At 36.4% G+C, this 72,089-nt stretch overlaps 2 protein-coding genes and 1 non-coding gene across 3 annotated transcripts; 2 read left to right on the top strand and 1 right to left on the bottom strand.

The window, feature by feature from the left end:
- The first annotated feature begins 652 nt into the window (after nt 1-652).
- Nucleotides 653-3,359, top strand: LOC127074790 (uncharacterized). The gene is made up of 6 exons (XM_051016152.1): nt 653-996; nt 1,114-1,174; nt 1,272-1,407; nt 1,997-2,315; nt 2,451-2,579; nt 2,689-3,359. The coding sequence occupies exons 1-6, from the start codon at nt 894-896 to the stop codon at nt 3,144-3,146; spliced, it is 1,206 nt and encodes a 401-aa protein (XP_050872109.1). The 5' UTR covers nt 653-893; the 3' UTR covers nt 3,147-3,359.
- Nucleotides 3,360-30,705: 27,346 nt separating this feature from the next.
- Nucleotides 30,706-30,812, top strand: LOC127077759 (small nucleolar RNA R71). The gene has a single exon (XR_007787534.1). It is a non-coding gene; the product is annotated as a small nucleolar RNA R71 (small nucleolar RNA).
- A 7,202-nt stretch (nt 30,813-38,014) lies between these two features.
- LOC127074789 (RING-H2 finger protein ATL8) lies at nt 38,015-39,202 on the bottom strand. Its single transcript, XM_051016150.1, has one exon. The coding sequence runs from the start codon at nt 38,879-38,881 to the stop codon at nt 38,264-38,266; it is 618 nt and encodes a 205-aa protein (XP_050872107.1). The 5' UTR covers nt 38,882-39,202; the 3' UTR covers nt 38,015-38,263.
- Nucleotides 39,203-72,089: the final 32,887 nt, after the last annotated feature.

Raw genomic sequence — 72,089 nt, 5'->3', positions numbered from 1 at the left:
CATCTGCTTCCTATAAGAATAAGTTGAAGATACTCTCCCCGCTAGAATATGCAAATCTTCGACGCCATCTTCCCTCACACGAGTCCTCTCTGCAACTCTGTTAAGCTTCTTAGAAGTAATCGTCCTGTCTTTTTCTCTAGTCCACAAAAAAAACGAAGAAATATGAACTACCATTTTTTAAAATCCAAAAATAAACATGACTTTCCCGGATTTTTTTTCAAATATCTGGTTAACCATTTCAACATTTTCTTCTACCGTATTTTTTGAAAAAATTGGTATGCATATGTGCAATTTTATTGGATTTTTCAAAATAATTTGTTGAAATGAATGCATTTTAACCATATTTTTTAAAATATTAAATAAAAATATATGAGAAAATGATTTTTTATCAAAATTTTCGAAATAACTAATAAAAATGTATGAGAAGCATAAGTTTTTATATGACATTCTAAAAATATTAATAAAAATACATATTTTTTTTAGAAATCCCGTATAAAATTTAAATTGTTAATAAAATTGTACACTTATTCAGAAAAATTAGATAGTTGACTCTAAAAATTCGATAAAAAACTTATTTTAAAAAAATTTAAAATATTACAACATAGTAAAAATACATCAATCGGGAGTGTCAGATAGTGTGGGATAACTCCCAAAATGCTAGAAGCCCAACCTAAGTTCAAATGGGCCAACAACACTGCCAAGCGACACACCGTTACTACTGTGCACCCTACCAGAGTAGAACACGACCTTCGCCACCACAGCGAAACCTCGAAGAACACGTGACAGTAAGAAATGAACGAAGAACAACTCCAACAATCGGTAGCAGAAGAACAAAATCACAATCTCCGACTTTTTGAGTAATTTACCTCATACTAATTTTCCAACTGCCACACATGGATGTTACCGAATCACAAACGGATCCGGTTTCTCTCGAAAACCGACCCGGAATCTTCATCATCGGATCCTCCACCGTCGGAAAACGCACCCTCCTTTCCCGTAACCGCCTATCTCGCTTTTACTCTTATCTTCAATTTTAGGTTTTCATAATGTAACTCTGCTATAATTATTACTTTTAGGGTTTAATTACCGCATGATTTTTGTTTTTTTCTCTAGGATTGCTATCTGTTGATTCTGAAGATGCATTTGATTCGGCTTCTGAAGTAAATGTTCATGGGTATGTTTTCTATGAACCATTTTATTCAAAGGATTGTTTATGATTTACGTTTTTGAGTTTTTGTCATTGTGTAATTTGATCATGGAGTTATCAATAGGTGGACTATTAACACTAAATACTATACTGCTGATGTTGCTGTTTGGATGGCTCATCTTCGTGACGGGTTTTCTGTCGAGAATGTTCCCGGGTTTGATCAAATGACTGCTTTGGTGATGGTCTTTGACATGAATGATGTTAGTTTCTAAACTTTCATTTTGATTCCTGCTAATTTGTTATGTTTTTCTGCATGTTGCTGATTGTTTGATCCTTGACTGTTGAATACATACTTGACAGATGTCTTATGTTGGTTGCTATTGTTTAGATTTCATATTCTTGCGCTGAAGAATGGTTGAATTATTATTTGAATGACTCCATCTCTTCAAAAATAAGCATGGTTTAAAGTTTTTTCACACCGAATAAGAAAAATACTAAATGACTTGAAAGCATGTGCACAACATTAATTTAGGGGTAAAACTAGGATAAATTAATTAATGTTACATTAGAAAAATATAGTGATGTTTTACGCGTGGCGTGTGTACCCGTGGGAAGTCATAAATTCTTAATTTGTTTCGGGTTCGAGTATCCCTTGTGCTTGTTATTCTATTTAGATTATGAAAAAAAAAGAAAAATATAAATGACATTTATTTTGAGACAATTTTTATTTGCTTAAAGAGCGTATATTTGGAACGGAATGGACACTTTCTTGTTTCGCTTGTGGGTTGAGTATTTATAAGAAAGTTAAATGTTTATGTAATGTATAGTTATTTTTCTCGTTATGTGCAGTTATCTTCGCTAACTGCACTTCAAGGTTGGGTCTCACATACTGATATTCAAAACTTTGAGATATTATTATGTATTGGAAACAAAGTAGATCTGGTTCCAGATCATCCTGTCCATGTTGAATATAGAAGACGGTTGCTGAAACTCGAAGACTCTTCTGCGAATGAATTCTCCGAGTATGGAATATCTGAATCTGAAGGAACTAGTTTGTTAGGGAGTGAAGAACCGTCCTGGGACATCAGAAAGTCATGTTTGGAATGGTGTGCTGAGCATAATATTGAGTTCATCGAAGCTTGTGCTTCCAATGCCGATTTTGACAAATGTATAACTTCGCTTCCTTTTATATTGATCTGGTTTATAGCCGTACTACACATAATCTTTTCCTTTTATATTGATCTGGTGCAATTTCGTTACATATATAAACTTATATCTTGATAAAAAGAAATGTTGTTTACAGGCTTGTCTGTAGATGGTGATTTACAAGGAATTGAACGCCTCTATGGGGCACTTTCCGCGCATATGTGGCCTGGGATGGTACTGAAATCTGGTGAAAGGATAAGCCAACCATCATTTCCAGAGATAGAAGGTCTCTTTCTTTACTTATTTTTATTCTTTGCAGCATGCTCCTAGCTACACATCGAGTAATTTTAAGTAAACGTGTACTAATTTTGGGTTATCCTCTTTCTGTTCTTCAGAGATATCTTCGGAAGAATCTGACTATGAACAAGAGTATGAAGTTCTATCCGATGGTTTAGAGGATGCTTGGGACGAAACTGAACAAGGATGGATTTCTGCAACTTCCTTGGATGCAGGGGAATCATCAGTTCCTCAAAACAATCCCAACACAGCTTGTGAACATGACGATCGGAATAAATCTGATAATGAGCTCCAGCTCACAACTTCAAGCAATGAATTTCAGAACCACGTTGACAGGGCTGTTGTTCACAGTATGGTAAATTCTGAAAGAGATGGAAAATTAGACGAAAGTGAATGTCTTGAATTAGAGGATCTGGAACAGTTGATGTCTGAAATTGGAAATATGCGCACAGGGTTAAGATTGATGCCTGATTTTCAAAGAAGGGAAATGGCCGCAAAGCTTGCTATGAAAATGGCTTCCTTATTTGGAGGCGAAAGTGATGAAGGGGAAACTTAGTTGATATTTTATATTATATGAGATTCAGTTTTAATTGTAAGGATACATCGTGAATGTATTCTCAGTATTTTTATACGAGTCATCGCGTCGAGGGGATGAGCTGAACATGAGCCAAGTTCAGTTACCTCTTGTTTTCTCATAAACTGTTCAATAGCCCTATTTTGTGAGCATAACTTTAAGTTTAAAATTACAAATCTGATATGTTTAGAGACAGGTTCATGCTACTGAACTTGGGGTAGTGGTAGTGGTGTGTAAAAAATTTGCAGGCTATGACGTGGGTACATGTGGCAATTTGTTAGTGCTGAGATTGATGGAAAAGTGTACTTAAATTCAGTGTTTTAACTACGTGGAGAAAATGACAAATAGTCACACTGGATGATTAGTTTTTAGGAATAACATGGCTTTAGGTATCTTCACTTTTTTTTTTACGGAAGGTATATTTACTTAGAGCCCTTCAATTATTAGTATTAAGTTATTATAGAATAAAGACATCAAAGTATATTTGACCATGATTTGCCATTAATAGAAGTCATGGTGTACTTTGCATCAATGACATAATTACACAAATAAAGAGTTAAATTTATCTTGATCCATCACTTTAGAATTTAGTGAATTTCATGTGAGTTTGGCCAAGTCATGTGTTAGTTAGATATTTTTACAAACAAATTCTTGCGTATAAAGAAAGATAGGTGTGAATGTGTAACGTAAGTGTTGAAATTTTTTAGGTAATAGTCAAGTTTGGATGCATATAAAGGATAAGGGTTATGTAAGATAGTCTAAAATTTGACCCACCTTTCCTTACATATTCACACACAAACATAGTAATAATGATTGAGCAAGTTGCCTGCGGTTTTGTCATGTTTTGGTTAGTCAAGGACTTAGGCATATGATAAGTTGAAAAAAGTAGGCAAATAGCATTTTATTTATAAGTCCCCAACTCAAGTTAGTTGAAAAGTGAAAACAAAGGATTCAAGACCGTCCGATCAAAATCAAACAGATAATTTTGGAAATATTAAAACTATTTTGTGAATCATACGATCAATATCAAACAGTTAATATCATCATGACTTCCTCGTATATTTTGAATTCGATATTAGTTTTGAGAGCACATAGGTATTAAATTTGTTTATAATTATGGTGGTTCTTCCCAAAAACAAGCAATGCACCAAAATGAAGGTGGGAGATATAAATGCATGCCACACCCACATGCCATCTTTGGTAATCATGGTGCTTTCTAATAATGTATATAAGATCTTAAGAAAATATCATTAATTGCTTTTTCGAGTCTCAACTTTCAACTTTGTGGGTGAGTTGTGTGTATTAACACTAAAAGCTATATATCATGAGACAAGAACAAAAGATAAACCTAGTAAGATAAATAGTGGGTAGGACCACATACCATTATCCTATTACTTAAAACAAAGGCTAAGAGTAGAAGATGCCATAAATAATCACTTTTATATTAATAATAAGCATCAATGGCATGGGAACTCTTATAGTCCTCCCATTGAGAAAGATTAAAGTAGATGGGAAATGAGAATTAGGATAGATGCAAAAAAAAAAAAGGACCATCTAGTTAAATAGCATCTACACCTTTATTATTATTTTTATCTAAGAAACTATATAATAAACATTTTCACAAACTTTATGTCCTTCATTTGTCATATCTTAACTTTAAACTTTATTTTATTTTGTTTTGGCTCCTTCTTTTGGGTATTTTCCTTTTACTAATTAAGATGTAAAGAAATGATTCACATAGAGTGGAAATTAAGCTTGTTGCATAAGGTTGTTTGATAAAAAAACTAATAATAGTGGTTTAACAATGAGCACTAACAAATGCACCTTATTCCTTCATGTGATTCCATTTGACTAGAATGATTAAAACGTTATTCTTGTTCAATTCAATGAGTGATTTTAGTACATATATTAGTACTTGTTGGGACATAGGAGAAATGTTACACACACTTTTTTTTTCACTTTTGGTTTTTACACTTCATTCAATATTCATTATTGGAATCCATGTGCTACTATTTTCCTCATTAATTGATTAAATCAACAAAAGTATAAATAGTGGATACACATGATAAATTTGAAACCAACTTGCATGTTACATGTATATAAATGCAAATTGTGATAGTTATGAGGCTTGTTTGTCCTATTATGGTTGATAATTAAGTTAATTAGACGTTGATTGCTTTAATGTCTACCACTATGTAACATAATATCTCTTTTCAATTTTTTAGAAGCATAATATCTTTCATTTATTAAAAAAAGGATAATTTCAAAGGTAAAAGCATTATTTTTTAGATATTTATATAAAAATATTGTCTCAAAATATCTTCTCATGCTACAAGATAAAGAAACTAACTACCGAAATTGCAACTAGGACAAATATCTCTCCCAATTTTTGCTTTTATCCCAACCGCAATATGCACCTTTCTACTCGTCTAACACATGTTGGTTTTTAAAACTTTTTCTTTACATTTAAAGTTGATTGAAAATATCAAATTGTATTTTCAACTCATTATTTTTCAAATGAAGATTTGTTTTTTAAAAAAAAACTACACTAATCTGATATATAAGAGGTAATTGAGAAAAAGACTAATCTTTTTAATGATAATCCGTTCACGGCGGTTCACATATGTGTAAGTTCAATCTCAAAATATTTTGGTGTTGTTATTATTGAGTGTAATTTTGTTTGTGATTGGAATCATAAATAGTCAAAGTAGGTGGCGCAGAATCCTGAACCGGTGGTGTTGATCTTCTATACGATGGTGCGGGTGGACATGCAAAATTAACACTCCAACGTCAAAGTCAGTTCAAGATTCAAGATAATTGTAGTGAAAAGTGAAGATTTGAAAGTGTATCTTATTTTCTGTGTAAACTGACTTTTATACCTTGCGTCAAGTGGAGTGAATTGAGTTGACCTGGACCTTAACTGTTTGAGCTTTTGGCCGTTCCAGAACAACTGCCTCCAAGACTTGTTGGCCGCTTAGGGAGCCGGGGAAACCTTTAGCGGTTGAGGCCGACCTCCAAGGATGTTGTATGATTCGAACTAGAAACGAAACACTTGGATTTAGTTGAAAAAATAGTGGGGAACAAACGCATTAAATGCATTTTCATCATTGAAATGTTTCGTCGCTTCTTCCTCACACGTGGTCTAAAATGACCAATTAGACAATGACGATGCTTATAGTCCACTCAAGTTTGCTTGCATTTTCAAGGAGAAATCTAGTTGTTGATTTCGTAACTCTTTTCCATTGATCTAGACCGTTCAATTGTCTTTGCCTATATATATGAGGAGTTGGGTACTGAGGAAACTTTTCAAAATCATTGGCATTTAAGTTCATTCATAATCGTTCTTATTAGCAAACATCTTCGTTTCTTCCTTCCTAAGAGCACTTTATCACATCAATTGCAGTTATCAGCCCAAAGTTTCCACCTTTCTTCCTTACTCCGCTTCCTCAACCTTCCATACCCAAGTACCTTTCTCAACTCAAATTTTTACCTTGAGCATTTCTTGATTTCTATTCAATATGAATAATAGCCCTATTCACCTAGATAGTGATTCTAAAAGGATCACATTGAGTTTCCCATGCGCCCTCCCGTCCAGACTAAAGCAAAAATATAAGTTGCTAAGTTGATGAGAGAACATGCTGACGATTTAATCCAGGTTTACCGGAGAACCAATAATTGCGAACCTAGCAACACTGAAATTAGGGTCCAATTGGAGTGTTAGGGTAGGTAAGTTGTAGTCTCTTGGATCAATCCCGACGAGCATTTTAAAGTTGACGAACTGTCTTGGAGGGGAGTGACGTTGTTGGAGTCATCCTGTACGGTTAAGTACGGCTGGGTGGATTCGAAAGTGGTGGGAATCTCGTTCATTATGAGTACATAATCGACTATAAATGATGTTGATATCACGGTCGGTGACCCTTTGATTGGAGGCCCTCCCCGTGGGTTCGGAAAAAAGGATATGTAGTTCCTTTAACGATTACTCAGTCCTACTTTATGAATTCATGTTAACTAGGATGAGACTACAACTTCCTTTCTCTAACTTCGAGGTGGTCGTCCTGAAGCACGTAAAGACTGCCCATTCCTAGCTTCATCTTGGAGTCTAGGCTTATATGAAGACATTCCTGTTTTGTGTTGAGCATAAGTCTTGAAAGCCTTTCCTCGGAATTTTCTTCAACCTGTTTTATATGGTGCGCACCTCTCAAGATGGCACCCGTGACCACTGGTATATTACTTTCCACCCGGATGATCCTTGGTTCAACCCTTTCACCAAGGACGGGGGAAATTTACTGAGGCGCTTCTTGCTAGTGAAACCCCTAACTCCATAGGCCCATCTCGCCATCTTCTACTCTATGATCGAAACTTCTTGTTTCTATAAAATCAGATTCTTGAAGTATTTGTCTTGGCATCACCTCCATCATACTGTCAATTTATACCACGTCAAGTTAGGTCTTCTTTCCCCCCGACGAGGTAACGATGTAGGAGGATTTACATTCCTAGTTTCAAGGACTTGGCTATTGTCGCGCCGCAAAAAATACCGAAGCGCATCGCACGCTCGAAATACAACATAGTCGCCATTGAATTTTATTTATTCCAAGAGAAAGGAAAATTATCAATAAAACCCAAAGGGAAGAGAAAAAGGGTAAGAAAGTCAGTTATACAAGGGGAAAGTATTAGCATCCCTCACATATGTTGTACTCAATGGGAACCATTTTGATTATTCTTTGCGCACATGTGTGTTACTATTTAAAGGTTACTTGCGATTGATTTTAATTAAAGGGAAAAATAAGTTTATTAATTAATTTGTTCGCCAAGGATTCAAACCCTTGTGCCTGTGTATTCTCATAGTGCAATGAGAAAATCAGAGCTTCGTAGTTCGTGGTGGAAAACTACGTATTTGTTGGTTGTTTTTAGGGAACAATGTTATAATCGTATCTTAGAAGTGCTTTGACGTTAGCTGATTTGATCCTAGTTCAAATGCTCTGAGATTTTAGTATGACTGCTAAGGAACAAATTATAACAGTTCTTTTATGAAAAGAGAGTTGTTTGAATTTGAAAATAGTTTGTGAATGAATTGGAAAAGATTTATGAAATGGTGAAGGTGTTGTTTAGACCAAGAGTGTATTGTTTCAACCCATAGAGTGGTGTATGAACCAAAAGTGTGGCATTTAACCAGTAACTGGTGATTGGCCGATGCAGAGTTGTAGAGTTTTACCTAGATCCGTGGATCAAGACCTACAAGAAAGGGGGTTTGCCTAAGAATTGGGTATGACAAGGAAAACATGCATGAAAAAGGTTTGTCTAAGCACTGGTCTGGAAAGACAAACATGCATGAAAAGGCTTACCTAACCCCGAGTCTCACAAGGCAAGCATGCACGAAATGGCATGTCTAAGCCAGAGTCTCACAAGACAAACATGCATGAAAAAAGGTTTGTCTAAGCACTGGGTATGACAAGACAAACATAAAAGAAAAAGGGTCTGCCTAAGCATGCATCTCACAAGGAAGACATGCATGAGAATGAGAGGGTTTTCCTAAGCCTGAGTCTCACAAGACAAATATACATGAAAAGGGTCTGCCTAAGCCTGGGTCTCACAAGGCAGACATGCATAAAAAGGTTTTTAACTATGAGAAGGTGATTAACCCAAAGAGAGGTGTATGGTTCAGAGATGGATGTTTAACCAAGATAAGATGATTAATACAAGAAGGAGGTGATTAACCTCAAGAGTTGTATGAGTATCCAAAAAGTATTATGTTTGGTCCAAAGACAAAGGTGTTATTCATGAGGATTGTTGAATTGTTCGTTACGGGATGAGTGCATAAAGTTATTTTGATTTGAATTGCACTAAAGTCTATGAACGGGGGTGAATACTTTGAATAACTAGGGCCTACATACCGCATTCAAAGGTATTCAGAACAAGGGTAGGAATTCTCATTCTCATTCTTCTCCGTTTCTTAAGGCTCGTGGCGCATAATTCACATCAAAATTAAAGAGTGTTTTGAAGTTTAAAAATAGTTTTTTGTTTTGTTTTGAAATGGATGAGGCAATATGTGCTTGAATGGATGGAATGATGCTCAACATGATCAGGTCTTGATGTCCTCCTATCTCCAGGATGTTGAATGGGAAAAGGCTTGAATTTGACTTGATGGATCAAGTGTAGTGCAAGTGTAAAGATCTAATTTAATCAAGTAATCAAAGGACTTATAATCACTTAATTGAATACGAATCCTAAGGGAGCATGCAAGTTATCCTTTAAAGTCATATAACAAAAAGTCCAATTACAAATATAATTATTTGATCAACTAATCAAACATGATGAACATACTAAAAACCATACATTCAACACATGAAACTATGAAGAAAATAAAGGCATTAGAAATTGGATTTAACATGTTAAAACCCTAATTTCTAATGTAACCCTAATTTCTAATGCTCGAGGAATTTTGAGGAATCAAAGTTTAAACGATGCTTGATTAGATCGAACACGACAAATCTTCACACTCAATTATGACTACTCTTGATTTGGTGGTCTGAGAAGGTTACGAACTGGTAAGTTGAAGAGTGAACATGAAAATTATGGAAAACGTAGGAATCAGAGGTCAATTCCCACATACGATGCTATTGTTTTGTATTAGAACCATAAATAGTCGAAGTAGGAGGTGAAAAATCTTGAATTTTGTAGTGCTGATCTCCGATACGGCGATGTAGGATGGACCTGTAAGGTTAGCACTCCAATGCTCATGTCAGTTTAACATTCAAGATAATTCTAGTGAAAAGTGGAGATTATAAAGTGTATCTTTCTTTCGGTGTAAGATAGATTTTATACATCGGGTCAAGTAGAATGGAGTTGAGTTGACTTCGGCCTTAACTATCTGGGCTTTTTTATGGCCTAGAAAAAATTTAATTATATAAGATATTATTTAAGCTACTTGTTACCCAAATAACTAACTATTTTATTTGGTTAGGTTTTTGGAATTTATTAATAATTATAAGTCCAACTAGTAATGTATAAATACATATATTGTAATCATTATCAATATTAACTAATGTGAATTGCAGTACACACAAAACTAGTTATGCTTTCTATCTTTCTCTTCTTTGTGTGTGTGTGTGTGTGTTAATATAGTTTTAGCAAGTGGTATCTAGAACCTTGAGATATTAGGTTTATAAGTGTTCAAGATTTATGGCCCTTCCCTTACTTATTATTCCCAATGTTTATGGCCCTGACCTTCACCCTAAAATCACTGATGTTTCTATCAGATATCCCAGCTAGCCAAAACCTAAAGAACCTAATGTTGGTAAGATTCTAAAGAAATTTGAATCAAATTCACAAAGGTGTCTTCATACTGCTATGTGGACTAGTGTTTTATCCATTAATCCAGCAGAAAGTGATGCGGCCTGGGAAGCTTATAGGAGACGAGTTAACTCCAAAATTTCGAAGCTGAAGAACTTTGGATACAAAGTTTATGAAAGGAATTTCCGTTCTAGGTTTGAACCTGTAATGGAAGCCTTACAGTTACAATGTGATCCATTATGTCTTCCTGCTCCTAAAATTGAGGAAGCAACAAAGGAGACTGAGGAAGCTTCTGGACATCCAGATGTTGTCATGGAAGATGCTTCTGCTCAATTGGACAAAGGAAATCAAGTTATTTCTGAAGATCAACAACAAGTTTAAAATAGTGAGCCAGAACAACAAGTTGTTGTTTCTGAGGTTCAACATGTTGTTGGAACTTCTACTGGGATGATTACTGAATTTATTATGAAGAATCTCGTTGAGATGAAGGTAGAAAATTCCCTGGTCAGACAACGTCTAGATAGGCAATATCTTCTGTTTGAAATGATTCTCTCTAGATTGCCTCCTCCTCTTCCACAAAACCCTAACCCTTATTTTTCAAAACTTTTATGCACTTTTGTGTTTTATTTTGTCTAAGTGTTTTTGTACTTTTGTGCCTTTTGGCAATATCAATACAATCTTGTTGTTTCCTTATTTTATTTTGTCTATGTATTTTTGATTGATGACAAAGAGGTTAATCAGGAAAGTGTTCTTTCATTCTGATTTTATCTTTTTAGGATTGTACATCTCAGGAGGAGATTTGTGCTTCTGAAAGATGTATCCTTTTGTGATTACCTTGTATAAAATTGTTCATCAAAATACATGTTTTTGTCATCATAAAAAAAGGGGAGATTGTTAGAACAATATTTGGTTCTTCATCTATATCTTGAGTTTTGATGATAACAATGCAATATTTGTGTGAGAATAATTTTTGTATTCTAATGGTTTATTATTGTGTAGCTTTAACAACTAGTTCTGATTATGAGTTTATGACGTGCAATGTCATCAGTTTCTGAATATTTGTTTCGAATTCCGCTTCCGCACTGAATTATTTATGAGAAGTTCTGAAAGACGATCTGTTGATGTTGCAATGTTCTTTCTACTTCTGCACTGGTTCACTCTGAGAAGTTCTAAAAGATGCTATGTTACTGCTACAATGTTCTTTCTGCTTCTAGGTTGATTCACTTATGAGAAGTTTTAGAAAGACGCTATGTTGTTGTTGCAATGTTCTCTCCGCTTCTGCTGTTGGATGTGACTCTAATTGTCAAGCTTCTGAAAAATGACAAACTTTTGAAGTTTTGTTACTTAGCTGAAGACTCTGAAGATCTCAAGTCAGACGTTGACGTGGTCAAGGTTCTGACTGAAGATTCTGATTTCAACTTTATGTTTCTTCTTTTCATGCTTCATCAACTTCTCATCAGAAGCCAATAAATTTGAAGATATGATCAAAGTGGATACATGATCAAATAGTACATAGTACAAATCAAATATTCCTTCCACTCCTGAAATCGTGGACGAAGGACAGTACTATACATCACTTTTGTCATTGATAATATGGATAAAGGACTGTACTATGCATCACTCCTGTCACTAATCCAACAGAGGACATCTGCTCTTTTGGTATACCGATTTTTCCCTCCAACGGTCTCTTTCTTATGCTATATAACTAGGACTTTGAGACTTGAAAAAATGCAACAATTTACTAGACTGTTTTCTATGTGAAAAAACTATTAACTTTGTGCATACTTTTCTTTAAGTGTTTGTTTTTCTTTTGTGTAAAATATGCTTGTACAGAAGCAACTTGTAACACAAAAGCTATATTTAAAATTGTTTGTTTGTATTTCCTTAAGGAGACTAAGTTTTAGTTGGATCCTTGAGAAGACAAAGAAAGATGTTCTTTGTGATTTTCCTTAAGGAGACTAAGTTATAGTCAAATCCTTGAGAAGACAAAGAAAGTTGTTCTTTGTGATTTTCAATAATCTGTTTAATTATAGTGAATTAAATCCTTGTGTATAAGGCGAAATCACCTTGGCAGGTGAACTGGAGTAGCTTTGGTTTCAAGCGAACTAGGATAAAAATACTTGTGTATTTATCTATTTGATCTTTTAATTGTGTGGAGTTTTTGAGTTGGTAAAAAGCTTTTATTTTTAAAACCTAATTCAAATCCCCCCTATATTATATTTTTCACACCTTTAATGTTTACCGATGTTTGTGGTCCCTTTGACACAATGTTACTATGAAGGAATATATACTCTTTTTCATTTGTGGATGAGTTTAATTAAATGTTACTAAAAACAAAGATTAGGTGCTCAATTTTTTAAGAGGGTTAAAGTGATGGTAGTAAAAAAAGGAAAAATTCAACTCAAAACTCTCATATGGAGGTGGTGAATACACTTCGAGAGAATTTAAAATGTTTTGTGAAAATATGAGAATTCAACATGATAAAATAACACCATGCACCTCTCAACATAATGGTCTTACTGAAACGAAGAACAAGATTATCATGGATATCACTAGGTAATATGTAAAAGAAAAGATACTTACATATGCTCTTGGGGAGAATATGTCACAAACTCCTATTATATGCTCATCATAAGTCCAATCAAGAGACTAAACAGGGTCCCAGAGGAAATTTGGTCATATTACATTCCATCTCTCAAGCACTTGAGGATCTTTGGATTTTTATGTTTCAAATGCATCCTAGACTAAACAAGGAAAAAGCTTGAAGATAAAAGTGAAGTGACGATTCTTGTAGGATATCATATTGTAGGTTCTTAGAAGTTATACAATCATGTTACCCATAGAATTATTGCAAGAAAAGATGTTATAATCAATGAACAAGAATGATGGAATTGATAGAGTCAAAATATTGAATCATCCTTGAGTGTATTTTCTCTATTTCATGATGACCAAATGATTATATTGCCAACTAGAAGTATCCAAGAATATGATATTATTCTAGACTAATTGATCACACAAAAAATAAGCCTATTTCATCCAGTCTTATTTGTTGATTTTGAGACGTTCAACTAGAATGATGCTGCTAAAAATCGTAAAAATGTGATTTCTAATACATTTTCATGAATATAGAAAACATGCATGAATTAAAAAAAAGTTTTTCCTATAATCCTAACAAGTTGAAAAATATTGTGAGGGGCATAGATAGATCGCATTTATTATAAATAAAATTTTAACATCATTTAAAATATTTTTTTTAAACTTAGAATAAACATACATTCATAATTGAGATATGTGACGAAGTTAAAAGAAATGTGTTATTTTATTCACGTGGTAATTAAAAATAAACTTGTGTCATCTTCCATTACAAGTAATGAATAATTTTTTTAGATTTGTAGGTTAAGTGACAAACATCATTATAAAGTCGTTACACAAAATAATACTAAGTTTAAATTTAGCATATACATAATCTCACATTGAGGCCCGTTACTACGTTAAAAGAGACATGTTATCCCATTCAGGTGCTAAATTGAAATAAATTTGAGTTATCTTTGGTAAATATTTATTTTCTTTCTAATATGTAATGAAGTCGTAATCATTACTATAAATACTCGACACAATATTTTCAATTCAAAATCAAAACACTAAATAAAATATCTAACCTAACAACAATGACATTCTCAATAAAACTAGATTTTATTGATAAATTATAGTTGTTATTTTCAATGTTCAATATAAAATTAATAATTTATTGCCAATATACTATTTAAGAAATTTAAAACGAAAGGAAAATGATAAATTTAAAAAAGAGGATCTCAACGAGATAACTCTAAGAAATATAATCAATTTGAATCTTCTTCAATAAATAATCATGTTCATCAATATAAGAAGTGAAAGAAATCAATAAACAAGAAAAATATTCATATTATAATTGTCAATGTTTCAGACACTTTGCAGGTGAGCGTAAAAGCAAACATGTTCTTAAAGACAGACATAATGCAGATAACAAGACACATATAGCTCAAGATGAGAGTGACTCAAACACTTGCATTCTAATGACAACAACAGATGAACTTGAAAGCATATATAAGTGGTATTCAGACTTAAGTTTTTCAAATCACATGACAAGTCATCAAGAATGACTAATCAATTTTGATGATTTAAGAAAGGCGAAGATAAAATTTGACGATAACATAACCATTCCATTAAAGAGAATCGGTGATGTTTTGATCAAACGCATGGAAGAAAATCAAGAAATCATAACAAGTGTGTTGTATGTTCCAAACATGACGATTAACTTGTTGCGCATTCCTCAAATTCTTCATATGGAGTGTACCATACACCTTGCCAAGAAGCAAATGGAGGTCTTTGATGCACATTAGATCACTATTTTGAGAGCTTGTTTCTCTAAAAAACTAATCTTTATGGTCCACATATATGCAATAAATTGTCATTATATTTCTCCTGAGTTGAGTGAAGATGATGCTTGGCTATGGAACCTTTGGTATGTCCTACTTAACTTTATAAAAAAGTGTACCTTAAAGTCAAGGAACATGGTACATGGTTTTTTTAGAAACAAATTGCTTGTAGATATGTGCAAGAACAGCTCGATAGGCATGAAACCAAGGAAATCATTTAAGTTTCAATGAAAATTCAAGGTAAACTTGCCGTAATGTGTACTATGATAGTGGTCACTTTGGCACAATATCACTATAAAGGAATATATACTTTGTTTTCTTTGGATGAGCTTTGTAGAATTATGTAAGTTTATCTGAATAAAATAAAGATGAAGTGTTCCATTTTTGTAAGAGGTTTAAAGTGATGGTAAAAAAAAGCAAAAATTCAACTCAAAATTCTCATGAGTTATAGAGGTGTCGAATATACGTTAAGAGAATTTAAAATATTTTGTAAATACATGAGAATTCATTATGAGATCATATCATTATGCATCCCTCAACGTAATGATCTTACTGAGAGGAATAACGTGACTATCATGAACATCACCAAATGGTATATAAAATAAAAGAGACTTCCACATGCCTTTGAGGGTGAACATGTAATCAAAAGATTAAACATGGTCCTAGAGGAAAAATTACAATGTTGCAATTTCATTATCAACAACTTTAGGATCTTTGAATTTTTATGTTTCAAACGCATCATAGACTAAAGAAGAAAGAAGCTTGAAGATGATTTTTCAAATCCTCAATTTCATTGAATTATTTATAGTTAGTAGTTAGGGTTCCCTCTTTTGTAACCATATCATTCTACCCTTATAACCTATATATTTTCGAATGTAGCATTTTGAAATATTATGTTCCACTTTACAATAATAATGACAAGTGCTTGAAAAAGTATGATACTTCTTTTCATTTTAAAAATATTTTTTATAAAACTTTTTACAAGGATTCTTACAAGATTTTTGAAATTTTTTTATAAGGATTTAAAAAAAAATCTTCACATTTTCATGTTTCATGCTTTCATTTGAAAATCACACAGATTTGATATTTAGAAGATAGTCCCCTTTTTAAAAATTTGTACAATTTTAACAATTAGTATAATCCATAAAATTATCAGCAATTCGAGATTTTACATTTGATGTTTGATGTTATACATGAGGAGAAACTAAAAGATCATTTATTGATTCTTCTTATAATTTTAAAATTTTAACTTCAATGATAAAATAATTTTTTATTTGGGATCCAAACTTTTAATTTCTTTTTACTTCATCATAAAGCTCTTAAAATTAATTTTGAAGCTCACCATGATAAGTTAAAGTATTGGAATCACAATCACTAGCATCACAATCTTCATGAATATGGACTACGAGATTTAAGTTTGTAATTTTTTATTCTAAACTATTTAAAAATGCTTCATCATCTTCCTCTCATTCTATGCACACTATGCGATCTTTTCCTTTATGTTAAGATTTCATAGAAGCCTTCTATTTCTTATTCATTAGAATTGACCGGTCTTTTCTTATATGATCAATTTTATTGCACTCAAAACACATGATGAAGTTTGCTTCTTTATTATGTGACCTTTTTCTTTATTATATCATTTTCTTTACATGTTATTTATTCCTTTTTTATGAGTTTATTGTACTACTTAAATAATTCATTCATTTCTTCATCATTTGACCTCTTCTCATCACCATTTTCACTTTCATTTGATCACTCTTTCATATTGGCCTTTTGGACGAGGTCACAAGAGCTATCTATTTCTTATCATAATCCTTCTCATTTTATTTCTTCTTTTAAATTTGTTTATGTTTAGTTAGTATAATAGGAGACATACAAGTATCATTGAATTCTATTCCTTAGATTTTCATATCATGACTCATGTATTTGCAAACAATCTTTTTAATATTCATATTTTTTCCATCATTAACGACTTGAGCTCTATCATATGCCTTTTTTTTTTCTCGAAAAGGCATATCATACTCTCAATGTGTTTAAAATTTTCAAAAGATAAAATTGATATCACTTGTTACTCACTAGGTTTTTCAATATCATTTTTTTTATCAATATGTTATAGAAATGATTTTGATATAGCTTTTGGCAAACTGAAAACCTAAATTGTGATAAACATAAGAGATTCAAATATATAAATCTTGATTTGAAAAATAACATTCAATTAAAGATTTGAATATTTAATAGGAAAACATTTTTTATTCATAAAAAATCAAAATAATGTGATTTTTGCTTCTAGATCAAATTTGAGAAAAATCCAAATATTTATCAAAAAATATTTTACACAAAAATAGTATAACTTAGGTGTATGTATGAAAAAAAAATTATAAGTTCTTAATAAATTTTCAAATATATTATAGAACTAGTTTTTTTTTTTCTTTTACGTAATTTTGTGATAGATCGAGACTTTTAGAGAAAAATGAATATTAGAGAAGTAATGAACGACGAAATAAGTTTTCATAAAAGAAATAATGTAACAAAACACTTCAAATATATTAAAAATTTGATAAAACACAAATATCATCCGAATCATAGGTGAATTGAATATATTTTTTGTTAACAAGGTGATTTAAATTAGATCTCTCAAAATTATGTTTCATACAACAAAATGATTATAGTAAGTTTATTTCCTAACTATATAGCTTGAAATATTAAAAAAATATAGATAGATTCGAATCACCATTTTTATCAAACTGATAAAAATCATCTAATAAACTAATTCAACAAATACAATATTTGAAAACTTTACTGACAAAGTGCATAAATTTGTAAAAATATGATTTCAGATAGATTGTCATGAATATCAAAAAATGTGCATGGACTAAAAAGATTTTTCTATCTTAACAAGTTGAAATTTTCTATTAGAAACTTAGATACATCACATATAATTTTTCATAAATCAAATTTTAACATGATTTAGAATAAGATACACTCATAATTGAGACATGTGATTAAGTAAAAGAAATGTGTTAAAAAGAAATTTGTATAATCTTACATAAATACTATTGATTTTAATACTATGCAAACAGAGTGACGATCACTATTATAAACTTATACACATAATATTTTTAATTAAAAATCAAAACAGGCAAAACTAAATTTTACTAACCTACCAAGAATGGCAAAACCAAATTTTACAGATAAATTAGTTGTTATTTTCAATGTTCAATAAAATATTAATATTTTATTTTAAATATATTATTTCCTCCGTTTTATAATAAGTGACTCAGTTGATAATTTCATATATATTAAAAAGAAAGAATAAATAAAAGTGAGAGAATGATATATTTACTAAAGTATTTTTATTATTTATTAAAAATGATGAAAATAATATTAATTAGAAGATAAAATTTAAAAAAAATATATTAAAAATTAAAATTGATTATTTATTTTGACACACTCTTTTATTTTAAATGAGTGACTCATTTTAAGATTAAAATATGATATTTACTATAATAAATATTTATGTGCTATGACTTGCAAGTTAGTGAGAGTCAACTACTGATTATTTTGACAAATCAATCAATCCTTAATAAGACGAATTTATTAATATTGTTATTATTGAATTTTTATTTAAATAATCAGTTTTACAAGAGGATGCGTCAGATGAATTGGCGCACCCCCTAAGGATGAAGAGGAGGCGCCAATAGCATTGACACATGCATTTGACTCCTCATGAGGAGGCGCCAATGCTATTGGCGCATGCATTGGCCCTCATGAGGAGGCGCCAATGCCCTTGGCGCCTAAGTGTAATTCATGGTGTGGGTGCCAATCCCTCTGGCGTCTGCATGTGATGTCATGTGGGCGCCAGTTCCCTTGGTGCATACATTTGATGTTCACCCTCCATAAATACCACACCTTGAATGCAATATTTTTCACTCAAATTCATCTCCTAATACCATAATTTCTCTAGTTCAACCACCATCACCTTTAAGTTTCTCTGTTTTAACAATGTCTGCATACATTCAGAAACGAAATGCTGATGTAATATTTTCCGCCGTTGCGGCTCCGGTACAGATTCGACTTAGGAACACAAATACGTTTGAACGTCTTAATCGGACGTTGTACAGTTGGTTAGAGGGAGAAACTTAAGAGGATGAAAGGATTAAAAGAATACAATGGTTTGTTTCCACGTTCAACCAAAACAGAGAAGTGCGCGGATGAGTGGATATTAAGACCGACCAAAACGTTCGTAGGGTGATGCATTACATGTTCAAAATTGTTTTGATGGTTGTAATCGCATAGTTCTTGTACTGTATTTGTTATAATTATTTGTGTTATTGTTTATGTAATGGTACTTTCGTATATTGTAATAGAGGTACATGTCAATTTTCTTATATTGCAATAGAGGTACATGTCAATTTAAACCAATAGAGGTACATGTCAATTTTCTTATATTGCAATAGAGGTACATGTCAATTTAAACCAATAGAAGTACATGTCAATTTTATAATATGAAATAAATTTAGTTTTTTATATATTGCAATAGAGGTACATGTCAATTTATCTGGTTGTGCTCGTTCCAACACTAGGACAGTTATTACGATTGTGACCTGGATGACGGCATGAACTACATAGTCTAACCATTTTGTTCGCTGTATCTATTTCGGTTCGAATCCGGGTGCTGTTTGGGCGACCCTTTTTCTTCCTTCGCATAACTTCGTTGTGCCAGACGATGTCCCCTTGATATTCTGGCCAATAATCCTCTTTTGCCACTACGGAAAAACTAATTTTATAAACATTTGAAAGGTTGACGACTTTGTAAACTTCAGATAACAAGTATGAGGGATCTCTTCGAATCTTTGAGCATGCCGCAATTACATGGGAGCAGGGGGTACGAAAGGCTTGGAATTTTCCGGAGTCGCACCAACCTCTATCTAGTTCGACTCTGTACTGTCCCTCGGCATGCCCTCATTGTGATCCATGGACTCAACAACACTATACCAACCTTTAGTGCGGTCAAAGACCGTAACCACGTGTGTGTTTGCTTTGGCAGCTTCATGTCTAATGAATTTCATTGAAGCATCACTGAATAACTGTCCAGATTGCAACACTGAACTCCATTTTGAGCGTCTGGTTTCAAACAGCGCCCCTAGCCTGAAATATGTTGTCTGCACCAAAGCGGTTATACGTAGGTTACAAATGCCTTTGAAGACAGAGTTCATAGATTCCATAAGATTTGTTGTCATGTAGCCCCAACACTGACCGTTGTCGTATGCCCTAGTCCACTTCTCCAATGGAATACTATCGATCCATCATACTGCATCTTTGTTTGACAATCTTATTTCCTCGCGGTAGTGTTTGAAAGAAGGTTCTGATAATGCGTAACCTGCATTGACAACCTTCTTCCGCAACGTCTTATCTTTGATTTCCCGTATGAAATTATGAGCAATATGTCTAATACATAACACATGCGTCGAGGGAGGATTTTTCCAGCCGTTATCAATGTTATTATATGAACTGATGATAGAAGGGTGTCTATCGGAGATCAAACATAAGTTAGGCTGAGGTGCAACGTGCAGTCGAAGATTTCTTAGGAAAAAATTCCATCCCTCGGCAGTCTCCCCTTCAACTAGGGCAAAGGCGATTGGAAAAATGTTGATGTTTGATGCGTAGCTTTTCGCAAGTATACGAACGCGTCAGAGTAATATAAAAGATTGTCAAATCCACAGAGACCAAGTGTCAATCTATCGTTATCTATTGTTATGGTGTTTATCAAAGACAATCAAAATAGGTGTTTTTAGAATGTGCAATGAAAAGTAAAGTGTTGAATAAAGTTCAATTAATAAAGACAGGGTCGAATGTAATTCACATAATCAATTAATAATCCAAGTACTTGCTAATAAAACTACTTATGGGCAGTGTTTCCTACTTTGAAAAGAACCAATTTAACAGGAACTGTCGCTTTCGCATATTCAGAACCGAGTTGTACTCCCTAACCAAACCCTCTTATTGTCACTTATAAAAAGGCGCGCATTGCGTTAGAGTAGTAAACCTATTTTTAAGAAATATAGTATCTTGACTAAGTTGAAAAGTATTTTAACCTGGATTTCTTAACCAAAAGAGGTTCTCACGAACCAGACTCTAAACTTATAAACGCGTCCGAAAATAGTTTTAAAATCTCTTTTCTTCTTAAGTTAAAAACTCCTAATGAACTAAACAAAGCGCTTTCGTTGTTTTTGAAATAGTTAAAAATAATTAAGTTTAAAAAGACGTTGGACGGCTTTCGATCTTACCCAACGGAAATTAAGTGCGGGAAGACTTAAGTTGAAAGTTAAAATAGCCCTTAAGTGTTTCTACGAACAATTGTACGGATTATCGGTTCAATTACGATCCTTACATTCTAACCTTATAGATTTAGTTAGACATGGTAAAGTAAAAGTGCATTAATTTAAATAAAAGTAGTGCGAGTGCGGAAAGTAAATAAAAGTAGTGCGAGTGCGGGAAATAAATAAAACTAGTGCGAGTGCGGAAAATAAATAAAAGTAGTGCGAGTGCGGAAAATAAATGAAGTAAAAGCGAGTGCGAGAAATAAATAAAGTAAAAGCGAGTGCGAGAAATAAATAAAGTAAAGCGAGTGCGAGAAAATAAAATAGATAAAGGCAAAGTAATAAAAACCTGCTCCAATCGGAGGGTTGAATAGCGGAAATGAAAATGGCGGCAGGATTAACTTCCTTCCAAAGTGCTCCAAACTCGATTACAGACTCAATCACAAAACTCGATTACACAATTGTGGTAACACCCCAATGCGAAGCGATTACCACTTTAAAATACTGAATATATGCCTAAGTGAAACTAATTTTGCTCTGGATCTTCCTCTGCTCTAAGTTTGGATGCTTGAACAAGTGATTTCGAGTCTCTATTTATAGGAGAGTAAAATGATGGAAATGACAAGGATGCCCTTCAACTTGAAAATGGGAGGGAAAACTTTTCCTCTTGTGGCGCCCGCCACAAGGCCATGGCGCTCGCCACAAGGCCAATCTGAGGCGCCTTAGTGGAAGTAGTGGGAAACATGGCAGTTGAGGGAAGTTGAGCTAGGACACGTCATGGCAGGGTCTATGGCGCCAGCCACAGTGGGAGCCACAAGTACAAAATGCTGAATTTTAGGGTTTTTAGCTCTTTTTCAATCCTTTTCTCGATCAGGGCTCCGATTAAAGTAAAAACCTGAAAACAAAGAGAAACATAGTAATAACACAACAAAATGACAATAATACTACTAAAATGCATGCGAAATCGGAGTTGAAAATACGGTGAATTTCAGTGTCATCAAACTCTCCCACACTTAAACCTTTGCTTGTCCTCAAGCAAGACATTTAAAAAGCTCAGAGAAGAAAAACTGGTGTAAACGAGTGCTTCAGGTTAAAAGATTTCTAAGTTCAAGTCGCGATGTAGTGTTAGGTACTAACTGAGTGAACTAAGGGTATCATGATGACACTTATCCGAAAACACGGACATAAACTTCATTCCTATATTAACCAACCCATATTATCCCACAATACCTAGGCCTGCCTCTTCATCTCTTTTTGTGCCCTTTTCATTCAGGCGCAATCACATTAAGCCCGTTATCCGTACATGCTTCATAGCAGAGTGACCTGTTAGTGATTATGATCTAAGCATGGGGGTTTCTGGCACATAAATATGTGTAAACCCTTTTATTTGACCCAACTGCAGTTGTGGGGGATCGGATCGTAATCCGCCCTACCAAGTTCAGTGCCAGATACCTCTGAACCAACTAACAGCGGGTAAGTTTTTCTTTTTCTTTTTCTTTTTCTTTTTGTAGCAAATTTTTACAATTCTTTGGTTTAAATGACTTTGTGACGGTCACCTATACCGGAGTTGCCTTTTTGCTTTCTTTTATTTATTTTGCTAGATCATTCACTTATTTGCATTGGTCCCCTGCATAGAGGATGCGTAGGCCGGAGCTGACTGCTAAGATAAACTATTGAGGACTTATACTGAAATGATGATTAAGGCCATGGTATATGGGGTTTCGGGACTGATTCCTATATTTACGAAGTCTATGGTGCTGAAATAATACTGATGTTTCACAAATTTCTCCCAAGTCATCGCATCCTTACTCAAACCCGTCTTTAAAAGCTGAAAACTTTCAGAATAACATTGTTTTCTTTTGCAAAAAAAAATTCGGTGGGGCTAAAGGTATGGGGAGATTAGATTGTACTAAAGATACACTATATTTGGTGACTCGTCAGACTCATGCACTATCTAAGACACTTAAACTAAAAGCAAAATAAACAACTAAAAGGCAATAAAAATAAACAAACTATCTGAAAACAGCAAAGAAAAGCGATAAAGAAAAGACGATAGAGTCTCCTCCCACACTAAAATCGAACATTATCCCCAATGTTTCGAAATAAGATAAGGGAAGAGTTACCTGACAACCTACTGCTGACCACTGGTGCCCTTGCCATCCTGAGGTGGACGACGGGATCGGGTACGACGACGGTCTCTCTGATCCATCCTCGCCCGTAAGGCATCCTGAGCAGTTCTCACTTCTTGAAGGTTACCCATAATGGAAGCTTGAGTGGCTTCGATGAGTGCAGTATGCTGACGGTGGTAGTGTTGCTGACGGGCTTGCGTATCTGTGATCGTTTGCAGGGACTGTAAAACAGTGTCATAGGACCTGTCTGTCCTCCGCTGCGATTCTTGCATGAAGCTCATGTTATTCGCCAGTTGTTGTTGTATGGTAGAGAGTAGGTCGATCTGGAGACACCGCTGAGGCCACATAATAGAAAGTTCCCACATGCTACTAGGCGAGACTGGGATGCAGAAAATAGTAGGAAGATCTCCTCTTGACTCAGTAATGTCTCAGCATCCGGGCTTCCTAGGAAGGAATGTGCCAATATCATCTGGAAGTATCTAAAGGCAGGGTTATGTATAACCTAAGACAGTTGCGTAGATGGATCCTGGCTTCCACCACCTGATATGTCACTCCAAAACTTCTCCACCTCCTTACCCAGAAAATATCCCATAGGTGTCTCCAGGATAGCATCAGGAGTGGTCTGGAAACCCAATAGATCACCGAACTCTTTCTGGCTGAAAGAGTACTCAACTCCAAAGAGCCTGAAATCAGCATACCCATCTGGTCCAGAGTATGGGTCATAATAGAATGAACTGAGGAACTCCAATGTCAAGTTCCTGTAGGTGTTACTCAAGTCGTCAGCAAACTCGTCCCAGTGAAGCTGGTGGCTCAGGAATCGGATACTCGGCTCGATATTCAGTGCCTCCATACAGTGCTGATCAGGATAACGTGCGGGCGCCATAGGGCACTGATACAGAGCGATGTAGCGCTCTCTCTGAGCATTATCTTTATAGGCTACGTGCATATCGTTGAAATCCTGCATCCTGCAGAAGTTAGGTAAGTGATCCTGAAAATACAAACCATTCAAATATTTAGTCTCGGTGAAAAACAAAAATAAAATAAAATTAAATAAATGCGAAAAAGTAAAATGAAAAACCATGGGTTGCCTCCCACACAACGTTTGTTTAACGTCATTAGCTTGACGATTAGAATTTATACACCTATAGTAGTAGGAATCGGTGGACCAATCAGAGTGTGGCTTGAGTAGTATGCTGGAATGTCTCCTCCTTCGTAGAGCTTCAGTCTTTGTCCATTTACAATGAATGGACTACATGTTTCGTTCTTGATTTCTACGGCTCCGGATCTCAGAATCTTGGATACTTCGAAAGGGCCAGTCCATCTTGAGCGTAGCTTTCCAGGGAAGAGTCGTAACCTAGAGTTGAAAAGGAGAAAAGGATCTCCTATATTGAAGTTTTTCTTTACTATTCTTTTGTCGTGATAGGCTTTTGTTCTCTCTTTGTATATTTTTGCATTCTCGTAGGCAGATTGCCTAAGTTCTTCTAGTTTATGAATGTCAAGGGTACGCTTTTCTTCGGAGGTCAGGTAGTCTAAATTCAAAGTTTTAATGGCCCAATAGGCCTTATGCTCTAACTCGAACGGTAAGTGACAGGATTTTCCATAGATTAGTTGGTAAGGAGTTGTTCCTATAGGGGTTTTAAAAGCGGTTCTATAGGCCCATAATGCTTCTTGAAGCTTTTGAGACCAGTCTCTCCTAGAAATAGAAACAGTTTTCTCTAGGATTTGTTTTATCTCCCTATTGGATACTTCTACTTGGCCACTAGTTTGTGGATGGTATGGTGTTGCTACTCTATGCCTAACTCCATATTTTCTTAAAAGTTTGTCAAATATCCTTGATATGAAGTGTGATCCTCCATCGCTTATGACTAAACGTGGTGTTCCAAATCTAGGGAATATATAGTTTTTAAATAGTTTGATTACTACCCTAGTGTCGTTTGTGGGTGCAGCTATAGCTTCAATCCACTTAGACACATAGTCCACAGCTACTAATATATACCTGTTTCCTAAGGATGGTGGGAAAGGTCCCATGAAATCTATACCCCATACGTCGAAGAGTTCTACTTCCTGGATGTTTCTTAGAGGCATTTCATCACGCCTTGAAATGTTTCCAGTGCGTTGGCATCTATCACATTTGAGAATGCAAGCATAGACATCACGCCACATGGTAGGCCAAAATAGGCCAGCTTGAAGAATCTTGGCGTATGTCTTAGAGGTGCTCGCATGTCCACCATAGGGTGCAGAATGACAATGCTCGATAATACTATTTACCTCTTCTTCTGGAACACAACGATGAAAAATGCCATCTTTACCCCTTTTGAAAAGGAGTGGTTCGTCCCAATAGAAGTTTCTCACATCGTGGAAGAATTTCTTCTTGCGGTGGTAGTCAAGATCAGGGGGTATTATATCAGCAGCTAGGTAATTAACGAAGTCTGCATACCAGGATACGTTACTTACTGCTAAGGAATTTTGGAAGTGCTCATCAGGGCCTAGGTTATTATCTTCAATGATTTCTAGTTTAGCTATCAGTCTATCATAGGCGAAATCATCATTTATGGGTACTAGTTCTGGTTTTAGATGTTCTAGCCTAGAGAGGTGATCAGCTACTACATTTTTAGTGCCTTTTTTATCTCTTATATCTAAATCAAACTCTTGTAGTAATAGAATCCATCGGAGTAACCTGGGCTTGGCATCTTTTTTACTTCATAGGTAATGAATGGCAGCATGATCAGTGTAAACTATAATTTTTGCTCCTACTAGATAAGATCTAAATTTATCTATAGCGAAAACTACAGCGAGCAATTCTTTTTCAGTTGTTGTGTAGTTAAGTTGGGCAGCGTCTAGGGTTCTATTGGCATCTGAAGGAGAATTGCGACCCAAAGCGCAGCGGAAATTAAAATTTTCTCCTTTAGAGATCCTTACGAATGGTCATGATCAGTGATAGAATATTTACCTCTTGTGACGATTGAAACCTTTGGTGCAGATCTCTTGTGACGATCAAAAACCCTTTGATGCAGATCCACAAAGCGATCACGAACGTTGAACGATGACAACGTCTCTACTCAGTCCACACGAACGGATTCCTTCAATCTCAGTGCTAGCTGGTACGAATGAAGGCTTTGAGTGAGAGAGAGAGAGAGAGAGAGAGAGAGAGAGAGAGAGAGAGAGAGAGAGAGAGAGAGAGAGAGAGAGAGAAAACGAAATTAATGCAACCGCAATGAATGCTTCTGCACAAGGGTTCTATTTATAGAACCACTTATGTGGGCTTCAAGCTAAAAGCCCACTTAAGTGTATTTTGGCCCATATCTTATAATATGCCCAAAATCACTTAAGCCCATGGTACCTTACCATATTTCGTATTCTACTCAAGTACACCGTACCTTACGATGTTCTATAATTCAATTAAGGGCACCGTACCTTACGGTATTCCTTAGTTACTCTATCTCTCATCAATCCGTCCTTTGTGTGTGACCCTGTAGGTTTTCGTGACGTTGGTAATTATATTAAATCACGCATTTAACATAATAAACAGTGAGCGGTATCTAGCAACACATCACTGCTACCCAAGACACGAAAATGTCATGTGATCTGACAATTCCTTCTGTGATAATACTTATGTGTATAATTACCCCTTTGCCCTTATGTCTATATTGAACACAAGGCATAGACCGTGTCATCCTTGTCCAGTTCAATATTGGGCCCATAGACATTTATCCTGTTATGCAGGATGGGCAAATTCCATCTAGGTCACTCATGTCCCTCAGCATGCTTTGTGGAGTACCCATCAACTGTCTTTATGGTTATCCAGTTACGGACAACATTGGATCAACAATAAAGCACTCGACTCTACATCTAGGGTCCATAGTGGTTTCAGGTCGAAGAGTGGAATACACTATTATCACCATGAGAATAACTTATGACACCTTGCATAACTTTCTATATAGTATTCTCATAGCGGGTCAATCCGGTATAAATATTACTCCTAATATTCATACCTATGTTTAAGACTTGATAACTCTTTATCCATGATCCATGAGATGTGATCATCAGTCTACACACATAATAGTCTTAATGCTTTAATGTTATCCCACTTCACACTAAAGCTCGACTACGGATACTTTAGGAATAGTGTCCTTATGTTTAATGTGTTCTCATGATTAAGTCACACTTAATACATTAAACGGACTATCTATTCCAGGGACTTTACTAATCAACCATAATAAAGAGAATGCCTTTTATTATTCGATACAAGTACCAAAATGTATTGGCCTCTAGGGCTTACACCAACACTACTGGCATAATAAATTGCATGTAATTTTTTTATCTTTCCTTTGTCCTAGAACGGCTCCAACTGCATAATCACTAACATCGCACATTATCTCAAAAGGTTCTGACCAATCAGGTGGTTTCATAATGGGTGCTGATACTAATGCTTGCTTTAAAAGATTAAATGCGTCATTACATTTTTCATCGAAAATGAATTTAGCATCTTTCATTAAAAGTCCAGTTAAAGGTTTAGTTATTTTGGAGAAGTCCTTAATAAAACGTCGGTAGAATCCAGCGTGTCCAAGAAAGCTTCGGACTTCTCTGATGGTTTTTGGTGGTTTTAGGTTTTCTATAACTTCTATTTTAGCTCTATCTACCTCTATACCTTTTTCGGAAACTATATGTCCTAAAACTATTCCTTCGGTCACCATGAAATGACACTTTTCCCAGTTTAGCACGAGGTTCACCTCCACGCATCTCTCCAGGATTTTCTCAAGGTTAGCAAGACAATTGTGGAAATCAAATCCGTAAACCGAGAAATCATCCATAAACACTTCCATAATACCATCTAGGTAATCTGCAAAGATGGACATCATGCAGCGTTGGAAAGTAGCTGGGGCATTACAGAGGCCGAATGGCATTCGTCTGTAGGCAAAAGTTCCATAAGGGCATGTAAAGGTAGTTTTTTCTTGATCTTCGGGGTGAATAGGTATTTGGAAGAATCCCGAGTATCCATCTAGATAGCAGAAGTAAGAGTGTCTGGCTAGACGCTCCAACATCTGGTCTATAAATGGTAAAGGGAAATGATCCTTCCTGGTTGCTTTATTTAATTTTCTATAATCTATACACATTCGCCATCCTCCTTCTAACCGTTTTGCTACATGTCCGCCTTTATCGTTTTGCACGACTGTGATGCCTCCCTTTTTAGGTACTACATGCACAGGGCTCACCCACTTACTATCCGAGATCTGATAGATTATACCTGCCTCAAGTAACTTAAGAACTTCCTTTTTAACAACATCACTCATTATAGGGTTTATTCTTCTCTGATGTTCTCTGGAGGGTTTTGAATCTTCTTCGAGCGAAATCCGATGCATGCATACGAACGGGCTTATACCTTTCAGGTCAGAGATATTATATCCTAAGGATGAGGGATATCTTCGTAAAACGTCTAAAAGTTGGTTCGTTTCCTCTTGGCTCAAGGTAGCACTGACTATAACTGGACGGTTCATCTCTTTATCGAGGAACTCATATCTCAGATTCTTAGGCAGTTCCTTAAGTTCTAAGGTTGGTTTCTTAGGGCATGGCATAGGATCTGGGGTAAGGGATAAACATTCGTAAAGGTTATCATCGATGTAGGGTTTCTTAAAGTCATCATCTTCCATTATGAGAGTTGATGGTAACTTAATTGTTCTTATAATTTCTTCTTGTTCTAATTCTCTAACACATTCATCAATGATATCTAAGGCATAACACGCATCTCCCAACACAGGTGCCATAAGAAATTTCGAAAGTATAAATTCTATTTTCTCGTCACCTACCTCAAAGGTCAACTTTCCTCTCTTGACATCTATTATGGCTCCTGCAGTTGATAAGAATGGTCTACCTAGAAGGATTGGTATATCATTGTCCTCTTTGATGTCCATGACAACGAAATAAGTAGGGATAAATAACTGACTTATCCTAACAGGGACATCTTCTAAAATGCCTATCGGATATTTAACAGATCTATCGACTAACTGAAGTGACATCTTAGTGGGTTGTAATTATCCTAAGTTTAACCTCTCACAAACTGCTAAAGGCATTAAGCTCACACTAGCTCCTAAGTCTAGAAAAGCTTTTTCGATGACATGACTTCCCAAAAGACAAGGAATGGAGAAATTTCCAGGATCTTTATCTTTTTTGGCTAACTTATTCTCGGAAATGGCATTACATTCCAAGGGCTTCGGATCGTCAAGTCTATGTTTGTTGGTAAGGATGTCTTTGAGAAACTTTGCATAAGAAGGTATTTGGGTGATGGCTTATGTGAAAGGGATTTCTACGTGAAGTTTTTCTATAACTTTAATAAATTTATGATACTGGTTATTGATCTGGGTTTGTTTGAGTCTTTGCGGATATGGTATAGGTGGTTTATATGGCGGGGGTGGTACATAAGTTTTATCTTTAGGTTCTTCTCCTTTTTCTTGACCTTCCTGGTTTTCAGATTCCTCTGGTTCCTTTACTTCGTCTGTGGGTTTGGTATATTCCTTAGAAGTTTTGGGTTCACTCAATCTTGGGTTTGGTGGCTCATCATAAGCGTTCCCACTTCGTAGGGTAATAGCATTAGCTTGTCCTCTTGGATTTTGTTGAGGTTGTCCAGGGAACTGTCCTCCAGGTATAGTCTGAGGGGCTTGGTTTAAAGCTACCTGAGAGATCTGGGTTTCAAGCATCTTAGTATGAGTAACTATTTGGTCAACCTTGGTTCCTAACTAAGTAATCAATTCGTTAACATGAATGTTTTGGTTCATGAACTCCTTGTTTTGTTGGGTTTGAGCGGTGATAAAATTTTCCATAATTTTCTCAAGGCTCGGCTTTGGTGGTACAGGTTGCATAGGTTGATTTGATCTTGGGGCTTGATAACTAGTTTGTCTCGGAGGCGCATTATTTTGGATAGGGTTATTGTTTTTTATAGGAGAAGTTCGAGTGATTCCTCCATCCAGGGTTATAGGTATTCAAGTATGGGTTCCCTTGGGTGTAGTTCACTTGCTCAGAGTGGGTTTCGTTTAATAGACTGCATTATGCAGATTGATGTCCTTTGGTTCCACATATCTCACAATCCGACGAAACTGCGGCTAAAGTATTCAGGTTTATGCACATATGCTCGACCTTAAGGGCTAATGCGTCCATTTTAGCTTGCATCATGTCTATAGAGCTTAGTTCATGCACTCCTCCTTGAGCTTCCTTCTTCTCAACTGTCGCTCGTTCGACTCCCCATGATTGATGGTTTTGAGCCATATCTTCAATGAGGGCACTAGCTTCAGGATAAGGTTTGTTCATCAGAGCACCGCCTGCGGCAGCGTCGATGGTCATCTTAGTGTTATAATGAAGTCCATTATAGAAGGTTTGAATGATTAACCAATTTTCTAAACCATGATGTGGGCATGCTCGTAACAACTCTTTATATCTCTCCCAAGCTTCGAACAACGATTCTCCTTGGTTCTGGGTAAATCTAGTTATATGGTTTCGAAGAACGGCGGTTTTACTTGGGGGAAAGTATCTAGCAAGGAATACTCGTCTAAGGTTATCCCAAGTCATAATGGAATTGGGTGGAAGGGAATCTAACCATGATAGGGCTTTATCTCTGAGGGAAAAAGGGAATAATCTTAAACGTATTGCCTCAGGAGAATATCCATTGGTTTTAAACGTGTCTTCTAATTGGAGAAAGATTTTTAAATGTTGGTTCGGGTTCTCAGTAGTGAGACCTGTGAATTGTCTCTGTTGCACTAGTTGCAACAGGGATGGTTTTAGTTCGAAATTATTAGCTGGTATGGTTGGGTTTACTATACTAGAACTAGGTTCTTCGTTGGATGGTTGAGCGAAATCCTTAAGAGGTCTTTGGTTTTGATCTTCGGCCATAGCTCTCCTAATTCTACGAAAGAATAAACGTGCGCGAGCGTAACGTTCAGGTTCCGCCCGAGGGTATATTAAGCTTAAACTTCCGGTGCTGCGAGTTCTTCGCATTGACCGGCGGGAAACATCCTAAGTCTAAACGATATAACAACAGGGAAATGAAATTTGACGAAATTGATCCCCGGCAACAGCGCCAAAAACTTGATGCGTAGCTTTTCGCAAGTATACGAACGCGTCAGAGTAATATAAAAGATTGTCGAATCCACAAAAACCAAGTGTCAATCTATCGTTATCTATTGTTATGGTGTTTATCAAAGGCAATCAAAATAGGTGTTTTTAGAATGTGCAATGAAAAGTAAAGTGTTGAATAAAGTTCAATTAATAAAGACAGGGTCAAATGTAATTCACATAATCAATTAATAATCCAAGTACTTGCTAATAAAACTACTTATGGGCAGTGTTTCCTACTTTGAAAAGAACCAATTTAACAGGAACTGTCGCTTTCCCGTATTCAGAACCGAGTTGTACTCCCTAATCAAACCCTCTTATTGTCACTTATCAAAAGGCGCGCATTGCGTTAGAGTAGTAAACCTATTTTTAAGAAATATAGTATCTTGACTAAGTTGAAAAGTATTTTAACCTGGATTTCTTAACCAAAAGAGGTTCTCACGAACCAGACTCTAAACTTATAAACGCGTCCGAAAATAGTTTTAAAATCTCTTTTCTTCTTAAGTTAAAAACTCCTAATGAACTAAACAAAGCGCTTTTGCTGTTTTTGAAATAGTTAAAAACAATTAAGTTTAAAAAGACGTTGGACGGCTTTCGATCTTACCCAACGGAAATTAAGTGCGGGAAAACTTAAGTTGAAAGTTAAAATAGCCCTTAAGTGTTTCTACGAACAATTGTACGAATTATCGGTTCAATTACGATCCTTACATTCTAACCTTATAGATTTAGTTAGACATGGTAAAGTAAAAGTGTATTAATTTAAATAAAAGTAGTGCGAGTGCGGAAAAATAAATAAAAGTAGTGCGAGTGCGGAAAGTAAATAAAAGTAGTGCGAGTGCGGGAAATAAATAAAAGTAGTGCGAGTACGGAAAATAAATAAAAGTAGTGCGAGTGCGGAAAATAAATGAAGTAAAAGCGAGTGCGAGAAATAAATAAAGTAAAAGCGAGTGCGAGAAATAAATAAAGTAAAAGCGAGTGCGAGAAATAAATAAAGTAAAGCGAGTGCGAGAAAATAAAATAGATAAAGGCAAAGTAATAAAAATCTGCTCCAATCGGAGGGTTGAATAAAATGCAAAGCGGAAATGAAAATGGCGGCAGGATTAACTTCCTTCCAAAGTGCTCCAAACTCGATTACAAACTCAATCACAAAACTCGATTACACAATTGTGGTAACACCCCAATGCGAAGCGATTACCACTTTAAAATACTGAATATATGCCTAAGTGAAACTAATTTTGCTCTGGATCTTCCTTTGCTCTATGTTTGGATGCTTAAACAAGTGATTTCGAGTCTCTATTTATAGGAGAGTAAAATGATGGAAATGACAAGGATGCCCTTCAACTTGAAAATGGGAGGGAAAACTTTTCCTCTTGTGGTGCCCGCCACAAGGCCATGGCGCCTGCCACAAGGCCAATATGAGGCGCCTTAGTGGAAGTAGTGGGAAACGTGGCAGTTGAGGGAAGTTGAGCTAGGAAACGTCATGGCAGGGTCTATGGCGCCAGCCACAGTGGGAGACACAAGTACAAAATGCTGAATTTTAGGGTTTTTAGCTCTTGTTCAATCCTTTTCTCGATCGGGGATCCGATTAAAGTAAAAACCTGAAAACAAAGAGAAACATAGTAATAACACAACAAAATGACAATAAAACTACTAAAATGCACGCGATCAGAGTCGAAAATACGGTGAATTTCAGTGTCATCAATGTTCCCATCTTGTGCCACTACCATCAATAACGTTCCTTTGTATTTCCCGTACAACCATGTACCATCAATTTTTATAATTGGTTTACAGAAAGAAAAACCTATGATGCATGGTTGATACGCCCAAAAGAGACGGTGAAATATTCCATTTCCAACAACACACGTACCGTATGGTGTATACGCGAGCAATGTTTCCAACTTGACAATAGTCCCGGGAGCATATTGTTTTAGAGCCAACATGTATTTTGGAAGTTGTTTGTAAGACACCTCCCAATTGCCAAACACTTTTTCAACAGCCTTTGTCCTAGATATCCATGCCTTCCTATATGATGAAGTGTATTCGTACTATGCCCTAATATGCAAGATTATTGTACTCACCTTTAACGACGGATTGTCGCCAATGACAGACAATATTTCATCGCATATTAGCTGAGAGCTTAATTTACGATGATCCTGCATTGGGTTTGTCAGCATGCATGTGTGATCTGGACTCATTGATCCAATCTCCCAAGACTCACTCCTCTTCCGGTACGAAGCTGACAACCTAAAAAGGCAGTGCTCATTTGGACAATAAATTTTATACCTCAATGCGTCAGTTCTGTCAACTCTGAAATCAGCTGATAGTTGCATGTGGAATTTCTTAATGGCTTTTATACATTCCTCTTTTGTGCGAAATGTGTCTCCTTGTTTCAAAGATCCTTGCATTTGCACATAATGATTGTACCATACATCTGATGAAGGTTCATCGGAACCCAAATTCAACCTTGTCATGTGTTGGGGTGGACATTATACATGACTTTCTGGTATTGGCTCCTCTTCCTCATCAACATTCACCATTGAATCAACCATGATCTCGGCTTCTTCTTCTTCGTCATCTAGAACATTCACCTCAGCTTGTTCGTCATCAGTCTCACAAAACACTTGTGACTGATCAATGAACTGAGACACCTGTTGTTGATGTGGTAATATATACAACTCTATATCATTGTAACCGGATTGTTCTGATTGACAAACATATGCTGAACATCGTCATCATATCGAATATTCTTATGATAAAATTTTACCTGGTTTTCTGCAAACCAAACCGAATTTTTATAGATGATTTAGCCCACATTATTGCACTGCAATTTCTTTTCTATTCTTTGTTTCAAATGTGAAAAATTTGATCGTCGATTTATTGTAAACCGAGTTAACTTTGTGTTTCGAAAATAAAAGTCGAACAACTGATGATCAAATATTTCACCTTCGACATGGGCACTGATCATGTAATGTTGTGTGGAAGACATTTTGTTCAAATATTAAAAATCTAAGTTTCTTTACTGGAATTGAATGCATTGCTAAGTTGTTCATTTGCACAACCTAAATAGCGTAAACATTAAACGCATGGATCACTTGGTTTGTCTATACAGACTTGACCATGCATGCAGTGAAAAGAATCCACATGTAGTGACAAGAATGATAAGAACACACATGCGCTCAGGGAATCTTTGAAACAAGGAACCTCTAAGCCCTAATATTCCTAATAGGCGCCCATTCCCTAGGCGCCATAAAGCAACTTGGGCGCCAAGAGGAAGGGCGCCCCTTCACTTCAAATACACTAAGGCGCCAATAGGAAGGGTGCCCCTTCCCATTCCCTACACTTAGGCGCCAAGAGGAAGGACGCCTCTTCCTTGCATGTGAAGAATCACATGCAGGCGCCAAGAGGAAGGGCGCCTCTTCCTTGCATGTGACTTTTCACACGCATGCGCCTAGGACAAAGACAAAGACTAAGGCTAGTCTGCATTTTGTCATTCCATTGTCTACTTTTTCCATTGCATGCAACCAATCTTATTCTTCTTAGGTTGCAAACTTACTAACTCATTCATCTATAAATAGTCTTTCATATCAACAATATCAAATCATCTCCAACACTACTCATCTATAATCTTTCTTTCCCACACTATTTCTCTACCACACTCAAGATCTGCAATATCAAATCATGTCTTTGTTGACTATGGGTGATGAACACAGAAAAACACTCGAGAATATCTCGACATTTGTATATTATCTCTCTCTTTTTACTTATTTCGTTTTAAGTCGTATACCTTTGTTATCTATGTTTTTCTTACTTCTTATAGAGTTGTCTTTGTTGATTATGTATTTCTTCTTCTTATTGCATTTCTTACTTTTTTATTATTAGGATCCGAAGCATTTTAGATGTCGTGTACATGAATATGTACGCCACAATCCTTTAATAGAACCATATATTAGAGGATGTGGATTTGGAAATCTACTCAACATTTTTTCGTACTCGGTGGACTACAAGTTCATTCTTGCATTGTTCGAGCAGTGGAGACCTAAGACCCACACATTTCACCTTCTGATTGGTGAGTGTACCATCACACTTGAGGACGTGTACATGTTGTTGGGTCTCCGTATAGATGGAAAGGTCGTGAATGGTAGAGTTAACCAAGAAAACTCTATCTGCAATGAATTATTGGGTGCCCCTTTGTTAGACGACGAAATTGAGGGAGAGACATCCAGTTAAGCAAGGGGGCAAGGTATAAATTTAAAACACCTTAAACAATATTATGCCAGTATAGTATTGTCCGAAGATTCAACCGAGTACGAGAAAATAATTAAAGCTCGGTGTTATATTATGATTTTATTTGATAATTTTTTTTCCAAAAAGTACAACTAATTCGTAAATATTATGTATTTACCTTTGTTACGCAACATTAATAAGGTAAACACATATAGTTGGGGTTCAACTGTGTTGGCCCATCTATATAGTGCAATGTGTAAAACTGCAAAAAAGAATACCTGTACTTTTTTTCATGCGCGTATTTGCTACAAGCTTAGGGTTGGTCAAGAATGTCGTCGCTCGTCCCGATAAACGAGCGCCCATTCGTGTTCCCGTTTGCAACCAAGTAAGTCTAACACTTTACCATTTAGTTAATTATATTTTATATTATAATTAACAGTAAATAATATTTTTCACTTTTTTTTATCTAACCCGATAAACGAGTGCCCATTCGTGTTCCCGTTTGCAACCAAGTAAGTCTAACACTTTACCATTTAGTTAATTATATTTTATATTATAATTAACAGTAAATAATATTTTTCACTTTTTTTTTATCTAAGGTGGTCAGTAAGGGGGATGAACTACAATAGGTGTCCGAAACACGCTATTGTAGTCTATCGTAATCTATTGGACCACATTCGACATGACGATGTAATACTCCTACACAACTATATTTTAATTTAAAAATACTTATCAAATTATATTTCATTTAATCATTTCGTATTGTTTTAAGTTTATCTAGAGGCCATATCTGGGTCTTGATCATGATGTGAACCATGACGATGCTGCAATTTGGACAACGAAGACACCGATTATCTGATTCACTACGGTGGAAATGCACCAGAGTGACCGGGTCAAACTATAGTTCGGCATGCTACAATGGATTTTAGAATCTCCCACGTGTTTGGGGAATTGGCATCAAAAAAGGGTTGATGCACAATGAGATTATTCTGACTGGAGAGACTTTGCAAAAAAGATGTGTCATCAATGGAGGAATCAACGACAACACATCTTAAACGAACCAGTCATCCATGGTGTAATACCGACTCAACAATATATGGCATGGTTTAGGTCGGTAACAACTCAACAATTTGTATCTGAGCCGTGATATTTGATGGATCCACGCAAACTTGCTTCGTCATCGTACGCCCCACAACAATTCCCCACCCAACACCAATGTGAACCCACCCAAACCCAACAACCAACCACACAACATCAACCTACCACATACACACAACAACCAAACATCCAACCTCACAACCCGTTCATGCCATCCACCCAACAACCAACCATCCAACGTCGCAATCCATTCATACCACCCACCCAAACACAATACCAAGAATCAAACCCCGCAACCACAACCGCCTATAACCTAGATGATTCATATGGGTCACTTCATCGTAGCCCCCCACCAATGACCACCCAAACATCCCATCAACATAACACCCAACCATTGTTTAACTATAGTACGCCCCAGGAACCATTGCTTCGTTTCCAAAACGACTCAATGGTCCAATTTGGGAAACTATACCGTCCCCAATCCACCCAACCCCAACGACCTAACTACGATAACATGGACACCGAACTCCATTACGGAAGCGTCGTTGGCCAGAGCCCCTCCGGATATTGAGAACAAATGATGACACATCTGTCAAATACCGCTGGAACTTCCGTCGGACCTTCCCACCAACCATCGCTCGATCAAGTCAGCACACAAAGACCTCAAACACCTCAAGAAAATCGTGGAAGACCTCGGAGACAAACTAACGCACCTGGATGTAGAATTGAGGGACGTTATAATCGAGCCGGTCATTAGTTTATTGTCAGTCCAATGTAACCAATTATTACAACATCAATAAATTTATTTATTTTCATTATTATTTTTTATTTATTAAATAAATAAAATTAAAATTAAAAAAAAAAATACAAGGGGTGTATGCGCCAGATGAATTGACGCATACACCATGAATTACACTTAAGCGCCAGGAGCATTGGCGCCTCCTCATGAGGGCCAATGCACGCGTCAATAATATTGGTGTCTCCTCATGAGGAGTCCAGTGCATGCGCCAATGTTATTGACGTCTCCTCCTCATGCTTAGGGGGTGCGCCAATTCATCTGACACATCCTCTTATAAAATTGATTATTTTGATTATTTTTTTAAATTATTGATTATTTTTGATTTTTTTTTTTAAAACTGATTATTTAAAAAAAATTCTTATTATTTAGTTTATAGATTCTTTCAACTTTTATGAAGAAACAAATAAGAAAAGTTTTGTGAAATAGAGAGTACTATACGGCCAATAATTAGTAAAAGAACAACATTCCCCAACGTAAAATAGACTTTGATCGATATCAATATCATTATAATAATAATAGTCTTTATCAAAAAGAAAAAGAGTATTTAATGGATAAAAGATAATGTAAGATAAAAGTTGAAAAATTGCCCAAAATTTTAGTATATTGAGATAAACTCAACTGAGAAAAAAGAAAAGAAAAAGCAGAGATCTAAACAAAATTATATATAAAATTTACATTTAAATATACAAATTAATATTAATAAGAAAATATAATATAACAAGTTTTAAGGCAAGAAGCCATTATAACCACTGTGGCTATGTCTATCTACACCGTCGCTAATACAGTTAACATTAACAACAACTTCTGCATTCTCGCCGCCGCCGATGGACTTCGGCTCTGTTTCTCCGGGGACTTCTCCGGCGGGATTTGGTTGGTATAGGCCGCATTTCTGACACCTAGCGACGGCGAAAGGAGCTCGGCAAGAAGGACACGAAGAGTGAGAGCCAAGCCACGTGTCTACACATGCCACGTGGAAGCCGTGACCGCACTGGGGAAGTACTTTAACCTCTTCGCCGGCGGTGAACTCCGAGAGACAAATGGCGCACTCCGACGAGACTATCCATTTTCCGGGAGTGTCGTCGAGGTAGGTGAATTTCGGAAGTGAATTGAGAACTTTCTTTTTGAGACCTTTGTTAGCGACGGCTGTGGCCGGGGAGGCTCCGGCGGCAGGGCCGCGGCGGAGCCAAGCGCATCGGGCGATGGCGGTGAGGCCGACGACGGATATGAGAGCGCAGAGGAGGGCGGCGAGGATGACAACGAAGTCGGATTCTAATGAGGCGGTGGAGTCCGGCGGAGGTGCGGCGGAGGAAATGGATTGTAATGTTCTAAGTGAGCGAGTCATGTTGAAATGGAAGAAAAAAAGTTAGGTTAATTAAGTGTGTAATTGGTAATGTTTTGGTTTACTTTAGATAGAGAGAAAGAGAGAGAGAGAAAAGAAGAGAGTTTTTTTATGTGTTGAGTTTTGGGAATTTGAATAATTGAGGTAGGTACTTATAGTTGAGAAAGGAGTATAGGAAAGGTAGAGGGTTGAGTATTGTGGGTTTTTCTAGGAAAAGAGACAGTTGGAGAAGACTTGACTTAAAATGAAGGTGTGGGAGAGAGAAAGATAAAGAGTCGAAATTTGGGGACTGTTTTGTTTTCCTCACTATTTGGGGCAGCTTGTGTTGGGTCTTAGTGCTGTGGTGGGTGCTTATAGCTCTACTTAAAGAGGAAGGCTAGGGTAGGACAATTTTTTTATTTTATGTTTAATTAAAGTAAAATATTTATACTACTGATAAATATCCATATAAATGTATAAGATATAAAATATTTCTACTATGATATTTATAATGATAATAATATTTATGTTAAAAAATTAATTAATTTTTTTTTTGCTAATATTGACAAATATTTTGGTCTCCTTAAAAAACATATTTGCAAAAATGAAGGGATGGAAACGCTGTTTCAAAATCCGGATTTATACTATAAGTCAATTTTTTAAAGTCTTGTTTCTTATTCTCTATCATTTAAATTGAAATTTTAATTATCACTCCCGCATCTTTGAAGAATGACAATTTTCACGGCCAGTATTTGTACCCGCCACATATATGAATTAATAATATTAAAATACTATATTTATTATAATTATTATAATATAATCATAATTATTAAATAATTAAAAAATATTTTTTTATTTAAATAAAAATAAAAATTTAATAGAAAGAAACAATAGCGATTTAATGCACTTTTCAAACTCAACTTACCTTCTTTTAAACAACCTCTTTCCATGGTCGTCGCCACCACAAACACTGCACCCAAAGACACATTGATCATCATTTGCTTATTCCTCCGTTCTCAATCAAATAAACCACCACCATTGATTGCCACACATGCTATAACTTAATAATCTTTTTGGCGATGTAGTTAACAATGGTTCCAACATTCCCATATCTCATGTTAACTGACCAGTAATCAAAAGGGATAGGGTTACAATCACCACCTCTGAAAAAGAGTATCAAGTTGACATTGAAACTTGTAATTTAGTGGCCTAAAGATACAATCCCCTTGAAAATGAATGCCTTGCGGATCAAGCTATCTCCCTTTTGGAATTCTCAGAGTAAATGGTGCATAACCTCATTAGGTATGTGCTGTTATGAATTCTCATTCTCTTCCCTTGAATATTCCTAAAGTGTTACATCCACCGGGCCATGGAATCTAAACCATGACTTCCTAAACTATTTTCTTGTATCAAGGACTTCAATCCAAATGCACAATATTATTCTCCGACTCGAGTTTGGTTGAGAATATTTGGATTGGCTCAGGAGTATTGACACCCCTAATTTTTTTTTTGGAATTGGAAGTTGTTCCGTTGTGGAACAAAAAACGGTGTTAATTGCGAAAACTACGGTAGAGCGGAGCTTCCGATGCACTACGTTGATGTGACATTATGGATCAAAGGTTCTGATCACGATGTTTCTTGAACCAGAGGTATCTAACGTGTTACACTATCGTTAATCGCTATTTGCGATCTCCGATACGGTGGATCTAAGGAGGGGGGTACCTGCATAGTTAACACTCTAACGTCTAAGTCAGTTTAGGATTCAAGATAGTTGGTAGTAAAAGTAGAGATTAGAGTTTGTGTACCTTAGAACCCTTTATGAATGTACTTATACATTAAGTCTGATAGAGTAGGCTAGATAATAGGTCTCATGGCGTTGAGCCTTTAACCGGTGTTGAGAAGTGGGTCTCGGATCTTTGGTCGGTCTAGAGCAGTGGGTCCCGAGTCTTTGACCGACATAGAACAAAAGTAGTGTAGAACCCCATATGTACTTATTAGATCACCAACAAGCCCAAATTTGATATGGAATTTGGACGATTTGTGTGTGTGTGTGTGTTTTAGGTGGACATGGCCTTGAAGAAACAACTCATGTATTGGATTTTAGTGGTAAGAACATGATATGCTTTATTTGTTGACATTGAATATGAGAATATGCTTGACTATTGCAACTTGCAACTACATTGGACACAACCAGCTTAAGTGAAAAATATCTAATGTAGGGAAATTGAATGAACAAGAAGTTGAGATAATCATTGATCAACCAAAACAACAAATTTACCAAGTTATTAAAGATAATAGAAAAGATAAAAAGACATCGAGAACCAATATAAGGTAGTCTTTCTTAATAACTCTACCTCAAAAAGTTAACCAGTCTTAAAGCTACATTTGATGAATGTACCTAAGAGGGGCACTAATGAAATTAGACAAGTAAATGAGGCCAACTCAAAGAAAATTTGTCAAATGATAGTCCTATAACCAACATGGATCAGAACATCCCTAATGATGACGATGATGATGATGCTCAATATTCTTCTGCATTTGTATTTGTTGATGTTACCTAATTGGATGATTCATAAGATAATTAGGTATCATCTCACAAGAGCCAACATAACACATTCTAGCTGTGTAGGTTGCACTCCAACTTGAAAGACACAATATTATTGATAGACTCAATAAATATATGGCATATCTAAAAAACTCATGGGTGGCCTTTCATTCCTTCATGTGTTTTGAGAAGATTTTAGACACTTGAATCAATTGAAAAACTTTCATTCCTTCATGTCTATTGTTTTGATACATAAGTTAGATATTTTTGTTTTACAATGCCAAGTTTTTCATTTATCATAACTTTCTTGTCTTTTCTCTACACTTAAATGTTTTTTCAACTGACATTTCCACCTTGTTTGTTCTCATTATCGTTGTTTCAAGAGGGATTCCTAATTCATGTGCAAGGGAACTCTGTATTTAATGCATTCTTTTCTTCATTTTCTTCGAGTGATTATTTGGTACGTTTTTTCCCGCTTCTTTATGTTTTTAACTCTAATACTTTTTGTCTATATGATCATAAATAGAAATTTCCACTCTCGCAAGTGGTAGGTCTATGGTTGTCACTTAAAGGTACTTGGATTAAGTCATTTTTTGATATTGATGGAATAGTTGTTTGGGTAGACCATAACTTTTCCAATGGTTGCTCCAATATGGTGGATGTGCCTTTTCTATGGATTTTTGTGCCTTTTCTCTTTAATTGTGTGGAAGGATGGATTTGATAACAAGTAAAATTCACCTTTTTCCCTCCATTTTTCAAGTCAAAATGGACAAGAAAAGCTCCCAAAATCAAGTACCCCATCGGTCGAGGGGAAAATATTCCTAGGATTGCGATGAATTATTGGAAAGAATATTAGTACTACTTTGGCCTTAATTATAAGCAAAAAAGTATTTTTTTTTATGATAATTAAGAATGCTAGTAAGTGTATTTTTTTAATTTTAAGTAAAAGAACTAACATAATTACTAATCTGCCTTAATTAAATTTTCATCCATAACTTATTAAGAAATTAATGCAATTATGATAATTTTAGAATATATGATAATTTTAGAATAAAAGCATTAAATATGTCTAGATTTGTTGACATTTATTTATATCTAAAGCAAAAAAATTTAGAATACTTTTGCTTATAAATAAGATCGAATAGAGTATTCTCTAAGGATGATTACCCCGAGGAAGCATTTCTCAAGATAAAGGGTGAAAGTTCACGTAGTTCTAGAATGAGGTATTCCAATATTTGGAATTAGTGTCTTTCAAATTGCATCACAATTCCTTCTATTGAGGCTAGTGGATCCTAACGAATGAAAATTTTGAGTTTCCTTTAATACACTCAAAAAACTCTTTGAAGGTTTTGTGGAGTCTTTTAGATGCTTGAAGGATAAATAGTACTTGGTAATTTTGGGGACTTTTATTGCGAGGAAAATATTTATGGAAGAAAAAAGAGATTTTACGGAGGACAAGTAATCATTTGTTGATAATGATGAGAATATGGGGTCAATGATGTCTTACAACCCATTATTTTGGTCAAATGATCACTTCAGTAAATAGACTAGGGTATTTATTTTTCCCAAGCAATAGTTATTAGATTATGAGAGGCATAACCTTTCCCCTCTTAAACATTTCATGGAAATTTTAAACCCACACATGTACTTGTTAGACAAGTTACTACAAGCACGAGATGGAGGGGGGGGGGGATTATGGTATTCAAAATTCACGATTAATTTAAATGTTTTATTATTTAAAAGTAAAATTGTGTTAGTATCTTCAAGATCGGAGAGACAAGTAGCATAAAAGTAAGACAATAAAGTAAATAACATAAATTAAAGAGATAAGGGTTAGAGAGATGACACTAGAAAATTATTCAGGTTTGGCCAAACATTGACCTAATCCTTTCCCCAAGAGATATTCTGAATATTTCATTATAATATTGAGCTTTTACAAGTCATGCCCATAAAACCTTTGATACAAGAAAATAGATATATTTTATAATGGCTTATCTCCTTGGCTAAAAGAGAGCTATTCCATGGGATGAACTCAAGAACTGAGTAAAGATTTTATAGGTTGATCTCAATAACCAAATAAGACCTTTCCAGATTGAGTTTTATAACCAAACAAAGATTTTGCAAATGGTTGATCTCAAGAACCAAACTCAATTCTTCAAGATTATCACACTCTTGAAAATAACAACAGTGACACGATATTAATACAACTCTTTCCTCACAAGAAATTTTCACTCACAAAATATTAAGGCAACTTTAGTGAAATAAAATATTTAAAGAGAGAGATAAATTTTAAATAATTAGGAAAACTTAGAATTCTAGTGTGAAATGAAGTGAGAAGGAGCCTCCTTTATATATGAGAAACATTGGCTCAAATGGAAATAATCAATGGGCCAAATTAATGGTTTAATCGATTATGCTAATCAATTAGGTACATCAAATAATCAGTTATTATGGTCCAAAAATAAAGGTTTTAATATATAGTTGTTATAAATAATTAAGATACTATTATAATCGATTATGGACTCGATTATGTATCATTTAATCGATTCGGAAGATAATCTAATCGATTAGACAATTTTAAAATTGTCCTAATCAAACAAACAATCCCCTAATCAACTGACTAGACCTTAAAAATATTTTAAAGTGACTTTTTTAATTAAAGATAGGTCTTAAAAGTATTTTAGGCGTGTGTATGAGTTTCCTTAGTATATTAGGAGTTACTCTCATGCTTTCATAAGACTCTAGTTACTCAAACAGATACAACTAGGCACAACTCTGTAGATTTCAAGTTCCTTTGACATATATAGAGATCATATAAACACTTCACTCAAATCTTGAATCTTTTAATTTATGAGTCTTGATATATCTTTAAGTTAATCACCATCATCCAAGAGTTAGAAGGATATTTCCATCGACTATCGCATTCGTTAGCATTTTCGTCCTAAAAATAGTAGAAGGGTTGTCAGCAAAATCATCAATTTCATACATGCAAGCACATAGATCCATAATACCTATATCAACTAATTGGAACACACTCCTATTGATTTCGAGGGTTATCTAATGTTTGAAACTCAATATTTAGACACTAATGATTTTTTTGGGTGTTGTAATGATGTCGAGGACAACGAGCTCCTTGGTTAGGTCTTTTATGCTATAGACAATTTTTTGTTTGTTGTTGTCTGACTTGATTATTTTGCTTCTATATAGGTGGGTGTAGCGGTAAATTCATGACCATCAAGCTATGGATAAACTTGACGTCAATAAAACTAGAGTCGCCATCGCGCTTTTATTGTTTCCAAAGGAAAATGGCAAAAGTACGAACAAAACCCAAAGATAAGAAGTTTTCAAATCAAAACTAATAAAACGTCAGAGATTAAAGGTAAGGGGGTTGGTTACACAGAGGAAAGATGTTAGCACCCAAAGTATCCTAGGTACTCCTAGGGAGCAATTTTTTATGTGCAAGTGTTTTGGTCAAAATGATGTTTGTTAAAAATATAGAGTGGGGGATGAGAAAAGAATTCATTAATTATATTTTTGTGTTTGACAAGACCTTCGGTCTTATGCCTACGTACCAACATAAAAATGAGGGATCAAAACCCCGTAGTTCGTGGTAAAAATTTGAAAGAAGTTGGTGAATTGATTTTAATCAAAAAGTTTATCAGAGAAGGCACAACAGGCCAAAGACTTGAATGAGGTTGTTAGTTCTTTTTGTCTTTTTGAAATTAAAGTCAATATGGTTAAGTACATTTACAAGTTTGATTTAAGAAAAAGTTTAAAAATTCAATGGCATAAGGCCAAAGTTTCTAATCATTAAAACATGTCTAAGTTGAAAAAATAAACAAAGAAGGTTTTGAAAAGGGGAAGAGATTTGAAATTTAAGAAGTGGGAGGAGATGAAAGGACTATCCTAGACAAAAATTAAAAGTTAAGAATTGGAAAGATCTTACCAATGGGATGCAATCCACAAGACAAGAATGTCAAATAGAAACCCATTTTCCTTTGGACTTTAGCAAGCAACAAGCATAAGCAATATCCAAGCAAACCATATGAAGACCAAAGCATCAAATAAAGATAGTCATAATATCCAAGCAAGCACTCCAATAGCTAGCGGTCTTCAATGTCTTCCAATGTATCAGATGAAATAATATCCTTGAGGTAAAATCAGAAACAATCATCAGACATAAATAATAATAACAACATAACAAATTGAGCACAGAGACAAAGTGACAGATGACCGAAGGGAACTCAAGGCCTACATCATATGAAAGGAATAGTCAAGGATAACTCAATCTCAGATGATGGCATTGGCCAAGTCCTCAAAGCATAGGGAAGTTGCCTACTTCTAAGTCCAAAAGTTCAGATCAAGTCCAACAGTCCACCATGATATTTTTGTTTATTTTTATTATTAGGTATTTTAAGGTCCTAAGACCATAAACCGAACAAAATCACAAGTACACAATATATACAATCACAAGATATGACTCAAGTGAGCAAAGTGAAAAGGACTTTAAACATAAACAAGTTGCATGAAATGTAAATGGAAATGAATGATAAAGGTACTGAAATTTAAAGTGCATTAAGTAAATGAATTAAAAGTAAAACAACATTAATAAAGAGTTAGTCAAAGGTTAGTGAAAGGTTTAATTGTTTAAGTCATTCCTTGGAGAATACTCAATCATTCATTCACAAGGATGGATACATGAACCAAGATATTATCCATGATAAGGGCTCCAACTTGGATAAATCAACAAGTATGCCACTAGCTATCGTGAAAGGAAAAAAAGTCAAGTTTTCACACAATGCCATGAAGAATGGGAGACTTACAATCTCATTTACAAGAATGCTATGCCTTTTTGGACAAATTTAGCCCTATGTTAAACAATCGTAATTGGACTTATGTAGAAGTCACAACTATCTGAGGCCGGGCTATAAAAATATAGGTGTTAATTCATGTTAGAGATTTGGTACCAAAAATCAAAATCCTAAAACATACCACACACTAAAAAAATGGGAGATACCTATCTCAGTCAGACTCATGTTGATTTATCTGAAACAAGGTCATTGATGAATTAACTAGCATTAGACATGAAGAGAATTCATTGGTCATCGATGGATTAGGGAAGAATAGGGATGAAGATGAAGAGGGAAGGGGAAATAGAAACCCAAATTGATCATAAGAGGAATTTCATCTGATCAATACTATCCATTCATTTTTGGGGATGAAATATACATTTCATCAAACCCCTAAATCGAATAGGATTTATCAAACAAAGGTCAAATCAACCATGATCAATGCCAAACAGAAAGTCAAACATCATAAGATCAATTAAATGACTCAACACAATTTTTAAATAATTATTCAATTAAAAATCAAATTTAAAATGAATTAAAATGCATTTTTAAATGGATAAAACCTCAAATCCCTTCAAATCACCAAATAAATAGCCAAGGGATTTATCCTAGGTCAAACAAGGTAAAAGAACCTTAGACAAAAAAATTCACAATTTTTGGAAAGTCAGAAGTATTTTAAAATATTTTAAAATAAGTCGAAAATAATTTAATTCACAAAAAATATCAAAATTAATCCAAAAAAATGATTTTAATTCAGAATATGGAAGAGAAAAATATTTAAAGATTTTTGGTGAAAGTCCCATATTTTTTGGATTAAAGATGAAATTTATATGAATTAAATAAAATAGAAGAAATTAAAATAAAATCAGAAATTAAAAAAAAACAAGGGCCATCAGATCTCCCTCATTAATTGAGGTGGCAGATCTAATGGCCACGCGCTTAAGGACCACCATGTGCCAAGTCAAACGCGTGGGAACTATGGTAATTCAAACCGAGGGTCAAGATTAAAACGCAAGGCAATGATCAGATGGTTGGGATTGATGCCAGTACACCACCGGAGCTAGGGCTCCGGTCATCTTCTCTAGTGGACGTCACCGGACTAGTCCACCACCAACTTCCATAAAAGTGGCAAATGAATACACTATTCAAAAGGAAAAATACTCAGGAGCTCGAATCTGACCTCAATTTCTCCTAATTCAAAAGTATATTAAAAGATACGTGGATTTCAAATTTGAGGTGCATGATTTGAGTTGCTTCGATTTGGCCTCAAAGCAACTCAATCTTGTTGCCTACATTAGTAGGTCTTCAGATAACCAAAGATCAAGAAAAATAGTTGAGAAATGAGGGAGAATCGAAGAAGAGAAAATCCAGAAAATCCACCTTCGGTTTACTTCAATTGAGCTTGATCTTGCTTCTAATTTGCTTTGGCTTGCCTCTAACAACTTGTAGAAAGTGGAATGAATGATTAAGAAGCTTGGATTCTTGGAGTTTCGATTCCAAAACAGAATGAGAATTAAAATCAATTTCAAATGAAATCTTCAAGTTTATCCTTTAATGTAGGTTAGGGAAGGAATAGTCCAAAGCTTGGACAAGATGGATCTCTATTCTGATCAGCAAGGGCATGTATTTATATCCTACACATTGCTTTCCACACCTTTCCTCAAAATGTAAAAAATAGAAACTCTTGGTTGCATGCTTGCATAGGCGTGTGATATGCCCATTAAATGATGCCAAAAGATCCAACATTATGTGCTAATCAACCTGAAATGATAACATGTGATCATGCATTAGGGAAATGGAAATTGGACATTGAACTTACCAAATGATGCCAAACATTACACCCATACGCAAGCCACTCAAAAATGCTCCAAATGCCATGATCTTGGATGTTTTGGAAAGTTAACATGAAGGGGAACAACTTTTCTATTGAAGACTTTTCCATTTGGAACTTTGATCATGATGAATTTTGAGGTGGGAGTTGGAGAAATCAAACATGGTTGAAAATTTTCTAAGTATAAAGTTAAATAACCACTTCTTCCACCTTGAATAACTTTTGCTATGAGCTTCAAATGAAAATGTTTTATTCACCAAAGTTGTAGCTCTTTCATTCCTATTCCATTTAGTCACACACTTGACACCATTTGAATCTTGCATGAGTGAGTTATGGATTTTAGAAGTTGAGGAAAATTGCTTGTTCAATGGTGATGGGCCAAAATGACCTATAATGTTTCCTCTTGGAAAATTCCCTTGCAAGTAGAATTTGACATTTCTCAAAGAATCAAAGTTGGATAAGGCATACTGATATTAATCATGAAACTTTGATGGCATTCATATCATAAACATTGAGCAAGTTATGGTTCTTGGAAGTTGACTTTCCATCTAGGGCACAAAAAAAATGACCTATAATCTTTCACCATAAAAAATGGATTTCCAAGCAAAATTAGTTGATGCCAACATGAAAGTTGTTTGAAATGTCATAAAGAGCAACTTTGCTCTTATAATCATTTTCATATGACAAAACGTGTTGGAGATAGCGTCTAGGGAACCCTAGATTTGACCAGTTGACTTTCTCTGGTCAACTTCTTCGAACCAACTTGCAAACTTGAAGTTCTTTTGATCTTTGGGGCTCATGGAGAATCATATATGCTTGAGATGATGTATAATAAGTATCCCTGAATATATTTGATCAATTGGTGAAGAAACTTGCTGAGGAAGTCACACAAGATACCCTAATGAGTTAGGGCTTTCAAGGCAAACAAGCTTCAAACTCTTGATGAATTCTTGATCAAAATGACAAATAAAGAACATGGGGATCCATATATGATACTTAGAACTATGGTGAATCTTTCCTTGATTGATCTCTTATACTAAGGGTCTCAATCCCTAGATATGAGCTTGATAGGGCATAGATGGATGCACACACTACCTACAAAAGAAATGAAACTACACTAGTGTTGTACCCCTAAATTTTCCCTCCCTTTTCTCACTTATGTATCTGATCACTTGATCAAGAGATGGATGATGCGTGCTTTTCGCAAGTATACGAACGCGTCAGAGTAATATAAAAGATTGTCGAATCCACAGAGACCAAGTGTCAATCTATCGTTATCTATTGTTATGGTGTTTATCAAAGGCAATCAAAATAGGTGTTTTTAGAGTGTGCAGTGAAAAGTAAAGTATTGAATGAAGTTTAATCAATAAAGACAGGGTCGAATGTAATTCACATAATCAATTAATAATCCAAGTACTTGCTAATAGAACTACTTATGGGAAATGTTTTCTACTTTGAAAAGAACTAATTTAACAGGAACTGTCGCTTTCGCGTATTCAGAACCGAGTTGTACTCCCTAATCAAACCCTCTTATTATCACTTATAAAAAGGTGCGCATTGCGTTAGAGTAGTAAACCTATTTTTAAGAAATATAGTATCTTGACTAAGTTGAAAAGTATTATAATCTGGATTTCTTAACCAAAAGAGGTTCTTACGAACCAGACTCTAAACTTATAAACGCGTCCGAAAATAGTTTTAGAATATCTTTTCTTCTTAAGCTAAAATCTCTTAATGAACTAAACAAAGCGCTTTCGCTGTTTTTGAAATAGTTAAAAACAATTAAGTTTAGATAGACGTTGGACGACTTTCGATCTTACCCAACGGAATTAAAGTGCGAGAAAACTTAAGTTGAAAGTTAAAATAGCCCTTAAGTGTTTCTACGAACAATTGTACGGATTATCGGTTCAATTACGATCCTTATATTCTAACCTTATAAATTTAGTTAGACATGGTAAAGTAAAAGTGCATTAATTTAAATAAAAGTAGTGCGAGTGCGGAAAGTAAATAAAAGTAGTGCGAGTGCGAGGAAATAAATAATTTAAAGCGAGTGCGAGGAAATAAATAATTTAAAGCGAGTGCGAGGAAATAAATAAAAGTAGTGCGAGTGTGAGGAAATAAATAAAATAAAGCGAGTGCGAGGAAATAAATAAAAGTAAAGCGAGTGCGAGGAAATAAATAAAAGTAAAGCGAGTGCGAGGAAATTAACAAAAGTAAAGCGAGTGCGGGAAAATAAATAAGATAAAGACAAGTAATAAAAACCTGCTCCAATCGGAGGGTTGAGTAAATTGCAAAGCGGAAATGAAAATGGCGGCAGGATTAACTTCCTTCCAAAGTGCTCCAAACTCGATTACAGACTCTATCACAGACTTGATTACACAATTGTGGTAACACTCCAATGTGAAGCGATTACCACTTTAAAATACTGAATATATGCCTAAGTGAAACAAAGTCGCTCTGAGTTTGCCTCTGTTCTAAGTTTGGATGATTGTAAAAGTGATTTCGAGTTTCTATTTATAAGCAAGTAAAAAGATGGAAATGACAAGGATGCCCTTCAACTTGAAAATGGGAGGGAAAACTTTTCCTCTTGTGGCGCCCGCCACAAGACCATTCTGAGGCGCCTTAGTGGAAGTAGTGGGGAACGTGGCAGTTGAGGGAAATTGAGCTTGGACACGTCATGGCAGGGTCTATGGCGCCAACCATGGGGGAAGCCACAAGTACAAAATGCTGAATTTTAGGGTTTTTGGCTCTTTTTCGCTCCTTTTCTCGATCGGGGCTCCGATTAAAGTAAAAACCTGAAAACAAAGAAAAACATAGTAATAACATAACAAAATAGCAATAAAACAACTAGAATGCATGTGAAATCGGAGTCGAAAATACGGTAAATTTCAGTGTTATCAATGGCTTGCATACATCCATAACTCATCCACATGCATCATTCCTCATGAATTCAAAAGAAATGTGGGCCCAGGTGTAGTGGTGTATTCGTCACCATTGGAAATATTAACTAGATCCAAGGTAAATCATACAAAGTAGAGTCTCCACCGCACTTCTATTTATCCAAAGGAATGGCTAGAAAGCGAACAAAAGCCTAAGAAGTTTTGCAAAGAAAACTAATAAAAGGTCAGAGATCTGGGTAAGGGGGTAATTATGTTGTGGGAAGGTGTTAGGCACCCACAACATCCTAGGTACTCCTAGGGAACCTCTTTTCACAACTGTTGTATTATTGTTATTTGTTTATGAAATATTTTGTGCAAACATTGATTGAAGGGATGAGAGAAGAATGTACAAATTTATTTACATTTTGTGTTTGGGTGGATGAACCCATTGCCTACGTACCTTTTCATGAAAGATAAGGATCAAAACGCCGTAGTTCGGCTAAAAGATTTCCAAAAAGTGAGTGGATTGATTTTAAACAAAAGCCTTAAGGTCTTTCATTATCAAAGGGAGAACACTTGACCTGAACAACCACAAGTCCACCATGTGAGAACAGCTTCGACATGCTAGTGAGGGATTATGCCCTATAATAAGCATGGAAGTCTTACAATTCAATCACTAAGGACAAAGGTGAGATTCACATCAACCACTAAGATAATTCAGATCTATGGCTAATGCATGAACACTTGATTAAGAAGTGGGCGAAGGCCTCAAAAGACAATTGAGTGGGTTGAATTAACCAATTAGAAGTATTCACAAAATGATGTCAAAGTATGAATTAAAGTTCATTTACAATGAGTATTAGTGAAAGAGAGTTTGAAAATCAAAGGCATAAGGCATAGGTTTCTAATTTTGAAAACAAGTGAAAATGTTTGCACAAAAGTTTTCTGGTTTAAGGTTAAGGGTGAAAACAAGGTTCAAGGTTAAGTACAAAAGGGTTAAGGGACAAAGCCACAAATAGGAGTTGCTTTCTCAAGATCATAGAAATGATCCAAGGAAGTTCCTTTGGAATTAAGCAATACAAAGCAATAAGTAAATAAGCAAGCTCAAAGGAGCAACAAAACTGGAAATGGATTGCCAATAAATGGTCTTACATCCAACTCCGAAACGAGATGGGAAACGGAGTGCCAATAAATGGTCTTACGTCCAACTCCACAAAGCAACATGGGAAACAGATAGCCAATCAATGGTCTTACGTCTGACTCCACAAAAGAAAACAGAATAGGAAACAGATAGCCAATCAATGGTCTTACATCTGACTCCATAAGAGAAAACAAAACAAGGAAATGGAGTGCCAATAAATGGTCTTATATCCAGCTCCCCAAAAGGAACAGGAAACAGATAGCCAATCAATGGTCTTACATCTGACTCCTCAAACAAAGCAAATAACAAATGCAAAAGCAATATGCAAAACAATATGCAAAAGCAAACACAAGCAATCATAACAATCAATCAACACACTCTATACACAAGCAAGAGGCTCAATCAAAGTTGGGCTTTAGTCAAGGGGTCATATTAACCTTGACAAACAAGCCAGTGCTGTTATGGGTGTTGAGACTCTTAACCACTGACATTGACCGTCAGGGTGAGCAGATGAAAGGTAATGAGGGTTAGACCTCATAGCTCTTAACCCTGGCCTGGGTGAGCTTGAATCAAAGAAGGCGTGGGAGTCCAGAATGAGGAACTCTATTCCACATGACTGACTCTATATACAAGATTTTGGGTTTTTATTCAAATGCATCAGCACGTAGTGCGAGCATAATGAATGACTCAACTGAATAGCAGGGGATTGATTGCAAATCCCTTCTATCTGCCAAGCTCAAAAGGTGAGTATAAACCACTAGTGCAAAGACTAGGGTCAAAGGCAAAGCAAAATGTCAAAACAGAAGTGGATATTCAACATGAAGCATATTTAAACAAGCAAGAACATGTCCTAAAAAGGATCCAATCCAAAGCATCAAGCAAAGTCATTACATGAGCAAGATATGGCAAAGGCAATTATAAAGCACACAATTGGTCATCAAGAATGAAAATTCCATATTAAAACAGAAATGAATCAAACAATCATGAAAAATTTTATGTGCACACAACATGTCAAACACAAGCATCATGCCAAAAATTGGAATCAGAAGAGATCAATTGACATGTCAATGAAAATGAACAAGTATGACATCAAATTGTGTGACACACATTGTCACACCATGCATTCATGTGTCTAAAACAGAGATGAAATATGATAAAAATGCACAACCAAGCCTCAAAAATCATGCAACATGTTGGGAATCAGCATACCAAGTTTCAAACCAATTGGCCAATGTATGAGCATTTCACAATAGAATTGGTACAACATGTCACATTTGCATGCATGTTCAAATAATCAATCACATTTAAAGTTCCAGAAATGATAAAATCATGAAATCAACATCACAAAATAATAGACATCCATATGAACATGTAGCAGAAAATTTGGATTGATTTGGATTAATTTTCTAATTGTTATGATTTTTCAAAGTTGGATAGAAATATTATAAAATGAAGAAAGCACATGATAATTGGAGGGAAATGGAAATGATGCTGAAGTTTGAAAAAGTGCTGGAGGTGAGGATCGAACCATGTTCATGTGAAAATGCGCTGGAAAAGAAAATAAAATCATAAATGCCACAGCCAGGAATCGGATGGTGGTATGCGTTAGCCTTAAACGCAGTCGTTTCACTAATGAAGGAAAACAAGAGTGGAAAAATAAAATGTCCTTCGTTGGGAATCGAACGCAGGACGCGAAGGTGAGAGGCTTATCTACAGTACAACTCCATCGCATGAACCAGGATGCCCTAGCACTGTACACGCGCGGTGGAGGAACGGTGGTTTCCACCGTCTTCTTCATGAAGACGGTGGTGCTACAGGAACGCTCAATAAAATTTTCCCAGAATCTTGCAAATTATACATCAATGGAAAGCTTATTCAACAACGAGCACGGATCTACCATTAATTTCAGCTAAAAGTCCATGAATAATGAGAATCGAATGAAAACATTTTTAACACACAAACTTTAATTCAAGATATCTCATGCAATTCTTCACCATTTTTCATGAAATTTATATCAGCGTAATCAACATGAAAAACTCTACACAATCATGGCAATAGAATGGAGAAACATGAGATTCGAAATTTCACCTTCTTGAAGAGCAGTCAATGGAAACAGTGGATTCAAGGCCTAGCAATCTCTAGATTCACTCCTATATTGATGTTATGAAGCTTGATGTAGAAATTGAGGCTTGACACGACCTGGATCTTGATTAATTTGCCAATTCCATCTTCATGTTCTTGAGCTTGATGTGCTTGTTTCTTAACCAAAACCTTCAATCCAGTACTTGATTTGCACTCAGTGATGATCCATGAACACGATTATGCAGTCCAATTCATGAGCTATGTGAAGAAAATTGAAATTTCCATGGAGAGAAAAATTTGGAGGGAAGGAAAAATTTGGATTTAGAATGTTCAAAACTGTGAAATTCTGTTATGATTTGATTTATATATGGTCTCCTAATCACTTCCAAATCAAAATTAGGCATGAGTTAATTAGGATTAGTGAAAATAAGGTGCATGACCAAAATTGGTAAATGTGAGGTGCATGGCAAATTTTGGACGTGAAGAGTGTAACACCTCAAAATTTGCCCTCCTCTTCTTGGGACTAGCTTAGCATATTGCATTTCATGTTTTAGGACATTAGGCATTGCATATTGCATATCATGTGAAAATAAACAAGTCATCCTCCTAAGTCTTTCTCAGAAGATAGAGAGGTTAAGAGGTTCAAGCCTGAGGGTCTCCATAAATTGATCACTAGCCATCTAAGGGTTTGTGCTTCAATTAGGGTTTTCTTGGTTCTTCAAGAGGTTGAGAATTATCTTGTTTACAAGGATATGTCATCATCATCATGGTTATGTCCTTATCAAGGGGTTCATTGTTCATGCTCAGATTCCTCTAGATTAGGGTTTTTGACCTCTGGTCAACCCTAATCAGTGCCATTCTACCAGTCAGGGTTTCTCAAGGAGATGGGGTTTATTTATTGGATGAGGATCACATGATCATCTTAATGAGCTTATTTGGGCTAGGGTGTCATTTTGGAGCCAATTCCTCAAGTGGTTGAGGCTCAAGCTGATCAGAGCACTTCTAAGTCATCTGTCAACCAAAAAGTCAATAGAAAGTCAACTGAGGGCTAGGAGGTGGAGAAATGAGTTTCAACACTTCATTCATACTCAAAAGAAGCTTATTTATCATGTCAAATGCATATCTTGAAGAATTTGAGGTCAGATCAAAAGTTTCCAAAAATGGAAAGTGACATGTAATTGAAAGTTTCCAAAAATGGAAAGTTTTTGGTTCACATTCAACTTGATCTTACATCATCAAAGAAGCTTCAAGTGGAACTTTTTCCAACATGAAAGTTGAATATATCTCTCTCCCATTTCCAAAAAGTCCAAGATCATGAGTTTATGATGAATGGTTGAGGAGATATAATCAAATCATTGCCAAGTGTGCATGGGACTTCAAAAGGCCATATCTTTTGACTCATAACTCCAAATTGAGTGCTCCTTTTTGCCAATTTCTTCTCATGACATGAACTTTCCAAAGCATTCATCATATTGCATGAAAATTCATCTTATGATCATATGCATATTCATGCTTATTTTGGAGGGAAAATGCTAAATTTGAAATTGGTGCATCATGGGAACAGATCACCATTGCCATTGTGTTAATTGGAAGATTTTAAGTGAATTTGGCCATGCACATGGTACTGTTCACGTTTGGAATTGCCACGCACCACACAAATTGTCATTTTTGGTCACACACCCTATCTTTGTTAATCTCAACTAAACCTTGCCTAATTACAATTTGGATGTGATTAGTGGAGCATATATATACATAATCATAACAGAATTTTCACTTCTTCACCATTTTCTAGATCCAAATTCTCTTTCCTTCCAATTTTCTCTCTCCATTGAAATTCAAATTCCTTCCACATAACCTTTATATATTCTTCCATATTCTGGTTCTCTGGTGTGAATTTAGTATAGATCAAGCCTTGGATCATCAAAGTTGGACCAGATTTGTGTGGTGCAAGCTCAAGAACATAGCAATGGCAGTTCAGATTTAAGCAAGATCTACACAGTTCCAAGCCTCAATTTCTTCATCAAACTTCATAACAAGTGATCAGGAGTGTATTGGAAGCTTGCCAGGCCTTGATTCGTGCGTTTCCAGAAGTTGATCTTCAAGAGGTCATATTTTCGATCATCTTAATTCTCTGTTTTATGTGTATAATAGTGTAGATCTTATCATGCTGGTTAATCTGAGCTAAATTTCGTGTGATTTGGTGTACTAATGACTGAGATATGCTTGATGGAAGTTTTGTACATCAAACTTATTTTGCTCGATCTGTATTTGTTATGATGATTTAGCATGAATTGACACTGGATTATTGATGTACGTTGCATGAGCTTTGATTTGGTATAATTACTTGTGAATTCTGGGATTTTTTTTGCATGAATGTACTGTTCCTTCACCGTCTCCACGAAGGAGACGGTTGTTTCTGCCGCATGCTACAGCGCTGCCACCGCCTGCAAACCCTAGGCGAAACGACGTCGTTTCGCTAGCGCGCGCCTCTTCATTCAAATTCCTGGCCAAAACGACGTCGTTTTGGTATAGCGCATACTCACTTCGAATCCGGTTGGGCGCATTTCCATATTTTCCAACTCATTTTCATTATTTCATGTTTTTCTTCAATTTTTATTTCATTTTATGCATGATCTTCAAAAAATCATAACTAACTGAATAATGATCCAAATAATTCCAGGTTTTTTGCTAAATGATCCTTGGGATGTCTAGAATTTTATGGTGTTGTTTTTAGGATTTTATCATTTCTGGAAAATAAATTGTGTTGGATTGATTGAACATGTATACATTTGGACCATGCCTCATTCAAACTATTGTGAAATGCTCAATAATGATCCAAATGCCATGAAATTTTGCATGATTGTTCCCAACATGTTGATGGATGTTTGAGGCTTGATTGTGCATTTTTCTCATTTTTCATTTCTGTTTTATGTACATGATTGCATGGTGTGACAATGTGTGTCACACAATTTGATGATCAACTTGTGCATTTTCATATCCATATCAAATTAGCTTCTCTGTTTATGATTTTTGGCATGATGATTGTGTTGAACATGTTGTATGCTCACAAATATTTCCATGATTGTTTGAGTCATTTTTGATTTAATATGGAATTTTGATTTTGGTTGATCAATTGCATGCTTTGAAATTGTCTTTTCCATAGCTTGCTCATGAATTGGTTTTGGTTAATGATTTTGATTTGGTCCTTTTTAGGACATGTTCATGATTGATTAAAGATGATTCATGTTGAGTTTTAGCTTTTTACTTCACTTTTGACCCTAGGCTTTGCCTTAGGGGTTTGGACTCACATTTTGAGCTGTGCATTTCAGGTTTCAAGCAATTAGCCATATTGGTTGATATGATCTCATCACTTGAGATACAAGTTATTTTGGTTGACTAACCTTGCTGTTTTGTAGGTCTTTTGGATGGTGAATCAATTTAGTTTGCTTGCATCTTATGCCTTGCACCATTGTTGTCTGATGATTGGTTGTCTGACTGTTGTTGATTGTTTGATTTGTCTGAATTTAAATATTGACTTGTTTAGCTTTTCTTACAGGTACTTTAGCCGCTTTCACTCATTATTTGAGTTGCTTTGCTTTGATCGTGGTTGGCATACTGATCAGTCACCAATTATGCTAGACATTCCACTATTTAACCGTAAATAAGTCAGGTAAACTGTGTAAATTGAAGCATTTTTAGTAGATATAAGCTCAATTCTATAATATTAAGTGTGTTGTTATTGATGAGTTTCTTGAGGATATTTTACACTTTTGGGTATGTTAGCAGGTAAAAAACTAGTTTGGAAGCTCAGGGAATCAAACGTCAGATGAGAAATTGAGCCCGAGCAAGAAAACGGAAGAAAAAATCATTTTTCTGGAGAACCTGCTGTCCATACGCGTATGGCCTTACATGATACGCGTATGGGCCTTCCCAGTACGCGTAGCATACGTAAATGACCAGAGGGATGGAAAATTCAGCCAAAAGACAAGCTTCTGGTGATACGCGTACCAGTCTGGGCAATACGCGTACCAGTCTGGGCAATACGCGTACCAGACTGGGCAATACGCGTATCAGAGGCTGTGTTACGTGCAGTACGCGTTTGAGACCAGCCAATACGCGTATGGGACAGCTCAATACGCGTATGGAGCACAAAATCAGGAAAAATCCAACTGAAGAGCTATTAAGAGGCCAAACCACGATTTTCCGGGGGTTGGACGTTTTTGAGAGAAAAAAGACGCGTTTTGAGGGCTGGAGACTCTACGAATATCAAAGGATTCATATGTTCAAGAGTTTTCCGACTATTGAAGATTGATTCCTCACGAAATTCTGTAATGACAACAATATTAATCTTTGTTTTTATTTCTAGTATGAGTAGCTAAACCCCCCATTGCTAGGGGGGTGACCCTGATTCTGAATGTGACAGATTTGATGTTTATGAATGCATTGATTATTTCTTCTTTTCCATTGATTTGTTCTTATTACCGTTCTTTATGCTTTATTCGTCGGACCAACGAATGATGATTATTATGAATAGTTTAAGCTGGACCGCGATTATTCATTGACCTGGATAAGAATTTGGATAGTAAAAATAACCTAGGACTAGGGATTTTCTATCTGACCGGTAATTCTTGATAATTGAATGCTTGAGTATGAACTTAATTATTTATGGACATAGTAATTAGGTTACATAATCAAAGGTCTGTTTACTAAGGACTTAGGAATAGATACCCTTGAGGACCGGAATTAATTTGACAGGAATATTGTCTTAGCCTTCATAAATTATATCTGTTACAGGAAGTTTCATTCACCGACCCTAGCAATCGTCTCTCATTTGTATCTCGTTCAACCTTTTCACTTGCTTTACTTATTTGCAATTGGTAGGATAATTACTCACAACACAAAAACCAAAGGCTTTTGCCTAATTGAAACAATCTATAAACTCTGTATCGTCAAGCAATCCTTGAGATCGACAAACGGGGAATTTCCCTTTTATTACTACAGTGAGAAAAATAGTACACTTGCTATTTTCCCATCAAGTTTTTGGCGCCGTTGCCGGGGACTGCCAAAGATAATAGAGTTTATTAATTTATTTTAAATTAGAATTTTGTTGCTCTGCTTCCAAAATTTTATTTACTGCTAATTTTAATTTTAATTTTTATTGTTATTATAACTAATTTCTTTCTAATCTGTGTATGCGAGGTAAGGCCTCAGCTGATTTTCATTTTGACGCAGAACCAGAGAGAACATTGCGTGCAAAGCTCAGAGAGGCTAGAAGAAAGAAACTGGCAAACTCTGACACCGAAGAACCGGCCACACCGAGAACACCAGTCTCTGTTCACTCCGAAAAATCTGAGTCAGACACAGATTCACATCCAGACACTGTAAACATGGCGGCAGACCCACCCCCAGCGGAAAGACTTTTAGGTGACTATGGCAGACAGAATAACCCAGCAGTGCGGTTGACCATTGTTAACCAACCTGTTAATGTTGCTCACTTCCAGTTACACCCGTCAACTATCCGTCAGTTAGAAAGCAAACCTTTTGTAGGAAAGATCAATGAGGATGCAAACAAGCATCTGCAGAGGTTTCTGACTATGACTACATCCTTGAAAATTGATGGGCATTCTGAAGAGGCAAAGAGATTGGTCATGTTCCCATTCACGTTATCTGAGGACGCTGAGGAATGGTTCTATTCCCTACCCGCAGGAAGCATTACTACTTGGCAACAAATGGAAACAACATTCTTGAACGAGTATTTTCCTGCTTCTGTGTATATCCGTAAGAGGTATGACATTGTGAATTTTAAACAGAAAGACGGAGAGACACTTGGAGATGCATACAAAAGATTCAAGAGATGTTTAGTTGCATGTCCTACACATAATCTGGATGAAACTGAAAAAATGCAGAATTTTGTAAACGGGTTGAAGATGAAGACTAAGCAACTCATTGATACAGCTGCTGGTGGCTCATCTAATTTTTCAACAGCAACCGGTATCAAAAAGATCATCGAAGCTATTGCAGCGAATGAGCATTTGGAATTATATGACCGTACTGTGAATCAGCCGGAGGGAAAAATTGACTTGAAATTAGCAAATCAGGTAGTGAAAATGGAAGACCAGGTTGCTGCTGAGGTTGAAAGAAGATTGAAAGCTATGAATTTAGGTACCCAGACTGTTGCTCAAGTGCAACCGGTTCCAACAATGATTTGTGAGATTTGTAGTGGACCACACTTTACCATGCATTGTGTTGCCACCGCAGAACAGGTGCAAGCAATAAATTACCTGAGGCAGAATAATCCGTACTCAAATACTTATAATCCGGGGTGGAAAAATCATCCTAATTTCTCTTGGAAAGATCAGCAAGGTAATATTCAGAACCAAGGACCTCCACAACAACAACCACCGTACCAACAGCAACCTTACCAGCAACAAGTACCTAAGAAAGTGGATTGGGAGATTGCTGTAGAGAAGATGGCAACTCAGAGTATGCAATTTCAGGAAGAAACCAGGAATAATCAGAAGAACACCAATGCATCCATTAAAAATCTGGAGATTCAATTGGGTCAGATAGCACAACAGATAATAAATTCCCAAACACCAGGCGCATTACCTAGTGTAACAGTGACAAATCCGAGGGAGCACAATAATGTGAGTGCGGTAACAACAAGAAGCGGGAAATCTGTTGAAGATCTTAAGAAGAAGGAGGAAGAAGAAGATCAATTGCTTGAAGTGGACCTGGAAATCTTAGAAAATAAGACACCACCTGAGGAAGAAAGTGTGACACTGCCGGTGGTACAAGAAAAGCTACCTGAACCAAAACCCATCATTAAGCTTCCATTCCCACAAAGAAACAAAAAGAAGAAGCAAGATGAGAAATTTTTTCAGAAATTCATGGAGTTGTTCAGGAAATTAGAAATCAATATTCCATTCTCTGAGGCACTCGAGCAGATGCCTATTTATGCGAAGTTCATGAAAGACATCATCTCCAAGAAGCGCACCACTGACACTGACCCTGTTATATTAACTGAAACTTGTAGTGCTATTTTGCAGGGTATGAAGATTCCAGTAAAGAAGCCAGATAGAGGTTCTGTGACCATCCCGTGTACCATTGGAGATAGGTCTTTTAAAAGGGCGCTGATTGATTTGGGGGCTAGTGTTAGCCTTATGCCTTTGTCTATTTACAGGAAGCTAGGAATTGGAAATGTTCAAGATACCAGAATGACACTTCAATTTGCTGACCACTCAGTGAAGAGACCTTTTGGGGTAGTTGAGGATGTTCTGGTCAAAGTTGATAAATTTGTTTTTCCTGTTGATTTTGTAATTTTGGAAATGCCAGAAGATGAAGAGATACCTCTGATTCTGGGCAGACCTTTCTTAGAAACAGGCAGATGCATGATAGACATTGAGGGAGGTACCTTGACCCTAAAGGTATATGATGAAGAGCTCAGAATTGATGTCCGAGATACTATGAAACATAAAGAGGATAGGTGTACAAATCACTCTGTGGAAGTAATTGATCAAATAGTAACTAGCACAATGCAAAGACAGTTTCCTGAATTACCGTTGGAAAGAGTTCTTAGTCTGTCGGTCAGAGAGGATGAAGAGAATGATGATGAAACAGAAAAAGAAGTGCTTGCCATGCTGGATACACAACCTCTTTGGATGAAATCCAAACCACGCCGGTGGGAGGATCTGAGATCTGCACCAGAATCAGAAAATGAAAAGGTATGTAAACCAGGTATAAATTTTGAATTAAAACAATTACCTGTAAATCTTAAATATGTCTTTCTAGGATCTGGAACAAATTATCCTGCTATTATCGGTTCTGAGCTAAATGCAATAGATGAGGAAAAGTTGATACAGGTACTAAAGAAACATAAAAGTGCTATTGGGTGGACTATTGAGGATTTAAAAGGTATTAGCCCCACAGTATGCATGCATAAGATACTGATGGAGGATAATCAGAAACCAGTAGTACAACCGCAAAGGAGGTTAAATCCAGCAATGAAAGAAGTGGTAAGGAAAGAGGTTGTAAAGTTGTTAGATTCGGGAATGATTTACCCCATTTCTGACAGCTCGTGGGTAAGTCCAGTTCACGTGGTACCAAAGAAAGGAGGAACCACAGTAATTTTAAATGAAAAGAATGAACTGATCCCAACTCGCACAGTGACAGGGTGGCGAGTATGCATCGATTACAGAAGACTGAACACAGCAACAAGAAAGGATCATTTTCCTCTCCCTTTTATTGATCAAATGTTAGAAAGACTTGCAGGTCATGAGTATTATTGCTTTCTGGATGGATATTCGGGATACAATCAAATTGCTGTAGCCCCGGAAGATCAAGAAAAAACTGCATTTACATGTCCTTATGGTATTTTCGCTTACAGACGGATGCCATTTGGGCTATGCAATGCCCCAGCTACTTTTCAGAGGTGTATGACATCTATATTCTCCGACATGCTTGAAAAGTATATGGAGGTGTTTATGGATGATTTCTCTGTATTTGGTTCTTCTTTTGATAATTGTTTAGCTAACTTGTCTCTTGTTTTGCAAAGATGTCAGGAAACTAACCTTATTCTCAATTGGGAGAAATGTCATTTCATGGTGCAGGAAGGAATTGTGCTAGGACACAAAATTTCCCACAAAGGAATTGAAGTGGACAAAGCCAAAGTGGAGGTTATAGCCAACCTCCCACCTCCGGTGAATGAAAAAGGGATAAGGAGTTTTTTGGGTCATGCGGGTTTTTATCGCAGGTTTATCAGGGACTTCTCAAAAGTGGCCAAACCATTGACTGATTTGCTAGTCAAGGACAAGCAATTTAATTTTGATAAAAACTGCATGGTAGCTTTCGAAACTTTAAAGAGTAAGTTGATCAGTGCACCTGTTGTAATCGCCCCCGATTGGTCCTTGCCTTTCGAAATAATGTGTGATGCAAGTGACCTTGCTGTGGGGGCTGTCCTAGGACAGAGAAAGGACAAATTATTGCATGTGATTTATTATGCTAGTCATGTCCTTAACCCGACCCAAATGAATTATGCAACTACCGAAAAGGAGTTGTTGGTCGTGGTTTATGCTTTTGACAAATTTAGATCGTATTTGCTTGGTTCAAAAGTTATTGTGTATACTGATCATGCTGCGTTAAAGTATTTGTTTGCTAAGCAGGAATCAAAGCCGAGACTTTTGAGATGGATCCTCCTCCTTCAGGAGTTTGATTTGGAAATCAAAGACAAAAAGGGGTGCGAGAACACGGTCGCGGACCACTTATCTCGCATGTCCCCAATCGAAGAAACGGAGGAGGAACATCCTATTCAGGACACATTCGCTGATGAGAAAATACTTGCTGTTCAGGAGATACCATGGTTTGCTGACTATGCCAACTATGTGGTAGGTGGGGTTATACCTGATGACTTTAATTCTCACCAAAAGAAAAAGTTTCTTTATGACTGCAGGTTATACCTATGGGATGATCCATTTCTCTATAAAAAGGGAGTGGATGGTTTGATCAGAAGATGTGTTCCAGAAAGAGAGCAAGCCGATATTCTGAAAGCTTGTCATAATTCGGAGTACGGTGGACATTTCAGTGGAGATAGAACTGCAGCAAAAGTCCTCCAATCGGGTTTGTATTGGCCGTCGCTCTTCAAGGATGCAAATTCTATAGTCCGAGAATGTGATAGGTGCCAACGAATAGGTAACATTACAAAGCGGAATCAGATGCCGCAAAACTCCATGCTAGAAGTGGAGCTGTTTGATGTGTGGGGCATTGATTTTATGGGACCGTTTCCGCCATCATCGGGTAAGAATTACATATTGGTTGCGGTCGATTATGTGTCAAAGTGGGTAGAGGCTGTGACATTACCAACAAATGATGCTAAAGTGGTGGTGAAGTTCTTGAGGCATAACATCTTCTCTAGGTTTGGGGTACCACGGGCTTTAATTAGTGACCAAGGTACGCATTTTATAAATAAACTCTTGGAGAATCTGTTGAAGAAGTATAATGTCAAACATAAGATAGCCACACCATATCACCCCCAGACGAGTGGGCAAGTGGAAGTATCCAACCGTCAAATAAAGCAGATCTTAGAAAAAATGGTAAGTGCTTCTCGGAAAGATTGGTTAGTAAAGCTGGATGATGCATTGTGGGCATACAGGACTGCATTTAAAACTCCAATAGGTATGTCCCCCTATCAATTAGTTTACGGTAAGGCTTGTCATTTACCACTCGAACTCGAGCACAGAGCCTTCTGGGCCTCCAAATTCCTAAACTGTGATCTTTTTAAAGCTGGTGAATCCCGAATTCTACAACTTCATGAGTTGGAAGAATTCAGGAATCAAGCTTATGAAAATGCCAAAATTTACAAAGAACAAACAAAAAAATGGCATGATCAAAAGATACAGAAGAGGGAATTTCGGGAGGGACAACTTGTACTGCTGTTTAATTCCAGGTTGAAGCTGTTCCAAGGGAAATTGAGGTCAAGATGGTCAGGACCGTTCGTCATTAACAAAGTACTTCCTTATGGAGCAATAGAGCTTAAAAATGAGAAGAATGGCGACACCTTCAAAGTCAATGGTCAGAGGTTGAAACCATACAATCCCGGTGAAGGGGGACCAATTGAAACTGTTAAACTCATCTGAGTATGAGGTGTCCCGTCGAGCCATGCGACGTTAAACGAAGCGCTGCTTGGGAGGCAACCCAAGGGAGGTTTGAGTGATTTTGTCATTTTATTTTTCCCGAGTCAGTTTCTTTTAAGAAAAAATTTTTAAAATAGATTTTTTTGTTTTTTGTGAAGATGAATCTGCCAATACGCGTATGGATCTTGTAACACCCCGATAATAATATGGTAATTATTTAAATTAAGTTAATAATATATTTATTAATTTAATTAGATAATTGGATTATTATTATTATTATTATTTTGGAATTATTGAATTATTATTTTATTGGGATAATAAAATAAATTGGAAAATATATAAGTGTGAAATAAAGAAAAACAGCCCATTTGGTAAAGAAAAGGTTTTCACGTGAAACAGAGAAGCGATTGAGAAAGAGGAGAAAGGGCAAAGAGGCAGAGCAAGAGGAAGAAGATTGGAGAAGAGAAGAGCTTGGAGCTTAGAGATTGCCGGATTAACTCAGGTAAGGGGGGTTTATCGTCGTTTAATGGGTATTATGGGTTAGCATGTAATGGGTAGTGATAAACCGTTGAATTGACCCTAATTGGGATTGTCGAATGCTGAAAATTGTGATGGATATGTTGTGTAAAAAACTGAAATTGAACCTGTAATTGAGTGTGTTGTAATTTCCCTAACGCATAGCTTTTTACGGAATTGGAATCGGAGGTCCGGAAGTCCTCTAACGGCGGAAAATGCGGAGAATTCTGCATTCTGCTTTGTGTTAGCGCAGGAACTGCTGTTTTGTCTGCGTTAACCGGTTAACCCAGGGTGTTAACCGGTTAACACTGTTACGAATTGAGAATTAGTGCTGTTTTGCCTGCGTTAACCGGTTAACCCAGGGCGTTAACCGGTTAACACTGTTAAGTTTTAGGCAGTAAGCGTGTTTTGCCTGCGTTAACCGGTTAACCTAGGGCGTTAACCGGTTAACGCTGTTGCAGAGTGGAAAATTTGTTAGTTTAAATGTTGTGTGCCTAATTGGTGGTTGCCTATATCAGTGTGTGATATAGTAGGGATTATTTCCCGCTGTTTTGAGCTGTATAGGTATTAGTAGAGTGTGCTAATACCGTGTTTAATTATTTGACATGATATGATGTGTTGATACATGTGTTGATGATGTATGAGGATATGCATAATGCTGTGAATATATATATTATGCATGTATTTGTGAATGGACTGTTGTGTGGCTTAGAGTGTGAGCATATGTCCTTGTGAATTGTTGTTGATGTTGCATTGCTAGATGATTAGCATGCATATTGTGGCCTTTAGGGTGGTAGCTAATTCCCATGGTGAGGAATTAGTGAGTTAGTCATTTTGGACTGTTGTTGATGTTTGCATGCTAGGTGATTAGCGTGCATAGCATGGCCCATTTGGGGTGGTAGCTAATTCCCATGGTGAGGAATTAGTGAGTGAGTCACTAGGTCTCAAATGAGTGGGACTAGTGGGCTTGGTAGCCGTGCCTGGATTTGGACGGTGAGGTGAACTATATGTTCACAAAGAGTCGGTACCGCATGCATGGAGTCTCATTGCATAATTGATATATGGCGTATAATATGAATGGATGTATTCCAGTATTATATGTGTGTTGTGTGTTGTGTTGATATTGAGTATGATTGAGTTGACATTGCTGTTACTGAATGTGTAATCTGATTTGGGTGATGAAATGTGTTATTTACTTAGCATTACATGATGTTTTATAATGCTTATTATATCGATTGAGGAACTCACCCTTACAACTATTTTTCAGGTAACGGGCAATGAGTTGAGTAGAAGCTAATACTTGGAGTCTAGTGTAGTCTCCTTAGTGGGTCATGCTCTGATAGATGTAACATCGGGACGGGATGTTTTGAATATTTTATTAATTGGTTGTGAACCATTTTACATGTAATATGTTACATGTTTTGAATGATAATTTGATTTCTATCCGCTGTGTATTATGCAACTGTTTTATTTAATAAATAAATGAGCATGACAGGCTACTTTGATGAATAGTGTGAAATGTTGTGTGACACCCTTGGATGCATAATTACTCTGATTTATATATGTTGTTATTTTAATTAAATATTTGGGGTATTTTAGAAGGGTGTTACATTAGTGGTATCAGAGCATAGTCGGTCGAGTCGAGTCGTAATTATTCTGTTTCCCCTGTACGGGATAGGTGTTGTGTAACCCTATCAGTACTTATTGTTTTAGCTTGTTGGGTTTTCAGAATAGAGATGGCTGGAAGAGGTAGAGATGATGCTGCGATTGCTGAGGCTCTGGGTATGCTAGCTGGAGTACTTGGAGGGAATCCGAATGTTGTGGGAATGGGAGCTGCTCGTCAATTGAGTGAGTTCCAGAAGAACACTCCTCCAATGTTCAAGGGAGCATACGATCCAGATGGCGCTCAGAAGTGGTTGAAGGAGATCGAGAGGATCTTCCGAGTAACTGAGTGTGCCGATAACCAGAAGGTCAGGTTTGGTACGCATATGCTATCAGAAGAAGCTGATGATTGGTGGGTTGCTACCCGCACTGAGTTGGAATCTGCTGGAAATGCTGAGATCACTTGGGCTGTGTTCAGAGAGAGATTCCTGAGGAAGTATTTTCCAGAGGATGTTAGAGGAAAGAAAGAGATAGAGTTCTTGGAATTGAAGCAGGGCAATCGGTCGGTTATTGAGTATGCTGCTAAGTTCACAGAGCTGTCGAAGTATTACACTCCCTATAATGAGGCTGCTGGAGAATTTTCGAAATGTGTGAAGTTTGAGAACGGGTTGCGTCCCGAGATCAAACAGGCTATTGGATATCAGCGGATCAGAGTGTTTTCTGACTTGGTTGACTGTTGCAGGATTTTTGAACAGGATTCCAAAGCCAGAGCGGAGAGCTATCAGCAGAGGGTTGATAGAAGAGGCAAGAATCAGAGTGATCGTGGGAAACCGTATGCAACTGGCAGAGGTTTCCAGAGTCAGAGTGGGATGAAGAGGCCTAGTGGGGGAGACTCTAGTGCTCCTGCTAAGTGTTACAGATGTGGTCAGGCTGGACATCGTGTCCATGAGTGTACCAGTAATGAGAAGAAGTGTTTTAAGTGTGGAAAAGGTGGTCACTTGGCTGCAGAGTGCCGGTTGAAGACTGTAACTTGTTTCAACTGTGGAGAAGTGGGTCATATCAGTCCACAGTGTCCTAAGCCAAAGAGAGAGAATCAGTCGGGAGACAAGGTCTTTGCTTTATCGGGTTCTGAGACTTCTGCAGATGATCGTTTGATCCGAGGTACGTGTTATATTAATGGCTTTCCTCTTGTAGCTATTATCGACACCGGTGCTACTCATTCCTTTATATCTTTGGATTGTGCTGTGAAACTTAAGTTAGAGATATCTGAGATGTTTGGTAGTATGGTGATTGATACTCCTGCGAAGGGTTCAGTGACTACTACTTCAGTTTGTTTGAGTTGTCCTTTGAGTATTTTTGGTAGAGACTTTGGGATAGACCTTGTGTGTCTTCCGTTAGTGCAGATTGATGTTATTCTGGGTATGAACTGGCTGGTGTTTAACCGAGTTTATATCAACTGTTTTGATAAGACTGTGATATTTCCTGAGGTTGAGGAAGGAAAGGATTTGTTTCTATCAGCAAGACAAGTGGATGAGGCAGTAGCAGATGGGGCAGAGTTGTTTATGCTGTTAGCGACTTTGGAGGCTAAAGATAAACTGGTGATTTGTGATCTAGCCGTGGTGTGTGATTTTCCTGATGTGTTTCCAGAAGAAGTGAATGAATTACCGCCAGAACGTGAAGTTGAGTTCTCGATTGATTTGGTACCTGGTACTAGACCGATATCGATGGCTCTGTACCGTATGTCTGCTGTTGAGTTAGCTGAATTGAAGAGTCAGTTGGAAGATCTGTTGGATAAGAAATTTATTCGTCCGAGTGTGTCACCGTGGGGTGCACCAGTGTTGTTGGTTAAGAAGAAAGAAGGTACTATGAGGTTGTGTGTGGACTACAGGCAACTGAACAAAGTGACGATCAAGAATCGGTATCCTTTGCCGAGGATTGATGATTTGATGGATCAGTTGGTTGGTGCGAGTGTGTTCAGCAAAATAGATTTGAGATCGGGGTATCATCAGATACGTGTGAAAACTGAGGATATTCAGAAGACTGCTTTCAGGACAAGGTATGGACATTATGAGTATTATGTAATGCCTTTTGGTGTGACTAATGCGCCTGGAGTATTTATGGAGTATATGAATAGGATTTTCCATCCGTACCTAGATAAGTTTGTTGTGGTGTTTATTGATGACATTTTGGTGTATTCGAAATCTGAAGAAGAGCATGCTGAGCATTTGAGAGTGGTTCTAGAAGTTCTCCGAGAAAAGAAGTTATTTGCTAAACTGTCTAAGTGTGAATTTTGGTTAGAAGAGGTTAGTTTTCTTGGTCATGTGATTTCAAGAGGTGGTGTTGCTGTTGATCCTTCTAAGATAGAAGCGGTATCTAAGTGGGAAGCTCCGAAGTCAGTTTCTGAGATAAGGAGTTTTCTTGGACTTGCAGGTTATTATAGGAAGTTCATTGAGGGATTTTCTAAGTTGGCGTTACCGTTGACGATGTTGACTAGAAAGGGGCAAGCGTTTGTTTGGGATTTAAAATGTGAAGAAGGTTTCCAAGAGTTAAAGAGAAGGTTGACTACTGCTCCTATTCTGATATTACCGAGTTCGTCGGAATCATTTGAGGTTTACTGTGATGCTTCATTGTTGGGTTTGGGTGGTGTGTTGATGCAGAATAAGCAGGTTATAGCTTATGCTTCGAGACAGCTGAGGGTTCATGAGAGGAACTATCCGACACACGATTTAGAGTTGGCAGCTGTGGTATTTGTTCTGAAGTTGTGGAGGCATTATTTGTATGGGTCAAGATTTGAGGTTTTCAGTGACCATAAAAGTTTAAAGTATTTGTTTGATCAGAAAGAGCTGAATATGAGACAGAGGAGATGGTTAGAATTTCTGAAGGATTATGACTTTGGTTTGAATTACCATCCGGGTAAAGCAAACGTAGTGGCTGATGCATTGAGTCGGAAATCATTGCATATGTCTATGTTAATGGTTAAGGAATTGGATTTAATTGAGCAGTTTAGAGACTTGAGTTTGGTGTGTGAGAGTACTCACAATAGTGTTAAATTGGGAATGTTGAAGTTAACGAGTGGTATTCTGGATGAGATCAGAGAGGGTCAGAAATCCGATGTGCTTTTGGTTGATAAGTTGACTTTAGTGAATCAAGGTCAAGGTGGTGAATTCAGAATTGATGAGAATGGTGTTTTGAAATTTGGTAATCGGGTGTGTATTCCGGACGTTACCGAACTTAAGAAGAGTATTCTTGAAGAAGGACATCGTAGTGGCCTGAGTATTCATCCTGGAGCTACGAAGATGTATCATGATTTGAAGAGGTTATTTTGGTGGCCGGGAATGAAGAAAGAAATTGCAAGTTTTGTTTATTCCTGTTTGACTTGTCAGAAGTCAAAGATTGAGCATCAGAAGCCGTCTGGGCTAATGCAACCGTTGGCTATTCCAGAGTGGAAGTGGGATAGTATCAGTATGGATTTTGTTTCTGGTTTACCGAGGACAAGTAAGAATTTTGAAGCTATTTGGGTGATTGTAGATAGATTGACGAAGTCGGCTCATTTCATTCCGATCAGAATGGATTATCCGTTAGAGAGATTAGCCGAGTTGTATATTGAGAAGATTGTAAGTTTGCATGGTATTCCGTCGAGTATTGTTTCGGACAGAGATCCTAGATTTACATCTAAGTTATGGGAAGGTTTGCAGAGGGCTTTGGGAACTAAGCTGAGATTGAGTTCTGCATATCATCCGCAGACTGATGGTCAGACTGAGAGGACGATTCAGTCACTAGAGGATCTTTTGAGGGCGTGTGTTTTGGAAAAAGGAGGTGCTTGGGATTGTTATTTACCTTTGATTGAGTTTACCTACAACAATAGTTTTCATTCGAGCATTGGTATGGCACCGTTTGAAGCTTTGTATGGTAGGAGATGTCGGACACCTTTATGTTGGTATGAGTCCGGTGAGAGTGCTGTGGTTGGACCGGAGATTGTTCAATAAACTACGAAAAAGATTAAGATGATTCAGGAGAAGATGAGAATTGCTCAGAGTCGTCAGAAGAGTTATCACGACAAGAGGAGGAAGTCACTTGAGTTTCAAGAGGGAGATCATGTGTTTCTTCGTGTTACTCCGATAACTGGTGTTGGTCGAGCTTTGAAGTCAAAGAAGTTGACACCTCGATTTATTGGTCCTTATCAGATTTTGGAGAGGATAGGGGAGGTAGCCTATCGTATCGCTTTACCGCCATCACTTGCAAATTTGCATGAGGTTTTTCATGTGTCTCAGTTGAGGAGATACATTCATGATCCGTCGCATGTAGTCCAAGTAGATGATGTACAGGTGAGAGATAACCTGACTGTTGAAACATCACCTATGAGGATTGAGGATCGAGAGTTGAAGCAGTTGCGGGGTAAAGAGATTGCCTTGGTGAAGGTAGCTTGGGGAGGACCAGCAGGTGGCAATGTGACTTGGGAACTGGAGAGTAAGATGAAGGAGTCTTACCCAGAGTTGTTCGCTTGAGGTATGTTTTCGAGGACGAAAACTCTTTTAGTGGGGGAGAGTTGTAACACCCCGATAATAATATGGTAATTATTTAAATTAAGTTAATAATATATTTATTAATTTAATTAGATAATTGGATTATTATTATTATTATTTTGGAATTATTGAATTATTATTTTATTGGGATAATAAAATAAATTGGAAAATATATAAGTGTGAAATAAAGAAAAAGAGCCCATTTGGTAAAGAAAAGGTTTTCACGTGAAACAGAGAAGCGATTGAGAAAGAGGAGAAAGGGCAAAGAGGCAGAGCAAGAGGAAGAAGATTGGAGAAGAGAAGAGCTTGGAGCTTAGAGATTGCCGGATTAACTCAGGTAAGGGGGGTTTATCGTCGTTTAATGGGTATTATGGGTTAGCATGTAATGGGTAGTGATAAACCGTTGAATTGACCCTAATTGGGATTGTCGAATGCTGAAAATTGTGATGGATATGTTGTGTAAAAAACTGAAATTGAACCTGTAATTGAGTGTGTTGTAATTTCCCTAACGCATAGCTTTTTACGGAATTGGAATCGGAGGTCCGGAAGTCCTCTAACGGCGGAAAATGCGGAGAATTCTGCATTCTGCTTTGTGTTAGCGCAGGAACTGCTGTTTTGTCTGCGTTAACCGGTTAACC

The sequence above is a fragment of the Lathyrus oleraceus genome, chromosome 4 (assembly GCF_024323335.1).
Source record: "Lathyrus oleraceus cultivar Zhongwan6 chromosome 4, CAAS_Psat_ZW6_1.0, whole genome shotgun sequence".
NCBI classification, from domain to species: domain Eukaryota; kingdom Viridiplantae; phylum Streptophyta; class Magnoliopsida; order Fabales; family Fabaceae; genus Lathyrus; species Lathyrus oleraceus.
Note: the sequence above shows the minus strand (reverse complement) of the source record. Positions and strands in the feature narration are given on the sequence as shown.

Bases quoted from the DNA above. Each gene is read 5' to 3' on its own strand.
- LOC127074790 (XM_051016152.1), top strand. From the start codon at position 894: ATGGATGTTACCGAATCACAAACGGATCCGGTTTCTCTCGAAAACCGA. The intron at 2,316-2,450 runs GTATAACTTCGC...TGTTGTTTACAG, and splicing joins CAATGCCGATTTTGACAAAT to GCTTGTCTGTAGATGGTGAT. The intron at 2,580-2,688 runs GTCTCTTTCTTT...TCTGTTCTTCAG, and splicing joins ATCATTTCCAGAGATAGAAG to AGATATCTTCGGAAGAATCT.
- LOC127074789 (XM_051016150.1), bottom strand. From the start codon at position 38,881: ATGACTCGCTCACTTAGAACATTACAATCCATTTCCTCCGCCGCACCT.